The 71,648-nt window shown below is 45.7% G+C and overlaps 3 protein-coding genes and 2 long non-coding RNA genes across 8 annotated transcripts; 1 reads left to right on the top strand and 4 right to left on the bottom strand.

Moving 5' to 3' along the window:
* Nucleotides 1-31,168: 31,168 nt before the first annotated feature.
* Nucleotides 31,169-33,686, bottom strand: LOC125550449. Its single transcript, XR_007301643.1, has 2 exons — nt 31,647-33,686; nt 31,169-31,569 (listed from the first exon to the last, which is right to left on the bottom strand). It is a non-coding gene; the product is annotated as an uncharacterized LOC125550449 (long non-coding RNA).
* Nucleotides 33,687-35,275: 1,589 nt separating this feature from the next.
* Nucleotides 35,276-36,312, top strand: LOC125550448. 3 transcript variants are annotated; one of them, XR_007301642.1, is made up of 4 exons: nt 35,276-35,418; nt 35,491-35,683; nt 36,090-36,191; nt 36,282-36,312. It is a non-coding gene; the product is annotated as an uncharacterized LOC125550448 (long non-coding RNA). The 3 variants fall into 3 exon arrangements; XR_007301641.1 differs by having other exon boundaries at nt 35,986-36,191; XR_007301640.1 differs by having other exon boundaries at nt 35,491-36,191.
* A 597-nt stretch (nt 36,313-36,909) lies between these two features.
* On the bottom strand, nt 36,910-44,500 carry LOC125550447 (phytochrome A type 3). Of its 2 annotated transcripts, none has more exons than XM_048713444.1 (6): nt 44,261-44,500; nt 40,532-42,652; nt 39,493-40,309; nt 38,826-39,122; nt 38,468-38,720; nt 36,910-37,221 (listed from the first exon to the last, which is right to left on the bottom strand). In XM_048713444.1, exons 2-5 carry the CDS (start codon nt 42,591-42,593, stop codon nt 38,504-38,506), a joined length of 3,393 nt encoding a protein of 1,130 aa, XP_048569401.1. In that variant the 5' UTR covers nt 42,594-42,652; nt 44,261-44,500; the 3' UTR covers nt 36,910-37,221; nt 38,468-38,503. The 2 variants fall into 2 exon arrangements, with proteins under 2 accessions (XP_048569401.1, XP_048569402.1); XM_048713445.1 differs by having other exon boundaries at nt 40,532-42,649.
* Nucleotides 44,501-59,645: 15,145 nt separating this feature from the next.
* On the bottom strand, nt 59,646-62,140 carry LOC125550445 (probable protein kinase At2g41970). The gene is made up of 4 exons (XM_048713443.1): nt 61,912-62,140; nt 60,732-61,513; nt 60,527-60,613; nt 59,646-60,292 (listed from the first exon to the last, which is right to left on the bottom strand). The coding sequence occupies exons 1-4, from the start codon at nt 61,991-61,993 to the stop codon at nt 60,173-60,175; spliced, it is 1,071 nt and encodes a 356-aa protein (XP_048569400.1). The 5' UTR covers nt 61,994-62,140; the 3' UTR covers nt 59,646-60,172.
* Nucleotides 62,141-63,568: 1,428 nt separating this feature from the next.
* Nucleotides 63,569-67,376, bottom strand: LOC125550444 (protein NRT1/ PTR FAMILY 8.3-like). The gene is made up of 5 exons (XM_048713442.1): nt 67,004-67,376; nt 66,073-66,172; nt 65,773-65,990; nt 64,851-65,407; nt 63,569-64,635 (listed from the first exon to the last, which is right to left on the bottom strand). The coding sequence occupies exons 1-5, from the start codon at nt 67,055-67,057 to the stop codon at nt 63,813-63,815; spliced, it is 1,752 nt and encodes a 583-aa protein (XP_048569399.1). The 5' UTR covers nt 67,058-67,376; the 3' UTR covers nt 63,569-63,812.
* Nucleotides 67,377-71,648: the final 4,272 nt, after the last annotated feature.

The following is a 71,648-nucleotide window of genomic DNA, read 5'->3' as shown; positions in this document are numbered from 1 at the left end:
ATCAGGATACCGACGATCGAATCTCGGGCAAGTATCGTACCGCTAGACAAAGGGAATTGTATACGGGATTGATTAAGTCCTTGACATCGTGGTTCATCCGATGAGATCATCGTGGAACATGTGGGAGCCAACATGGGTATCCAGATCCCGCTGTTGGTTATTGACCGGAGAGTCATCTCGGTCATGTCTGCATGTCTCCCGAACCCGTAGGGTCTACACACTTAAGGTTCGGTGACGCTAGGGTTATAGAGATATTAGTATGCGGTAACCCGAAAGTTGTTCGGAGTCCCGGATGAGATCCTGGACGTCACGAGGAGTTCCGGAATGGTCCGGAGGTAAAGAATTATATATAGGAAGTGCTATTTCGGCCATCGGGACAAGTTTCGGGGTCACCGGTATTGTACCGGGACCACCGGAAGGGTCCCGGGGGTCCACCGGGTGGGGCCACCTGCCCCGGGGGCCACATGGGCTGTAGGGGGTGCGCCTTGGCCTATATGGGCCAAGGTCACCAGCCCCAAGAGGCCCATGCGCTAAGAGAAGAGGAAAAGGAAGAGTCCTAAAAGGGGAAGGCACCTCCGAGGTGCCTTGGGGAGGAGGGACTCCTCCCTGGCCGCACCCTTCCTTGGAGGAAGGGCCAAGGCTGCGCCTCCCCCCTCTCCCTTGGCCCTATATATAGTGGGGGGAAGGGATGGCAACCATACCTAAGCCCTGGCGCCTCCCTCTCCCTCCCATGACACATCTCCCTCCTCCCGCAACGCTTGGCGAAGCCCTGTTGGAATCCCGCTACTTCCACCACCACGCCGTCGTGCTGCTGGATCTCCATCAACCTCTCCTTCCCCCTTGCTGGATCAAGAAGGAGGAGACGTCGCTGCTCCGTACGTGTGTTGAACGCGGAGGTGCCGTCCGTTCGGCGCTAGGATCATCGGTGATTTGGATCACGACGAGTACGACTCCATCAACCCCATTCTCTTGAACGCTTTCGCGCGCGATCTACAAGGGTATGTAGATCCACTCCTCCCTCGTTGCTAGATGACTCCATAGATAGATCTTGGTGACACGTAGGAAAATTTTGAATTTATGCTACGTTCCCCAACAGTGGCATCATGAGCTAGGTCTATTGCGTAGATTCTATGCACGAGTAGAACACAAAGTAGTTGTGGGCGTTGATTTTGTTCAATATGCTTACCGTTACTAGTCCAATCTTGATTCGGTGGCATTGTGGGATGAAGCGGCCCGGACCGACCTTACACGTACTCTTACGTGAGACTGGTTCCACCGACTGACATGCACTAGTTGCATAAAGGTGGCTAGCGGGTGTCTGTCTCTCCCACTTTAGTCGGATCGAATTCGATGAAAAGGGTCCTTATGAAGGGTAAATAGCAATTGGCATATCACGTTGTGGTTTTTGCGTAGGTAAGAAACGTTCTTGCTAGAAACCCATAGCAGCCACGTAAAACATGCAAACAACAATTAGAGGACGTCTAACTTGTTTTTGCAGGGTATGCTATGTGATGTGATATGGCCAAAGGATGTGATGAATGATATATGTGATGTATGAGATGATCATGTTCTTGTAATAGGAATCATGACTTGCATGTCGATGAGTATGACAACCGGCAGGAGCCATAGGAGTTGTCTTTATTTATTTATGACCTGCGTGTCAACATAAACGTCATGTAATTACTTTACTTTATTGCTAACCGTTAGCTATAGTAGTAGAAGTAATAGTTGACGAGACAACTTCATGAAGACACGATGATAGAGATCATGATGATGGAGATCATGGTGTCATGCCGGTGACAAGATGATCATGGAGCCCCAAGATGGAGATCAAAGGAGCTATATGATATTGGCCATATCATGTCACTATTATTTGATTGCATGTGAGGTTTATCATGTTTATACATCTTGTTTACTTAGAACGACGGTAGTAAATAAGATGATCCCTCACTAAAATTTCAAGAAGGTGTTGCCCCTAACTGTGCACCGTTGTGAAAGTTCGTCGTTTCGAAGCACCACGTGATGATTGGGTGTGATAGATTCTTACGTTCACATACAACGGGTGTAAGACAGATTTACACACGCGAAACACTTAGGTTGACTTGACGAGCCTAGCATGTACAGACATGGCCTCGGAACACAAGAGACTGAAAGGTCGAGCATGAGTCGTATGGTAGATATGATCAACATGAAGATGTTCACCGATGATGACTAGTCCGTCTCACGTGATGATCGGACACGGCCTAGTTGACTCGGATCATGTAATCACTTAGATGACTAGAGGGATGTCTATCTGAGTGGGAGTTCATAAGATGAACTTAATTATCCTGAACATAGTCAAAAGGTCTTCGCAAATTATGTCATAGCTCGCACTTTAGTTCTACTGTTTAGATATGTTCCTAGAGAAATTTTAGTTGAAAGTTGATAGTAGCAATTATGCGGACTAGGTCCGTAAACTGAGGATTGTCCTCATTTCTTCATAGAAGGCTTATGTCCTTAATGCACCGCTCAGTGTGCTGAACCTCGAACGTTGTCTGTGGATGTTGCTAACATCTGACATACACATTTTGATAACTACGTGATAGTTCAGTTAAATGGTTTAGAGTTGAGGCACCGAAGACATTTTGAAACGTCGCGAAACATATGAGATGTTTCGAGGGCTGAAATTGGGATTTCAGGCTCGTGCCCACGTCAGAGGTATAAGATCTCCGACGATTTTCTTAGCCTGCAAACTAAGGGAGAAAAGCTCAATTGTTGAACTTGTGCTCAGATTGTCTGAGTACAACAATCGCTTGAATCGAGTGGGAGTTGATCTTCCAGATGAAATAGTGATGGTTCTCCGAAGTCATTACCACCAAGCTGCTTGAGCTTCGTGATGAACTATAATATATCAGGGACATATATGATGATCCTTGAGATATTCGCGATGTTTGACACCACAAAAGTAGAAATCAAGAAGGAGCATCAATTGTTGATGGTTGATGAAACCACTAGTTTCAAGAAGGGCAAGGGCAAGAAAGGGATACTTCATGAAACGGCATATCAGCTGCTGCTCTAGTGAAGAAACCCAAGGTTGAACCCAAACCCGAGACTAAGAGCTTCTGTAATAAGGGGAACAACCACTGGAGCAGAATTACCCTAGATACTTGGTAGATGAGAAGGCTGGCAAGGTCGATAGAAGTATATTGGATATACATTGTGTTGATGTGTACTTTACTAGTACTCCTAGTAGCACCAGGGTATTAGATACCGGTTCGGTTGCTAAAGTGTTAGTAACTTGAAATAAAAGCTACGGAATAAACGGAGACTAGCTAAAGGTGAGCTGACGATATGTGTTGGAAGTGTTTCCAATGTTGATATGATCAAAGCATCGCACGCTCCCTCTACCATCGAGATTGGTGTTAAACCTAAATAATTGTTATTTGGTGTTTGCGTTGAGCATAGACATGATTGGATTATGTCTATCGCGATACGGTTATTCATTTAAGGAGAATAATGGTTACTCTATTTATTGGAATAATACCTTCAATGGTCTTGCACCTAAAATGAATGGTTTATTGAATCTCGATCATAGTGATACACATGTTCATGCCAAAAGATATAAGATAGAAATGATAGTACCACCTACTTGTGGCACTGCCACGTAAGTCATATCGGTATAAAACGCATGAGGAAGCTCCATGTTGATGGATCTTTGGGCTCACTTGTTTTGAAAAGTTTGAGACATGCGAACCATGTCTATTGGTGTATATGCATGAAGAAACTCCATGCAAATGGACCGTTTGAACTCACTTGATTTTGAATCACTTGAGACATGCAAATCATACCACATGGGCAAGATGACTGAAAGCCTCGTTTTCAGTAAAATGGAACTAGAAAGCAACTTGTTGGAAGAAATACATTTTGATGTGTGCAGTCCAATGAGTGCTGAGGCGTGTAGTGGATATCGTTATGTTCTTACTTCACAGATGATTTGAGTAGATGTTGAGTATATTTACTTGATGAATCACGAGTCTGAATTATTGAAAGGTTCAAGTAATTTTAGGGTGAAGTTAAAAGATCGTCGTGACAAGAGGATAAAAGATCTATGATATGATCATAGAGATGAATATCTGAATTACGAGTTTGGCACAGAATTAAGACATTGTGGAAATTGTTTCACAACTAATACAGCCTGGAACACCATAGTGTGATGGTGTGTCCGAACATCATAACTGCACCCTATTGGATATGATGCATACCATGATGTCTCTTATCGAATTACCACGATAGTTTATGGGTTAGGCATTAAAGACAACCACATTCACTTTAAAAGGGGCACCACGTAATTCCGATGAGATGACACCATATGAACTATGGTTTAGAGAAACCTAAGCTGTCATTTCTTAAAAGTTTGGGGCTGCGACGCTTATATGAAAAGGTTTCAGGCTGATAAGCTCGAACCCAAAGCGGATAAATGCATCTTCATAGGACACCCAAAACAGTTGGGTATACCTCCTGTCTCAGATTCGAAAGCAATAAGGGATTGTTTCTAGAATCGGGTCCTTTCTCGAGGAAAAGTTTCTCTCGAAAGAATTGAGTGGGAGGATGATGGAGACTTGATGAGGTTATTGAACCGTCTCTTCAACTAGTGTGTGGCAGAGCACAGGGAGTTGTTCCTGTGGCACCTACACCAATTGAAGTGGAAGCTTATGATAGTGATCATGAAACTTCAGATCAAGTCACTACCAAACCTCGTGGGATGACAAGGATGCGTACTATTTCAGAGTGGTACGTAATCCTGTCTTGGAAGTCATGTTGCTAGACAACAATGAACCTACGAGCTATGGAGAAGTGATGGTGGGCCCGGATTCTGATAAATGGCTCGAGGCCATAAAATCCGAGAGAGGATCCATGTATGAAAACAAAATGTAGACTTTGGCAGAACGGCTCGATGGTCGTAAGGCTATTGAGTACAGATGGATTTTAAAAGGAAGACGGACAATGATGGTAAGTATCACCATCAAGAAAGCTTGACTTGTCGTTAAGATGTTTTCCGACAAGTTCAAGGAGTTGACTATGATGAGACTTTCTCACTCGTAGCGATGCTAAGAGTCTGTTGGAATTATATTAGCGATTACTGCATTATTTATGAAATCTTGCAGATAGGATGTCAAAACATTGTTTCCTCGACGATTTTCTTGAAGAAAGGTTGTATGTGATACAACCGGAAGGTTTTGTCAATCCTGAATGATGCTAATAAGTATGCAAAGCTCCAGCTATCCTTCTAAGGACTGGAGTGAGCATCTCGGAGTTGGAATGTATGCTTTGATGAGATGATCAAAGATTTTGGGTTTATACAAAGTTTATGAGAAACTTGTATTTCCAAAGAAGTGAGTGGGAGCACTATAGAATTTCTGATAAATATATGTTGACATATTGTTGATCAGAAATGACGTAGAATTTCTGGAAAGCATATAGGGTTATTTGGAAAGTATTTTTCAATGGAAAGCCTGGATTAAGCTACTTGAACATTGAGCATCAAGATCTATAAGGATAGATCAAAACGCTTAATGGTACTTTCAAATGAGCACATACCTTGACATGATCTTGAAGGTGTTCAAGATGGACCAGTCAAAGAAGGAGTTCTTGCCTGAGTTGTAAGGTATGAAGTTAAGACTTAAAGCTCGACCACGACAGAAGAAAGAGGAAGGACGAAGGTCGTCCCCTATGCTTTTATCATAGGCTCTCTACATTATGCTATGCTGTGTACCGCACCTGAAGTGTGCCTTGCCATGAGTCAGTCAAGGGGTACAAGAGTGATCCAAGAATGGATCATAGGACAGCGGTCAAAGTTATCCTTAGTAACTAGTGGACTAAGGAATTTTCTCGATTATGGAGGTGGTAAAAGAGTTCGTTGTAAAGGGTTACGCCGATGCAAACTTTGACACTAATCCAGATTATTCTGAGTAGTAAACTGGATTCGTATAGTAGAACAGTTATTTGGAATAGCTCCAAATGTAGCGTAGTAGTTGCATCTACAAGATGACATAGAAATTTGCGAAGTACATACGGATCTGAAAGATTCAGACCCGTTGACTATAACATCTCTCACAAGCATAACATGATCAAACCCAGAACTCATCGAGTGTTAATCACATGGTAATGTGAACTAGATTATTGACTCTAGTAAACTCTTTGGGTGTTAGTCACATGGGGATGTGACCTTGAGTGTTAGTCACATAGCGATGTGAACTGGATTATTGACTCTAGTGCAAGTGGGAGACTGTTGGAAATATGCCCTAGAGGCAATAATAAATTGGTTATTATTATATTTCCTTGTTCATGATAATCGTTTATTATCCATGCTAGAATTGTATTGATAGGAAACTCAGATACATGTGTGGATACATAGACAACACCATGTCCCTAGTAAGCCTCTAGTTGACTAGCTCGTTAATCAATAGATGGTTACGGTTTCCTAACCATGGACATTGGATGTCATTGATAACGGGATCACATCATTAGGAGAATGATGTGATGGACAAGACCCAATCCTAAGCCTAGCACAAGATCGTGTAGTTCGTATGCTAAAGCTTTTCTAATGTCAAGTATCATTTCCTTAGACCATGATATTGTGCAACTCCCGGATACCGTAGGAATACTTTGGGTGTGCCAAACGTCACAACGTAACTGGGTGACTATAAAGGTGCACTACGGGTATCTCCGAAAGTGTCTGTTGGGTTGGCACGAATCGAGACTGGGATTTGTCACTCCGTGTGACGGAGAGGTATCTCTGGGCCCACTCGGTAGGACATCATCATAATGTGCACAATGTGACCAAGGAGTTGATCACGGGATGATGTGTTACGGAACGAGTAAAGAGACTTGCCGGTAACGAGATTGAACAAGGTATCGGATACCGACGATCGAATCTCGGGCAAGTACGTACCGCTAGACAAAGGGAATTGTATACGGGATTGATTAAGTCCTTGACATCGTGGTTCATCCGATGAGATCATCGTGGAACATGTGGGAGCCAACATGGGTATCCAGATCCCGCTGTTGGTTATTGACCGGAGAGTCATCTCGGTCATGTCTGCATTGTCTCCCGAACCCGTAGGGTCTACACACTTAAGGTTCGGTGACGCTAGGGTTATAGAGATATTAGTATGGTAACCCGAAAGTTGTTCGGAGTCCCGGATGAGATCCCGGACGTCACGAGGAGTTCCGGAATGGTCCGGAGGTAAAGAATTATATATAGGAAGTGCTATTTCGGCCATCGGGACAAGTTTCGGGGTCACCGGTATTGTACCGGGACCACCGGAAGGGTCCCGGGGGTCCACCGGGTGGGGCCACCTGCCCCGGGGGGGCACATGGGCTGTAGGGGGTGCGCCTTGGCCTATATGGGCCAAGGGCACCACCCCAAGAGGCCCATGCGCCAAGAGAAGAGGAAAGGAAGAGTCCTAAAGGGGGAAGGCACCTCCGAGGTGCCTTGGGGAGGAGGGACTCCTCCCTGGCCGCACCCTTCCTTGGAGGAAGGGCCCTTCTATATACTTGGAGGAAGGGACGAAGCTCTGCGGCCTTTTCCCCCCCATCGCGCACCCCCCCTTCCTTGCCCTTATAGTGTGGGGCTGTGGGCAGAAGGGTGGCACCAACCGATACCTAAGCCCCGGGCTGCCCCCTCAGCCTCCTCCCATGACACAGCACCTATCTCTCGCCTCCTGTCCGTCTCACCCAGCCTTGGCGAGCCCCCCCCCCCTGTGAATACCGCTACTGTTCCACCTAACCACGTCACGATTATGACTAACTCGCTTGTGTTGGACCGTCGTGCTGCTATCTTCCTCATCAACCTCTCCTTCCCCCTTGCTGGATCAAGAAGGAGGAGACGTCGCTGCTCCGTACGTGTGTTGAACGCGGAGGTGCCGTTCCGTTCGGCGCTAGGATCATCGGTGATTTGGATCACGACGAGTACGACTCCATCAACCCCGTTCTCTTGAACGCTTCCGCGCGTGATCTACAAGGGTATGTAGATCCACTCCTCCCTCGTTGCTAGATGACTCCATAGATAGATCTTGGTGACACGTAGGAAAATTTTGAATTTATGCTACGTTCCCCAACATCTGCCTGGCCGCACAATCAAGTTGAGCCTTGTGCTTAGAAATCCAGTCCATTCCGAGAATAAGATCAATATCCGAGTTACCAAGGGCCATTGGAAAAGCCAGAAACTTGAAGCCGCCCATCATGATAGAAACATCTGGAACCATGTAGCTTGCGTGCAAACACTTGCCCAATGAGACAACTGCTAACGGTCTATGCAAATCTTGGAAAGGCAACTCATGCTTAGATGCAAATGGTCTTGAGATGAAACAACGCGATGCACCAGTGTCAAAAAGAACTTTTGCAGGAACATCGTTAACAGGAAGGTTACCCATGATGACATCTGACGAGTCCTCTGCCTGAGCTGCATTCATCATGTTGACCTTGGCGTACTTGGGGTTATGCTTGACCACTACGGTACTGGCAAATCTCACAGGAGGAGGAGGAAGACGCCTTTGATTGAAGCATTTGTTGGCATAGTGACCCTTCTGTTGACACTTATTGCACGTGACCTCCAAGAGGACGGTGATACGGAGCACTTGATCTTGGAGCTTGAGACGAAGTCTTGTTCTGAAAGCCCGGGTTGGGTGGGTGGGAAGATCCATTGCCACCTTTGCTCTTTTGCTGATAAGGCTGACGGAACAGAGGAGGAGGCAGCCAATACTTTTGCTGCTTAGAAGCCACTTGAGTTGAGGAAGAAGGAGTCGCATCTCTGACTCGCTTCTTGGAAGCATCGCACTTGAGTTGAGCAGTCTCTTGCTTCATTGCCATATTATAGAACTCATCGTGCTTCTTTGGATCAAAAAGGATGATAGCTAGTTGGAGATCTTCTCTGAGGCCACCCCTAAACTGATAAATCATGCTCTTCTCGTCAGGGACGTCTTGCTTGGCGAAACGAGCGAGCCTCTGGAACAGAATGTTATACTAGTAAACAGACAAGCTGCCTTGCTTCAGGTTGCGGAATTCCTCACGCTTGCTCTCAACAACACTCTGAGGAATGTGATGAGCTTTGAAGTCTTGACGGAATTCATCCCAGGTAATCACACGACCTCCTCTGGAATCTTTGTATTGCTGAAACCATTCTGCAACTTGGTCTTTGAGTTGGAAGGAGGCAAACTTGACAAAGTCCTCAGGCCTGACGTTGCTACACTCGAAATGCTTGCATATATCCACGAGCCAATCATCAGCGTCTGAGGCCTCAACACAGTTGCTGAAGGTCTTTGGCTGATTAGCGAGGAACTGGTTGAGTGTAGGAAACTTATTCTGATTGTTGCCATGGCCATGATTCCCTTGGTTGCGCTCTTGCAAGAGTTGCATGATCAGCTGCGTGTTTGCATTGGTAGCGGCCATCACAGCTTGCCATGCCTCCGGAGGTGGAGGTGGTGGTGGCGGGTCAGGATTCGGAGTTGTGCGCGTTGGAGGAGCCATCCTGGAGAGGGTGACATCCGTTAGCATCTTGACAGATATATATTCAAGCTGAATCAAATGGATAGAAATTGCAACTTATAGTCTTCACATCTGAACAAAATGAACGAATGCATTCCAATTGAAATGGTCACATTTCCATAAATTGAGAAGCCACTTAGATAGAGGTAGAAGAATAAAACAATAAGGTACGGACAAGAACAAATACTTGGTGAGGATTACCCAATCACAAACCAAATATCCGCGGAAGAAAAGCTAGAGCTACAAGAATTCCCACCTATGAAGCTCCCAAACCTTTCCGGTTATGCAATCAGGTGTTGGGAATACAGGGGAAGCATAATATCTCACCCAAAGCTGGCAAATCCTACATCCAGCTGTATCCATCCTTCAACACATAACCAAGAAAAACTTCGGAAATCATTTACCCCAACCTTCGAAAAGCATCTGTTATACGAGTTATGGCAATACTCCCGAACTCCCGCCCCAATACTGGGTGGCGTCGAGGTTATCTCACCAACAACTGCATAAAAGAGATTTTCGATGTCGGCGCAACTCAAGTATTCCAGAATCTCAACGATAAAATTGTGACGACAACACCTCGGAGCTCAACTCCCCGGGAAACTGCCACAACCCCTAAATGTCAGGAGGCACCAAGAACAATGTTCTCGTCATAAAACCATTAGAACGATTCCAAGATACCCGCGTGATCCTAAATTTTTTTAGTGAAATTTGAGAAGAGAAGAGTGAAAACTCTACGTTAGGATGCCTCACCAGAGCGACGAAGGGACTGAGGAGTAAAAAGAATTCCTAACTCTCCGATATATATAATTCTAAATGACTCAAAACATTTTTCTAGACTCAACAACGCCAGCGATTCGATCAAGCAGGGGGCTCCTAAGGTCGGGGAAGGCTCTGATTACCAACTTGTAATGCCCTCGATGCGGCTATTTCTCCCACGTGTTGAAGCACGACTTAGAGGCATAACCGCATTGAAAGCAATGTCGCAAGTGAGGTAATCTTCACAACAACCCATGTAAATAAATAAAGGGAAAGGTACATAGTTGGGTTACACTCGCCACGCCACACAAATACATAAATAAGGCATTACATTCATCCAATACACTCAAGGTCCGACTACAGAACCAAAATGAAGATAAACCCCAAATGCAACATAGTCCCCGATCGCCCCAACTGGGCACCACTACTGATCATCTGGGAAAGACATGTAGTATCGACGAGAGTCTTCATCGAACTCCCATTTGAGCTCAATCGCATCACTTGGAGCGGTATCATCGGTCCCTGCATCTGGTTTTGGAACTAATCTGTGAGTCACGGGGACTCAGCAATCTCGCACCCTCGCGATCAAGACTATTTAAGCTTATAGGAAGGGTAAAAGTATGATGTGGAGGTTCAGCAAGCGACTAGCATATATGGTGGCTAACATACGCAAATGAGAGCGAGAAGAGAAGGCAAAGGCACGATTGAACAACTATGATCAAGAAATGATCCTAGAACAACCTACGTCAAGCATTACTCCAACACCGTGTTCACTTCCCGGACTCCGCCGAGAAGAGACCATCACGGTTACACACGCGGTTGGTGCATTTTTATTAGGTTGAGTTTTAGGTTATCTACAACCGGACATTAACAAATTCCCATCTGCCCATAACCGCGGGCATGGCTTTCGAAAGTTCAAATCCCTGTAGGGGTGTCCCAACTTAGCCCATCACAATCTCTCACGGTCAACGAAGGATATTCCTTCTCCCAAGACAATCCGATCAGACTCGGCATCCTGGTTACAAGACATCTCGACAATGGTAAAACAAGTCCAGCAACACCACCCGAATGTGCCGACAAATCCCGATAGGAGCTGCACATATCTCGTTCTCAGGGCACACCGGATTGTCCAAACTTCCAGTAGGCCAGCCCAGAGTTGCCCCTGGTGGCCACCGGCGGCTAACAAGGTGGACCAACACTCAAAGGAGCACTGGCCCAGGGGTTTAAATAAAGATGACCCTTGAGTCCACGGAACCCAAGGGAAAAAAGGCTAGGTGGCGAATGGTAAAACCAATGTTGGGCATTGCTGGAGGAGTTTTATTCAAGGCAAACTGTCAAGGGGTTCCCATTATAACCCAACCGTGTAAGGAACGCAAAATCCGGGAACAAAACACCGATATGACGGAAACTAGGCCGGCAAAAGTGGAACAAAACACCAGGCATAAGGCCGAGCCTTCCACCCTTAACCAAGTATATAGGTGCATTAAGATAAACAAGATAATATTATGATATCCCAACAATAAACATGTTCCAACAAGGAACTATCACCAATCTTCACCTGCAACTAGCAACGCTATAAGAGGGGCTGAGCAAAGCGGTAACATAGCCAAACAACGGTTTGCTAGGAAAAGGTGGGTTAGAGGTTTGACATGGCAATATGGGAGGCACGATAAGCAAGTGGTAGGTATCGTAACATAGGCACAACAAAAGAGCGGGCATCTAGCAAGCAAAGATAGAAGTGATTTCGAGGGTATGGTCATCTTGCCTGCAAAGTTCTCAGAGTTGCCTTGATCCTCGTAAGCGTACTCAACGGGCTCATCATTCACGTACTCATCTCTCGGCTCTACTCAAGCAAGAACAACAAACAAAAAGGAACACAATCAACCACGTGCAATGCTCAAGCAACATGATGCAAACATGGTATGATATGCGGGATGCGATATGTGATGCATATGCATGATTTGGAAAGGAATGATTGAACCTGGTATCAACATGGAAATACAAGAGTGCCACTGGAAAGGTGAGGTGATTTCGGTCGAAATCAATATAAATATCACCGGAATCGGATGCACGGTTTGGAAATGGCAAGCAAAACAAATATGGCACCGGTCTGCGATAATCAGCACGAGACCATCTAAATGCATCAAGAACAACATGCTACTGCACCCAAACATAGCAACAAAATACATGGCAGGAATCCACTCATAATGCTTGACAAAAGATGAACACTGAGCTACGGCTAATTCACTCAATAGCAAGCTCAAACATGCATGGCAAAAATGCAAAAGATAACAGGTTTCAGACTTAGTGAAATTAACAGCATGTCAGTAATTTATCATCAGGAAGCAATGTTTAGAGCACGAAAACTACATTCTACAGGAACATATCATGGCAAAGCAAGGCACGGAATGAAGCTACTCAAAGCATACAACAAAATTCCCTTAGTGACCATGAGCCAAAAGGGATAAGAAAATACAATTGCAAGCATGTGAACATAGCAATTAACGAAAACAGATTCAGACTTGGTGAAAAACTGGAGCATGCAAAACAGATAACGAGTAGGCATGTTTACGAGCTCGATGCACTCACTACGAGGCATTGCATGACAAACTAAGCATACACCCAGCAAATAGACATGGCAAGAACAACAACATAGCATGCATGGATCAACAACAACAAGCTCGGCAAAATCGCTAAACGTGTTAACAATCTGCCAGGAACATTTTATAGCAAAAGTAGAGCTCGATTTACTCAATCTAGGGTGCTCCATAATTGCAAATAAAGACATGGATGGATAGAGCACAACATTATCTACAAAACATCCTTATTGATCATGCTCAAAAGAGGCACGGATCACTAGGAAACAACATGAACATATGGCATAAAAACAATGACAGGGCGATGACTTTGTGAAATTCTAAGTCCCTGAAATCAGCGTCATTGAGTAAGCTACTTTGCATGCTTGTGCTAGTCACCACAAAGATCACAAAAATACATGGCATACACCCCTGTAAAGATGACATGGCATATTTCAAAACACATGTAGAGCTCAGGATCATAGCATGCACACATTAAACATGGCAAAAATGACAAAAGTGCATTTGCTGAAACAGATCTGAAACTATCATCACATAGCGAGCTCAAATGGAAATTATGCAATGAGATGAAATGATGTACTGGTCGAGACGAACATTTTGATATGCTACACGCACGAATCGGAGCTACGGATGCAGAGTTATGAGCTGATGAAAAATGCAAAAAATATCTGAGACGGAGGAAAAAATTAGGTCAACCTCCGAATTCCAGATCTGGACCCGGGCACGATTTTCGAGGTTCACTGGAGTATTGTTCAACGCTGTGGCCGGAGCTCGTCGCGGTCGGAGGAGGACGCCGGAGAGGAGGGGTCGCCGGGGCCGAAGTGCGGCCAGGTCGCCGGAGCGACGAGCGGCGGCGCGGCGCCGGGCGAAGATGCAGCGGCTCCGGCCGGTCGGTGGCGCAGTGGGGCGCGGCGCTCGCCGGCACTGGTGGCGCGCGGCAGCTCTCGGGCGGCGCGGCGAGGAAGGCTAGGCGGCGGAAGCAGAGGTAGGTGGCGGCGGGGCGAGGTGGCCGCGGGGGAGATAATTTTAGTCAACGGGTCTGTCACATACAGATTCGTAAGTATTTTGCGAATTCTATGTCTACAATGCTCTGCACGGAGCTACTCTAGCTAATTGCTCCCACTTTCAATATGTATCTAGATCGAGACTTGGAGTCATCCAGATCTGTGTCAAAACTTGCATCGACGTAACTTTTTACGATGAACCTTTTGTCACCTCCATAATCGAGAAATATTTCCTTATTCCACTAAGTATAATTTTGACCAATGTCCAGTGATCTACTCTTAGATCACTATTGTACTCCCTTGCTTAACACAATGTGGGGTATACAATAGATCTGGTACACATCATGGCATACTTTATAGAACCTATGGCTGAGGCATAGGGAATGACTTTCATTCTCTTTCTATCTTCTGCCGTGGTCGGGCTTTGAGTCTTACTCAATTTCATACCTTGTAACACAGCCAAGAACTCTTTCTTTGACTGTTCCATTTTTGAACTACTTCAAAATATTGTCAAGGTATGTACTCATTGAAAAAACTTATCAAGCGTCTTGATCTATCTCTATAGATTTTGATGCTTAATATGTAAGCAGCTTCACCGAGGTCTTTCTTTGAAAAACATTTTTAAAAACACTCCTTTATGCTTTGCAGAATAATTCTACATTATTTCCGATCAACAATATGTCATTCACATATACTTATCAGAAATGCTATAGTGCTCCCACTCACTTTCTTGTAAATACAGGCTTCACCGCAAGTCTGTATAAAACTATATGCTTTGATCATACTATCAAAGCGTTTATTCCAACTCCGAGAGGCTTGCACCAGTCCATAAATGGATCGCTGGAGCTTGCACACTTTGTTAGCTCCTTTTGGATCGACAAAACCTTCCGGCTGCATCATATACAACTCTTCTTCTAGAAATCCATTCAGGAATGCAGTTTTGACATCCATTTGCTGGATTTCATAAAATGCGGCAATTGCTAACATGATTCAGACAGACTTAAGTATAGATACGAGTGAGAAACTCTCATCATAGTCAACACCTTGAACTTGTCGAAAACCTTTTTGCGACAATTCTAGCTTTGTAGATAGTAACACTACTATCAGCGTCCGTCTTCCTCTTGAAGATCCATTTAATCTCAATGGCTCGCCGATCATTGGGCAAGTCAATCAAAGTCCATACTTAGTTCTCATACATGGATCTCATCTCAGATTTCATGGCCTCAAGCCATTTCGCGGAATCTAGGCTCACCATCGCTTCCTCATAGTTCGCAAGTTCGTCATGTTCTAGTAACATGACTTCCAGAACAGGATTACCGTACCACTTTGGTGCGGATCTCACTCTGGTTTACCTACGAGATTCGGTATTAACTTGATCTGAAGTTACATGATCATCATCATTAGTCTTCCTCACTAATTGGTGTAGTAGTCACAGGAACAGATTTCTTGTGATGAACTAATTTTCAATAAGGGAGAAGGTACAATTACCTTATCAAGTTCTACTTTCCTCCCACTCACTTCTTTCAAGAGAAACTCCTTCTCTAGAAAGGATCCATTCTTAGCAACGAATGTCTTGCCTTCGGATCTGTGATAGAAGGTGTACCCAATAATCTCCTTTGGGTATCCTATGAAGACATATTTCTCCGATTTGGATTTGAGCTTATCAGGATGAAACCTTTTCATATAAGCATCACAATCCCAAACTTTAAGAAACGACAACTTTGGTTTCTTGCCAAACCACAGTTCAGATTGTGTCGTCTCAACGAACTTAGATGGTGCCCTTTTAAACGTGAATGCAGCTGTCTTTAATGCATAACCCCAAAACGATAGTGGTAGATCGGTAAGAGACATCATAGATCGCACCATATCTAATAAAGTACGGTTATGATGTTCGGACACACCATTATGTTGTGGTGTTCCAGGTGGCGTGAGTAGTGAAACTATTTCACATTGTTTTAACTGAAGGCCAGACTCGTAACTCAAATATTTTACCTCTGCGATCATATCGTAGAAACTTTTATTTTCTTGTTATGATGATTCTCCACTTCACTCTGAAATTCTTTGAACTTTTCAAATATTTCAGACTTGTGTTTCATTAAGTAGATATACCCATATCTGCTCAAATCATCTGTGAAGGTCAGAAAATAATGATACCCGCCACGAGCCTTAACACTCATCAGATCTCATACATCAGTATGTATTATTTCCAATAAGTCAGTTGCTCGCTCCATAGTTCCGGAGAACGGCGTTTTAGTCATCTTGCCCATGAGGCATGGTTTGCAAGCATCAACTGATTCATAATCAAGTGATTCCAAAAACCCATTAGCATGGAGTTTCTTCATGCGCTTTACACCAATATGACCTAAACGGCAGTGCCACAAATAAGTTGCACTATCATTATTAACTCTACATCTTTTGGTTTCAATATTATGATTATGTGTATCACTACGATCGAGATCCAACGAACTATTTTCATTGGGTGTGTAACCATATAAGGTTTTATTCATGTAAACAGAACAACAATTTATTCTCTTACTTAAATGAATAACCGTATTACAATAAACATGATCAAATCATATTCATGCTCAACGCAAACACCAAATAACACTTATTCAGGTTCAACACTAATCCCGAAAGTATAGGGAGTGTGCGATGATGATCATATCAATATTGGAACCACTTCCTGAAGGAAATATGCCCTAGAGGCAATAATAAAGTTATTATTTATTTCCTTATATCATGATAAATGTTTGTTATTCATGCTAGAATTGTATTAACCGGAAACATAATACATGTATGAATACATAGACAAACAGAGTGTCACTAGTATGCCTCTACTTGACTAGCTCGTTAATCAAAGATGGTTATGTTTCCTAACCATGAACAAAGAGTTGTTATTTGATTAACAGGATCACATCATTAGGTGAATGATCTGATTGACATGACCCATTCCATTAGCTTAGCACCCGATCGTTTAATATGTTGCTATTGCTTTCTTCATGACTTATACATGTTCCTATGACTATGAGATTATGCAACTCCCGTTTGCCGGAGGAACACTTTGTGTGCTACCAAACGTCACAACGTAAATGGGTGATTATAAAGGTGCTCTACAGGTGTCTCCAAAGGTACATGTTGGGTTGGCGTATTTCAAGATTAGGATTTGTCACTCCGATTGTCGGAGAGGTATCTCTGGGCCCTCTTGGTAATGCACATCACATAAGCCTTGCAAGCATTGCAACTAATGAGTTAGTTGCGAGATGATGTATTACGGAACAAGTAAAGAGACTTGCCGGTAACGAGATTGAACTAGGTATTGAGATACCGACGATCGAATCTCGGGCAAGTAACATACCGATGACAAAGGGAACAACGTATGTTGTTATGCGGTCTGACCGATAAAGATCTTCATAGAATATGTAGGAGCCAATATGAGCATCCAGGTTCCGCTATTGTTTATTGACCGGAGACGTGTCTCGGTCATGTCTACATTGTTCTCGAACCCGTAGGGTCCGCACGCTTAAGGTTTCGATGACAGTTATATTATGAGTTTATGAGTTTTGATGTACCGAAGTTAGTTCGGAGTCCCGGATGTGATCACGGACATGACGAAGAGTCTCGAAATGGTCGAGACATGAAGATTGATATATTGGACGGCTATATTCGGACACCAGAAGTGTTCCGGGTGATTTCGGAGAAAACCGGAGAGCCGGAGGGTTACCGGAACCCCCCCCCCCGGAGAAGTAATGGGCCATATGGGCCTTAGTGGAAAGAGAGAGGGCAGCCAAAGGTGGGCCGTGCGCCTCCTCCCCCCCTGGTCCGAATTGGACTAGGAGAGGGGGGCGGCGCCCCCCTTTCCCTCTCCCTCCCCACTTCCTTCCCCCTCCTAGTAGGAGTCCTACTCCTAGGAGTAGGACTCCTCCTTGGCGCGCCTATAGGGCCGGCCGGCCTCCTCCCCTTGCTCCTTTATATACGGGGGCAGGGGGCACCCCTAGACACACAAGTTGATCCACGTGATCATATTCTTAGCCGTGTGCGGTGCCCCCTTCCACCATAGTCCTCGATAATATTGTAGCGGTGCTTAGGCGAAGCCCTGCGATGGTAGTACATCAAGATCGTCACCACGCCGTCGTGCTGACGGAACTCTTCCCCGACACTTTGCTGGATCGGAGTCGGGGGATCGTCATCGAGCTGAACGTGTGCTAGAACTCGGAGGTGTCGTAGTTTCGGTGCTTGATCGGTCGGGCCGTGGAGACGTATGACTACATCAACCAAACGCTTCCGTTGTCGATCTACAAGGGTACGTAGATCACACTCTCCCCTCTCGTTGCTATGCATCACCATGATCTTGCGTGTGCGTAGGAAAATTTTTGAAATTACTACGTTCCCCAACACTTCCAACACACATCGTCACTTCACCCTTAACTAGTCTCTGTTTATTCTGCAACTCCCATTTCGAGTTGCTAATCGTAGCAACTGAACTAGTATCAAATACTGAGGGGTTGCTATAAACACTAGTAAAGTACACATCAATAACATGTATATCAAATATACTTATGTTCACTTTGCCATCCTTCTTATCTGCCAATCACTTGGGGTAGTTCCGCTTCCAGTGACCAGTCCCTTTGCAGTAGAAACACTTAGTCTCAGGCTTAGGACCAGACTTGGGATTCTTCACTTGAGCAGCAACTTGCTTGCTGTTCTTCTTGAAGTTCCCCTTCTTCCCTCTGCCCTTTTCTTGAAACTAGTGGTCTTGTCTACCATCAACACTTGATGTTTTTCTCGATTTCTACCTTCGTCAATTTCTTCATTACGAAGAGCTTGGGAATCGTTTCCGTTATCCCTTGCATATCATAGTTCATCACGAAGTTCTACTAACTTGGTGATGGTGACTAGAGAATTCTGTCAATCACTATCTTATTTGGAAGATTAACTCCCACTTGATTCAAGCGATTGTAGTACTCAGACAATCTGAGCACATGCTCACTAGTTGAGCGATTCTCCTCCATCTTTTAGCTATAGGACTTGTTGGAGACTTCATATTTCTCAACTCGGGTATTTGCTTGAAATATTAACTTCAACTCCTGGAACATCTCATATGCTCCATGACGTTCAAAACGTCTTTGAAGTCCCGATTCTAAGACATTAAGCATGGTGCACTAAACTATCAAGTAGTCATCATATTGAGCTAGCCAAACGTTCATAACGTCTGCATTTGCTCCTGCAATAGGTCCGTCACCTAGCGGTGCATCAAGGACATAATTCTTCTGTGCAGCAATGAGGATAAACCTTAGATCACGGATCCAATCCGCATCATTGCTACTAACATCTTTCAACACAATTTTCTCTAGGAACATATCAAAATAAACACAGGGAAGCAACAATGCGAGCAATTGATCTACAACATAATTTACAAAATACTACCAGGACTAAGTTCATGATAAATTTAAGTTCAATTAATCATATTACTTAAGAACTCCCACTTAGATAGACATCCCTCTAATCCTCTAAGTGATTACGTGATCCAAATCAACTAAACCATGTCCGATCATCACGTGAGATGGAGTAGTTTCATTGGTGAACATCGCTATGTTGATCATATCTGCTATATGATTCACGCTCGACCTTTCGGTCTCCGTGTTCCGAGGCCATATCTGTTATATGCTAGGCTTGTCAAGTTTAACCTGAGTATTCCGCGTGTGCAACTGTTTTGCACCCGTTGTATTTGAACGTAGAGCCTATCACACCCGATCATCACGTGGTGTCTCAGCACGAAGAACTTTCTCAACGGTGCATACTCAGGGAGAACACTTATACTTTGATAATTTAGTGAGGGACCATCTTATAATGCTACCGTCAATCAAAGCAAGATAAGATGCATAAAAGATAAACATCACATGCAATCAATATAAGTGATATGATATGGCCATCATCATCTTGTGCTTGTGATCTCCATCTCCGAAGCACCGTCATGATCACCATCGTCACCGGCACGACACCTTGATCTCCATCGTAGCATCGTTGTCGTCTCGCCAATCTTATGCTTCCATGTAACACCCCGGATGTAATTTACCTTATTTGTATTCCAACTCTTGCCGTTTCCGGCACTAAGTTATGTTATTTCCTCGTTGTCGGGTTTTTGTCTCCGTGTGTTTTGTCTTTGTCATGCATCTCATATCATGTCATCATGTGCATTGCATTTGCATACGCGTTCGTCTCATGTATCCGAGCATTTTTTCCGTTGTCCGTTTTGCATTTCGGCACTCCTATGTCCTCGGGTGTCCCTTTCTACCTCTTTTCGTGTGCGTGTGTTAAACGTTTTCTAATTGGACCGAGACTTGTCATGCGGCCTTGGTTTACTACCGGTAGACCGCCTGTCAAGTTCTGTGCCATTTGGACTTTGTTTGATACTCCAACGGTTAACCGAGGGACCGGAAAGGCCTCGTGTGTGTGTTGCAGCCCAACACCCCTTCCAAATTGGCCCAAAACCCACCTAAACCCTCTCCATCATCTAGATCGTTCGATCACGATCGCGTGGCCGCAAACCGCACCTCATTTGGAGCTTCCTAGCTCCCTCTACCTCTATATATAGGCCACTCCCCGAAAATTCCGGATCCAAAACCACCCTAACCCTAAAAATCTGCTCGCGCCGCCGCCGGAGATGTCCGCCTGTGCGCCGAACACCGCCCCGATCCAGTGAGCGAGCGACATGTGGCTCCGCCGCCTCCTTCCACCGCGCGGCCCGGCGAGCCCGTGGCCGGCCCCCGCGGCCCACGTCGCCCCACCGCCACCTACCTCTGCTTCCGCCGCCCATCCTTCCTCGCCGCGCCGCCCGAGAGCTGCCACGCGCCGCCCGCGCCGGCGAGCGCCGCGCCGGCGACCGGCCGGAGCCGCCGCATCTTCGCTCGGTGCCGCGCCGCCGCTCGTCGCTCCGGCAACCTCGCCGCACTCCGGCCCCGGCGACCCCTCCTCTCCGGCGTCCTCCTCCGACCGCGACGAGCTCCGGCCACAGCGTTGAACAGTACTCCAGTGAACCTCGAAAATCGTGCCCGGGTCCAGATCTGGAATTCGGAGGTTGACCTAATTTTTTCCTCCGTCTCAGATATTTTTTGCATTTTTCATCAGCTCATAACTCTGCATCCGTAGCTCCGATTCGTGCGTGTAGCATATCAAAATGTTCGTCTCGATGAGTACATCATTTCATCTCATTGCATAATTTCCATTTGAGCTCGCTATGTGATGATAGTTTCAGATCTGTTTCAGCAAATGCACTTTTGTCATTTTTGCCATGTTTAATGTGTGCATGCAATGATCCTGAGCTCTACATGTGTTTTGAAATATGCCATGTCATCTTTACAGGGGTGTATGCCATGTATTTTTGTGATCTTTGTGGTGACTAGCACAAGCATGCAAAGTAGCTTACTCAATGATGCTGATTTCAGGGACTTAGAATTTCACAAAGTCCTCGCCCTGTCATTGTTTTTATGCCATATGTTTATGTTGTTTCCTAGTGATCCGTGCCTCTTTTGAGCATGATCAAGAAGGATGTTTTGTAGATATTGTTGTGCTCTATCCATCCATGTCTTTGTTTGCAATTATGGAGCACCCTAGATTGAGTAAATCGAGCTCTACTTTTGCTATAAAATGTTCCTGGCAGATTGTTAACATGTTTAGCGATTTTGCTGAGCTTGTTGTTGTTGATCCATGCATGCTATGTTGTTGTTCTTGCCATGTCTATTTGTTGGGTGTATGCTTAGTTTGTCATGCAATGCCTCGTAGTGACTGCAGCGAGCTCGTAAACATGCCTACTCGTTATCTGTTTTGCATGCTCCAGTTTTTCACCAAGTCTGAATCTGTTTTCGTTAATTGCTATATTCACCTGCTTGCAATTGTATTTTCTTATCCCTTTTGGCTCATGGTCACTAAGGGAATTTTGTTGTATGCTTTGAGTAGCTTCATTCCATGCCTTGCTTTGCCATGATATGTTCCTGTAGCATGTAGTTTTCGTGCTCTAAACATTGCTTCCTGATGATAAATTCCTGACATGCTGTTAATTTCACCAAGTCTGAAACCTGTTATCTTTTGCATTTTTGTCATGCTTGTTTGAGCTTGCTATTGAGTGAATTAGCCGTAGCTCAGTGTTCATCTTTTGTCAAGCATTATGAGTGGATTCCTGCCATGTATTTTGTTGCTATGTTTGGGTGCAGTAGCATGTTGTTCTTGATGCATTTAGATGGTCTCGTGCTGATTATCGCAGACTGGTGCCATATTTGTTTTGCTTGCCATTTCCAAACCGTGCATCCGATTCCAGTGATCTTTATATCGATTTCGACCGAAATCACCTCACCTTTCCAGTGGCACCCTTGTATTTCTAAGTTGAGGCCAGGTTCAATCATTCCTTTCCAAATCATGCATATGCATCACATATCGCATCCCGCATATCATACCATGTTTGCATCATGTTGCTTGAGCATTGCACGTGGTTGATTATGTTCCTTTTTGTTTGTTGTTCTTTCTTGGGTAGAGCCGGGAGACGAGTACGTGAACAAGGAGCCCGTTGAGTACGCTTACGAGGATCAAGGCAACTCTGAGAACTTTGCAGGCAAGATGACCATACCCTCGAAATCACTTCTATCTTTGCTTGCTAGATGCTCGCTCTTTTGCTGTGCCTATGCTACGATACCTACCACTTGCTTATCGTGCCTCCCATATTTCCATGTCAAACCTCTAACCCACCTTTTCCTAGCAAACCGTTGTTTGGCTATGTTACCGCTTTGCTCAGCCCCTCTTATAGCGTTGCTAGTTGCAGGTGAAGATTGGAGATAGTTCCTTGTTGGAACATGTTTATTGTTGGGATATCATAATATTATCTTGTTTATCTTAATGCACCTATATACTTGGTTAAGGGTGGAAGGCTCGGCCTTATGCCTGGTGTTTTGTTCCACTCTTGTCGCCCTAGTTTCCGTCATATCGGTGTTATGTTCCCGAATTTTGCGTTCCTTACACGGTTGGGTTATAATGGGAATCCCTTGACAGTTCGCCTTGAATAAAACTCCAACAATGCCCAACATTGGTTTTACCATTCGCCACCTAGCCTTTTTTCCCTTGGGTTCGCGGATTCAAGGGTCATCTTTATTTAAACCCCCGGGCCAGTGCTCCTCTGAGTGTTGGTCCACCTTGTCAGCCGCCGGTGGCCACCAGGGGCAACTCTGGGCTGGCCTACCGGACGTTTGGACAATCCGGTGTGCCCTGAGAACGAGATATGTGTAGCTCCTATCGGGATTTTTCGGCACATTCGGGTGGTGTTGCTGGACTTGTTTTACCATTGTCGAGATGTCTTGTAACCGGGATGTCGAGTCTGATCAGATTGTCTTGGGAGAAGGAATATCCTTCGTTGACCGTGAGAGCTTGTGATGGGCTAAGTTGGGACACCCCTGCAGGGATTTGAACTTTCAAAAGCCGTGCCCACGGTTATGGGCAGATGGGAATTTGTTAATGTCCGGTTGTAGATAACCTGAAACTCAACCTAATTAAAATGCACCAACCGCGTGTATAACCGTGATGGTCTCTTCTCGGCGGAGTCCGGGAAGTGAACACGGTGTTGGAGTAATGCTTGACGTAGGTTGTTCTAGGATCACTTCTTGATCATAGTTGTTCGACCGTGCCTTTGCCTTCTCTTCTCGCTCTCATTTGCGTATGTTAGCCACCATATATGCTAGTCGCTTGTTGCAGCTCCACATCATACTTTTACCCTTCCTATAAGCTTAAATAGTCTTGATCGCGAGGGTGCGAGATTGCTGAGTCCCCGTGACTCACAGATTAGTTCCAAAACCAGATGCAGGGACCGATGATACTGCTCCAGGTGATGCGATTGAGCTCAAGTGGGAGTTCGATGAAGACTCTCGTCGATACTACGTGTCTTTCCCAGATGATCAGTAGTGGTGACCAGTTGGGGCAATCGGGGACTATGTTGCATTTGGGGTTTATCTTCATTTTGGTTCCGTAGTCGGACCTTGAGTGTATTGGATGAATATAATGACTTATTTATGTATTTGTGTGACGTGGCGAGTGTAAGCCAACTATGTACCTTTCCCTTTATTTATTTACATGGGTTTTTGTGAAGATTACCTCACTTGCGACATTGCTTTCAATGCGGTTATGCTTCTAAGTCATGCTTCGACACGTGGGAGATATAGCCGCATCGAGGGCGTTACATTCCACGACTATCGCTACCACTTAGTGATAAAGTAAAGCATTACAGGGCAATTGCATTGCATACAATAAAGCGACAACCATATGGCTCCTGCCAGTTGCCGATAACTTGGTTACAAAACATGATCATCTCATACAATAAAATTTAGCATCATGTATTGACCATATCACATCACAACATGCCCTGCAAAAACAAGTTAGACGTCCTCTACTTTGTTGTTGCAAATTTTACGTGGCTGCTAAGGGCTTAGCAAGAACCGTTCTTACCTACGCATCAAAACCACAATGAAAGTTTGTCAAGTTGGTGTTGTTTTAACCTTCTCAAGGACCGGGCGTAGCCACACTCGGTTCAACTAAAGTTGGCGAAACTGACACCCGCCAGCCACCTGTGTGCAAAGCACGTCGGTAGAACCAGTCTCGCGTAAGCGTACGCGTAATGTCGGTCCGGGCCGCTTCATCCAACAATACCGCTGAGCCAAAGTATGACATGCTGGTAAGCAGTATGACTTATATCGCCCACAACTCACTTGTGTTCTACTCGTGCATATGACATCTACGCATAAAACCTGGCTCGGATGCCACTGTTGGGAAATGTAGTAATTTCAAAAATTTCCTATGCACACGCAAGATCATGGTGATGCATAGCAACGAGAGGGGAGAGTGTTTTCCACGTACCCTCGTAGACCGAAAGCGGAAGCGTTAGCACAACGCGGTTGATGTAGTCGTACGTCTTCACGATCCGACCGATCAAGTACCGAACGTACGGCACCTCCGAGTTCAGCACACGTTCAGCCCGATGACATCCCTCGAACTCCGATCCAGCCGAGTGTTGAGGGAGAGTTTCGTCAGCACGACGGTGTGGTGATGATGATGTTCCACCGATGCAGGGCTTCGCCTAAGCACCGCTACAGTATTATCGAGGTGGACTATGGTGGAGGGGGGCACCGCACACGGCTAAAAGATCAAATGATCAATTGTTGTGTCTATGGAGTGCCCCCTGCCCCCTTATATAAAGGAGCAAGGGGAGGAGGCAGCCGGCCAGGGAGAGGCGCGCCAAAGGGGGAGTCCTACTCCTACTAGGAGTAGGACTCCTCCTATTCCTAGTAGGAGTAGGAGAGGGGGAAGGAAAGGGAGAGGGGGATAAGGAAAGAGGGGGCCGCCCCCCTTGCCCTAAACCAATTCGGTTTGGGCCTTGGGGGGCGCGCCCCACACTCCCCTTGCTGCCCTCTATTTCCACTAAGGCCCATGTAGGCCCATTAAGCCCCCGGGGGGTTCCGGTAACCTCTCGGTACTCCAGTAAAATCTAGATTTCACCCGGGACACTTCCGATATCCAAACATAGGCTTCCAATATATCAATCTTCATGTCTCGACCATTTCGAGACTCCTCGTCATGTTCAGGATCACATCAGGGACTCCGAACAACCTTCGGTACATCAAAACATATAAACTCATAATATAACCGTCATCGAAACGTTAAGTGTGCGGACCCTACGGGTTTGAGAACTATGTAGACATGACCGAGACATGTCTCCGGTCAATAACCAATAGCGGAACCTAGATGTTCATATTGGCTCCCACATATTCTACGAAGATCTTTATCGGTCAAACCGCATAACAACATACGTTGTTCCCTTTGTCATCAGTATGTTACTTGCCCGAGATTCGATCGTCGGTATCTCAATACCTAGTTCAATCTCATTACTGGCAAGTCTCTTTACTCGTTCTGTAATACATCATCCCGCAACTAACTCATTAGTTGCAATGCTTGCAAGGCTTAAGTGATGTGCATTACCGAGAGGGCCTAGATATACCTCTCCGACAATCGGAGTGACAAATCCTAATCTCAAAATACGCCAACCCAACAAGTACCTTCGGAGACACCTGTGGAGCACCTTTATAATCACCCAGTTACGTTGTGACGTTTGGTAGCACACAAAGTGTTCCTCCGGTAAACGGGAGTTGCATAATCTCATAGTCATAGGAACATGTATAAGTCATGAAGAAAGCAATAGCAGAATACTAAGCGATCATGTGCTAAGCTAACAGAATGGGTCAAGTCAATCACATCATTCTCCTAATGATGTGATCTCATTAATCAAATGACAACACTTTGTCTATGGTTAGGAAACTTAACCATCTCTGATCAATGAGCTAGTCAAGTAGAGGCATACTAGTGACATACTGTTTGTCTATGTATTCACACATGTATTATGTTTCCTATTTAATACAATTCTAGCATGAATAATAAACATTTATCATGATATAAGGAAATAAATAATAACTTTATTATTGCCTCTAGGGCATATTTCTTTTATCAGTTCCTTAGTGACCCAGGGTCATTTCGGACAAATCGGGTCGGGTAGCCTCCTGGCTATAAATAGCCCACCCCCTACACGATAAATTGGTGGCTGCTCAGAGTTAGTGCATGACTTTTGCCATTTGAGAGCAACCCATCTCTAAAGCTTTTGAGAGAGAAATCCTTGCGAGGACAAATCCCTGAACACCCAGAGCCAAAGAGTGTTAGGCATCACTGAAGTCTTTCTGTCTGCGTAATCTGAAGACTTGTTACACTTGAGGACTGTGAATCCTCCAGCCGGTTAGGCGTCGCGTTCTGAGCATCCAAGAGTCATTGTGGATCGCTGGTGAATGAAGTTTGTGAAGGTTTGGAAGTCTACCTTGAAGACTTACCAGAGTGATTGGGCGAGGACTGTGTGTCCTTAGCTCAAGGGAAATAAGGTGAAGACGCGGTCTTCTGAGTTGAATCTCAGCCTCCCTAACCAGACGTACAGTTTTCACAGCAACTAGAACTGGTCCAACAAATCCTTGTCCTCACCAAGCAACTAGTTCTATCCTTTACCTTTGTTTACTTACAGTTTGTCTTCGTGAAGGCATTGCCTGCTTGCATGATCTGATTGACTTCATTGTGTGAAGACTGTTGTTGTTTGGCTTCATACTATCATCTATCCTGATCCATACTACCTAGCTGCTGATAGTCCTCATGCTTTCACTTCATTGCTTACTTGACTATGGCTTGTCTAGTGTAGTCTACCTTCCGCTGCATATCAATAGGTTCTTTTCTACCGTTTGTCTTCAAAGCCCCCGTGTTTTGAAGACTTTCATAAAAATCGCCTATTCACCCCCCCCCCCTCTCTAGTCGATAACTAGCACTTTCAGGATGACATCTATCCCAGCGGTTAGCCAACACGTGTTTCCTCCGGCCAATGAGAATTTTACACGTGGAAAATCCTCATTGGTCCGGGCTGTTAGCGGGTTATCGAATCCAAAATGGACCCGATAGCTTAACGGCATTCCGTTATGGTGGATGCCACGTGTCGGTCACCCTTGATGAAAGCACTTCCATGACGCGCGATTTATCGTCATGGAAGTGGACACTTCCGTGATGATAATTTTGGTAATGTCAGGGAACACTTCTACGACAGCACAAGTATGACTATCTTGATTCTGTCATAAAGTTGTTATGGATGTACATGCATGACAGAAAACGTGACCTACTCTGACAAACATGTATCATCACGGAAGTGTCTTTTTTTTGTAGTGCTAGGAGGAGGACTCCTCCCCCTCCTTGGCGCCCCCAAGGCCGGCCGGCCTCCCCCCTTGCTCCTTTATATACGGGGGCAGGGGGCACCCTAGAACACACAAGTTGATTGTTTCCAGCCGTGTGCGGTGCCCCCTCCATCATAGTCCACCTCGGTCATATCGTCGTAGTGCTTAGGCGAAGCCTTGCGCCGGTAGCTTCATCATCACCGTCATCACGCCGTCGTGCTGACGAAGCTCTCCCTCGACACTCTGCTGGATCGTGAGTTCGTGGGACGTAACCGAGATGAACATGTGCAGATCGCGGAGGTGCCATACGTTCGGTACTAGGATCGATTGATCGTGAAGACGTACGACTACATCAACCGTGTTGTCATAACGCTTCCGCTTTCGGTCTATGAGGGTACGTGGACAATACTCTCCCCTCTCGTTGCTATGCATCACCATGATCTTGCGTGTGCGTAGGATTTTTTTTGAAATTACTGCATTCCCCAACAGCTATCCTATGGTGATCTCCGTGTCGCGCAAGCGTGAGGGATCCCCGTTGTAGGGTTTGCAATATGTTCATGATTTTCTTATGGTGGGTGGCGTGAGTGACAGAAGCACAGACCCGAGTAAGTAGGTTGTTTGCGTATGGGAATAAAGAGGACTTGATACTTTAATGCTACGGTTGGGTTCTATCTTAATGATCTTTAGTAGTTGCGGATGTTTGGTAGAGTTCCAATCATAAGTGCATATGATCCAAGAGAAAGTATGTTAGCTTATGCCTCTCCCTCATATAAAATTGCAATACTCATTACCAGTCTAGTTATCGATTACCTAGGGACAAATAACTTTCTTGTGACAAAAAGCTCTCTACTAAAACTAACTTAGTTGTTTCTTTATCTAAACAACCCCTAGATTTTATTTACGTGCTCTTTATTATCTTGCAAACCTAGCCTTCAACACCTACAAAGTACTTCTAGTTTCATACCTGCGAACGTAAAGCATGCGTAGAGTTGTATCAGTGGTCGATAGAACTTGAGGGAATATTTGTTCTACCTTTAGCTCCTCGTTGGGTTCGACACTCTTACTTATCGAAAGAGGCTACAATTAATCCCCTATACCTGTGGGTTATCACTGTACAACTAGTGCCACTGCGCCTGGTGCACCAGAATATGCAAGCGCTGCTTGGTGGGGCGGGCAGGCGTTGACGGCGGCAGCGGAGGAAGCGCGTGGGAGGAGGAAACGTCGGGTGTGAACTTCCCCTTGCTCTTGCCAGAGCCGCTCAAGAAACCCATGTCTAGGGTTTGGTTGTCACCAGCGAGGGAGCACGCGTGGGGCTAGATGTGGACCTATAGTGGAAGCGGATGAGCCCCATCCCCCCGTGCATGCGTGGATTAAAAAAGGACGGCCTCCCGATGCTTCCACTGGCTGACGCATGGGCCCGTGGTAGGTGACCGTTGTAAATATGACCGTGTCCGATGGTTGACCGACCAACATGTGGGGTCGTGGCGGACACCGAGGGGACACGCGGCGCGTCCGCTTCATGTCCGCGTCGACGCATTTCAGGCCCGCGGACACACAGCGGGCGTGTTTTGGGTTTGGATCGACGCGTTGGACCGACATTTTTGTCTGCTTCGACCTAAACGGATATGGACGAACGAAATGGGTCGCGCGGTTGGAGTTGCTCTGAGAGCATCTCCAATAGACGGTCCATACGTAAAAATAACCAACTTTTAAAGCTCCGAGAGCAAAAGGTGCTGCTCCAACAGACGGTCTATATATGTAAAAAAGAATTGGATCACCGCCTTCCGGAGATGTAAAAACTTCATGATGCAAATTTACATCAGAGATACAACTGATATAAGCCGTAGCCGCCCGCCAAATGACCAACCGCCAGTTCATTCCCCTTCCACCTCGCGCCCGCCCGCCCGCGACCCCCGCCCTGACGCCGCCCCGCCGTAGATCCAACCCCCGCCGTCGATTCCGTCCCGCCTGGGCCGCCGCCTGCCGCCGCGCCGCCCCATCGCCTCCGCCTCCGCCCCGTCCTGACCCTGTCCGCCTCCTCTCCGGCAGCCCCCACCTTCGGTCCATCCTCCGCCCGGCCCCGCTCCGTCCGCCGCCCCACTCTGTCCGTCTCCGCCCCGCACCGCACACCCCCGCCCTGCTCGGCCGCCGCCCACTCCCCGATGGCGCCGAAGAAGACGCTGAAGGGCAAGTCCGGTTTCTTCGGCGTGAGGGCGAAGCCCTCCGGGAACTTCGGACTGGAGTTCTCCGACGCCGGGCGGCGTTGGTGGCTCGGCACGTGTCCCGCCGCCGATGAGGCCGCGCGTGCCTACGACATGGCGGTGTGGCGTGCCGGACGGCCGAAGACGGACCTCAACTTCCCGGAGGTCGAGACCTAGGCGGTGGTGGATTGGCTCGTGCCGTAGGGCATCCGGATGGAGGAGATGTCGGCGAAGAAGACGTATAAGAGACCGGCGGTTGTCGTCGCTCCTGGCGAGAGCGACGAGGCGGCGATGTCTCGGTTTGTGCAAGAGCATCCGCAGTATGTCCAGGCCGAGTTGGAGCACTACTGGAAGCTCGAGGCAAAAAAGAAGGGGGTGAAGAAGGAGGACGAGGCCGGCCCTCGACTGTGATCCCTATCGAGTCGTCGGATGAGGACTGGGGTGACTCCGAGGAGGAGGACGAGGGGTGTGATTGCCCGACCAAGGACGAGTTCTGGGAGGAGTTCCGCAGCTCCGACGACGAGGAGCAGTTTCATCTAGTAGTTCGAATAAGTAGTAGTTGAATTTATGTATGAAACTATGTTGAAATTCATGTTTAAACTATGTTGAGATGAAGTTATAGTTGGTCGTTTTAATCTTTGTTTTGGACCATCGGTTGGAGTTGTTTTTTTATTTACATATCCGTTTTGGACCATCTGATAGAGTTGAGCCTTTTTCGAACATGTAAAAAGCATTTTTGGTGCTTCAAATTTGGACTATCATTGATTTGGAGCATCAAAATATACATCATCTATTGGAGATGCTCAAAGTAAAAGTCCTTTTGTTTCCTGATAATTGAACCCGCAATCCCTTTTTAAGTGCATATCACGTTTTTGCATAAACCCCCTGTCATTCCATATATTCAACCCGCGATGCTTCTTCCCTTCCATATTTTGTACCTTATCTGCACCCTTCCCGGCGCGGCGGTGGACGAGAAGGTGGGGGGCGGCGCCGCACTCCATCCCATCTAGGCGCCATCGTTCGCCCGCGACGGCGCCGACGGCTACCGTGGCTCGGAGATGGTGGACACTCGGCGGCCCACGCTGAAGGCGGACATCTACTCCTTGGGCGTGCTCCTGCTGGAGCTCCTCACAGGCAAGTGGTTGACGCACACGTCCTTGCAGGAGGGCGACGGCGGCACACTAGACCTGCTGCTGCGGTTGGTGTAGTCGGTGGTGCACGAGGAGTGGACGGCCGATGTGTTTGGCTTGGAACTGTTGCCGATATAGAATAATAGAACAACAATGGAGATACAGAGCAAGCACACAGCACCACAACAGCCTCCAATAGGATACAGAAAGCACATGAGCACCATGCGCATTGCCGCTTGGGCCTCAGACCAACCTCGATCCTCCGCGTCGTGGCCTAATAATCCGGTAAAATTAATAGTCCCGCATCGTTTTCTGATGCATATGGTGTGGCCTGCAAGGGAGAGCGTCCACAATTAATGGGAGAGGAGACCTGCCAATCTGGTCGACGCCATGAGGCTCGAAGAGGCGGTCGAGGCCAGTGCGGGAGATGCGAGGGAGATTACAAGAGGCGGTCGAGGCCAGTGCGGGAGATGCTCCTGCTCGACTGTCCGCCAACACCAAGCGAAGACCAAGTCTGGGGAGGCTGCAAGGGGAGCACTGAAGGACAAGCCGCGCCGCTGCGAGGGAACTGCTGCTTCCTGTTCGAGAGAGAGGGTGAGGAGAGGGAGGAGACCAAGGGTAGAAGGAGAGGGAGAACCGCGGAGGAGCGGCTCACCGGCAGGGGTCTTGTTGTTGCAGATCGCCGGCGGGCGGCAGGGGTGACTGGCTCGACTCGGGTTCGAGCTCCTGCGAGAGCGCTCGCGTGAAGGCTGTTGGCGAGGGGCGCCTGGGAGGCTGACTGCTTCGTGGACGAGGGCGCGCGAGGAGGAGTTCGGCCATGGAGGTGCTCGGGCGCGTGGGATCTGGGAGGCTTGGACTGCGTTGTATGTGCAATGGTAAGTAAACTGAAAACGAGATGGAGATACACGCGTCGCTGAGCAGTGCTCGGCATGTCACACGAAGCCACTAGACTTCACACGCGTCGACCGCAAATAACAAGGAGGGAGGATTATAAATCGGATCCGATGCACTCCACAACAAGGAGGGAGGGGACATACTGGCCAAACCAGAGCAGAATCGACAGATTAACTCGCTGGCACCGGATTTACATTGGGCAGTGATCTGGGCCGGTGCGCCGGCCCAACTGTTGGGCCGGTCGTATCTGGAACGTCAATTTGTCTTTTGCCCACCGTCAGATCAGCCTTTGAATCATTTTTTTTTTCTCAACAGAAAATCGTGTCCAATCCAAAACAGCTATTCGTGCTGGACACCCCGCCATGGACTCTTCGAGGGCTGACCCTGAAGCATCACCAGCTCGCCGTCCTCGCCCCCGGTCGCCGGTCGCCGTCCACGTCGCCGTTGGTCGCTGTGCTCGCCCCCGGTCGCTGGTCGCCGTCCTCGTCGTCGCTGGTCGCCGTCCTCGTTGCTGGTTCCTGTCCTTGTCGCCGGTCGTCGTCCTCGCCGCCGGCCGCCCCGCTGCACCTCCCGTGAAGAGGACGCCGCTTCTCGCTCGTCTCGTCGTCGACGTGCTCGCAACCCCGCCGTCGCCGTTGAAGCTGCATCTCGTGGGCGTTTTGCGGCCCTCGTCGCCATTGGTTGCAACATGGCGTTGCTTCATGGTCACACCCTGCCGTCGTTTGGTAGCAGCCTCGCCATCATAGCCATTGCTGGCTCTAGGTTGAAGCTTTTTTCATAGTCCGTTGAAGCTTTTTTTGTAGCTGCTTCCAGCTTTTCCATGGGGTTGAAGCTTTTCCGTCATGCTTGTTGAAGCCTTTTTCCTCCATTGGTTGGAACTTCTACTAGGCCGGTTGAAGCTTTTTTCCATGTCCGTTTCCATGTTCGGCTGTACCAATACCTCACTCGATTACTCAACGTAGCAAAAAAGTCTGCGGGTTGTAGCAAATAGGTGTGACGGTTCCAGCAAAAAAGAAGCCCGCCAGTGTCGTCCACTTGATTATAGCGTTGATGGCTAATTTCTATGGTTCCAGCAAAACTTGATGCCGGATGTAGCAATTTGTGTCACTGGATGCAGCTCCGGCGACCTGTTCCCCGCACATAATCTCATCGACTTGTATCATCTTTTTGCCGCCAATTCCAGCACACCAGATAGCCGGTTCCAGCACGGGCGCACACTGGTTGTAGCACTGCGATATCGAGGTCGTAGTAGTGCACGACGCCAATCGCAACACCGCTCGCCATGGTTGTAGCACACTCCACGACGGCGACGAGGCCCTGGTTGTAGCAATATCGAGGGGCTCGCCGGCTAAGACAGATAGGAAATTGCTGGCGAGCGTGGCCATGAAATCGACGACCAACGACGTGTCCTTGTAACAGCCTCATGTGGTTTTATTGCAGGGGGAGGAAGGGAGAAGAAGAAGCTCGCAGGAGAAGGCTCATGGTGGTGCGCAAGGTAGAAGAAAGAGAAGAGATAGCGACGTTTCTGGAGATACGATTTTTATGGCCACAAAACGGTTGGTGCAAAAAAGATAAAAATTAGCGCGTGGGACAGGGCACGTGGCTATGTGGGATAGGTGCGTGGGCGAGCAGAGCCGGGGCGACCGGCGAAAGCTTCAGCCGGTCGTCCGGCAATAATCGTTTTCCATTTACATTTTGATGTGCATGCAGTAATAATTGGCAGCGCCCTTAGATTAACATGCACTAGCATATACAACTCTCAAAAAACTGAATACGTATCATTTTTTTCTACGGTTGCAACCACGGGCCTGTTTATTACCATTGCAGTTTGATCAATTCTCAAAAATACTACCTTCGCCTGGGAATAAAAGGCTGTGAGAGAATTCTCTGGAACCAACGCACGGTGCATCTTTTGGCATAATTTTTATCCCGTTACAACGCACGAACCATTTTTCTATAATAATGAAGGGGCTATTGTTTTTTGCGGTATGTCACGAAAATTGCCCCCAAAATTATAAAATATTACCCCCAATGCCACCTATAAGTGATACTAGCAAAACAGTCCGTGTGTTGCAACGGGAGAAATAAAAAATATCATAATCTTCAATTGCCATGACCACATTTTGCTGCATCACCGAGATACACTGGCTCTCTCATTTTCTTGAAATTATTAAAAAAAATGAAAAATCATGAACATTTTTTTAAACTCTTGCACATAACTGAAATCATGAACATTTTTCAAATTCGCGAACATTTATACATATTTTCAAACATTTCTTAAATCATGAACATTTTATATTATTTCAATTTTAAACTGTGAACATTTTTTAATATATTTTAGTTTAATAGCGAACATTTATAGAATCGCCGATTTTTTTTGGAAATTTTTTGGTGAAACAATTTTTGGAATTCACGAATATTTTTCCGATTCAAGGAAGGAACATTTTTTAAAAATGCATGATCATTTTTTGAGTGTGCGAACGTTTTATGAATCAATAAACTATTTTATATGTCATGAACAGTTTTCAAATTTTTAGGATAGTTTTCAATTCATGAACATTTTTTGAATTGAGGAATTCTATTCAATTTCATTAAAATTTCTAATACACATTTTTTTTATTTCCCAACATTTTTGTTTCAAAATTAGGAATGTTTTTGGAATATGAAAACATTTTTTTAAAAATCACGAATATTTTTAATTGCTGCATCGGTATCACTATAAAAAAATTACATGTACCCGGAGTATCACCGTGTACGCCAAGTGCAAAAACACGGGTTCTCGGCTTACAACAATGTAAACCGAGTAGCGAGCAGAAACGCACTCACATGTTATGTGTTATCTTACCGCTATCTTTGCAAATTCATCATTAAGTAATCCATATCTGATCATTTAGGATCATTTATGCCATTGTATTTGTATTTGTGGATTAATGTATCATAACAGTCATACATGGTTCCATCATTAATCAAGTTATTCTTGATCATGTTTTTGAATCTTGGATTGCTTGCAAATCTGGCAATTAATTTATCACTCAAACAACTTCGAAAGTAGCAATAGAATAGTGGAAGTACTCAAAAGTACAAAGTGTCATTCTTGAAAAAACGTACGCTCTCATCAAGAAAACCTTCCTACCAATCTCCCTCCAAAGACCTAGGTCATACCAGTACTTCTCCTCTGGAATATGATCCACATTAACATGATCACTACATTTATTTATTTTTGTACCCGTTGCAACGCACGAGCCCTTTTACTAGTAGATCATCAAATAAAAGAAGGGAACAGAGGCAAATGTTTTTTTTACTGCTTTCCGGGTTTACAGCTGATGAAGGTAATGTAAATATCTAGAGGGGTCCGTCCCGTCAAAAAAATAAATATCTAGAGGGGTCCGCTATTCACCAGAAAATCTCTCGCTCCTTCCTTTTTCGTTCTCAGGGAGAGGCGGCAAAGAGAGAGAAAGGGGAGCAGCCGCCGCTTCTTCCACCGGCCCATCCCCCGCCGGTCGCAGCCGCATACCCTAGGCCTGGTTCTTGAGGTCGGGCTGCGCATCAATGACAATCAGGTGCAGCTAGACGACGCCCGCTCATCCCTTCTCTCATACTTGCAGGGAGTACCTCCTGCGGCAAGCCACGGGAGCCAGCATCGTCCGTGCCCCGCCGACGAGATCTAGAATCCCTTAGATTTCTCCGTCCTTGGTTGGGTTGTGCCAAGGTTCCGGCGTGGCCTAGCTGCTAGTTAAGTTGTGGGCTGATCTCACCATGAAGCTACTGTCCCACTTCTTCACAAAAGGCAGTAAATAGGTAATCCTTACCTCTCTAATTTTTTTCTGCAATTTAATTTAGTTGTCACTGCAAAAAAATTAAAAAATGAAAAAAATACATTTGAGAGTTTTGTTGGTTGATCTAATGATTTAATCAATGCATGGTTTGTGAGACTGCCATACTTATAGGAATGTGAGTATTTTAGACGGTTGAGAATTAAGGATATGGGATGTACCACGACCCTAAGTTCGAGCACACTACCTGTGAAAGAAATCTTTATGAGTGATGCACCACAATCTACAAAGATGTGTGTTCCATTTCATTGTTTCTTTATCATTTAGCCAATGTCACCGCTTGGTCGGCAACATGTTGAAGTTGTTCTCGATGCTAAAAACTTGCAACATGCTGAATTTCGCACCCTTGATAAAATGGGTTGCAAATTTAGCTGGGCAGCCCCCCTCCTCTGCTGTGGTGCTAACTGATGCAACAAAGTGATCAGCTTACAACAACACCACCAGCAAATTTTGCTTCGCAGAAGAATGAAAAGGTTCAGCCGAAAGAACATTATGTATGCAATACAGTTAGCAGAGAGTGCAAAACTGATCTTGATCTTGCTTCCTTCATTGAATGCCAACAGGTCTCCTGTACTAAAGAGATTCCAGGGAGAGGAAAAGGACACTGATGGTTTACCGACTGCCAGCGAAGCCACAAAAAGGCTAATATAAATTTCTTTTGAGAGATTCTACAATGCAAAAATCATGCGTACTAATTTTGCACCACTTCTTTCTGTGATACAGTCTCTGGAGAATCATAAGAATATTGTTAGGAAAAAATACAAGCACCTCAGACTAAAGTACATACACAACCGAGGTCATTTTTTCTAGCAGATTCTTGTACTCCTTTTAGTTGTTGTACCGAAGTTGTGTCAATTAATTTGGATCGGAGGGATACCAAAATTTATAACCGAGATCAGCATCTCCTGAAACGCAGCGAGCCATCGAGCTTACTGAATTTTTTCTATTCTCAGACAGAGGAAAGAACCTTTTTCTGGTATGCATCGAGTCCCCATATCTTCTTTCTTCTTTGGAAAACGGCAAGTTATAAATAATGAAGCATCAAAGGGATAGAAAAATACACTGAGCATACATCCGACCTGTGCATAACTAAAATGCACACAGCCAACACTAACACACACACAACACAAGGATCACGCCGGCAAATAGCAAAGCCATAAAAAGATCAACACTATAATAACACAGCACAAGTAGATAACAGAACTTGAATAATCTTGTAGCCAAGTTTACACAAGTACATAACATAGCCATAAAACACTTGTAATGAAGCATCAAAGTTGAACATTACACATACATAGTAGTAGGGCGGACGAGAAGAACATAATAACACAGCACAAGTACACAACCGAACGGTGCCACACAACCTTTCTTTATCCTACAAGCCAACCTTTGCTTCTTTCTTTCTGCATTCACTTGACACTCTACCACAGCCTGCTGCAACCGCGTCGCATCTTCCCCGCAAAGACGTCACCATCGCTCGATCATGGTTCTTTCGAAATGAAGCTGGAAGGGAAAACAAAATTCTTTCAGCAAAAGGCCACAATCCCATCAGCTGTTCTTAAAACCAAAATTCTTTTAAAGACAAGGTCATACATGGAACAAGGTCTAGTGCAGAAACTGAATCAGCCATGTTTGTCCTCTGAATTAAAAGTTTAAAGCAAGGACTGTACGAAAAAATAGTACGTGGGATCCAGAGAAAACTTTTTAATTTTCAACGATAAAAGTTTCTGCCACCTGTTGGAATGAGCTGCTAGGTGAAAAATATCCTATCCATCAGAGGCGGAGACAGGGGGGTGCGAGCAGAGATCAGACACCCCCCATCGTCTCGCCCCCCCTGTGAATGTTCGCTAGGTATTCGTATACTGGCAGCATAAATATATCGTATGTAGACATAGCTGACGTACTATTTTAGAGTTAAACGACCCAATACTCCAGCCCAAGGGCCCAACACACAGAATCGCTAGTTACCCACGCATCAGGAAAATAGCGTACGTGCAGCCGTCCATCGAGAGTCAGTTTCGTTCCTAATGTTTTTCGTGGCTTCGTGCGCCCATGCTGGAGCCGTGCAAATTCATTCTGTGCTTCTAATCCAGCGATTGAATCATGGCTCCTTCATCAACCGATTTTGGCACAACTTAAGGTAGGCTACTGGTATTATCGTAATACAACAAACTCCCAGTAGTTTTTTAAGATCAGAGATACATACAGTGAACTAGTTCAACTACATATAAAATTAGGTTGATCAACCTATTAGATGTGGTAAGATTACAATTTAGAATTGAAATCGCGCTCTCTGTTCAAAGTTTCAAAGGTTGAAGTATGAAGAGGAGGAATATAACGAAAGTAGATTTATTTTTAAGAGGAAGGCTTCCAGCTCAAATATTCAGATACCCAAAATAAAAATCCACCTGATGTACTCTTTGAGTTAAATTTAAACTAATAGAGATGTAGAATTTTGTACTGTTAAATATTAGTTGCCAATGCTTTTGTATCAAACTATCAATGCTACTTTTGAAACGAAATTCATGTATTGGCTCTCTTGAATATATTATCTTTCTCGCCCCCCCTCATGTCCGAATCCTGGCTCCGCCCCTGCTATCCATACCCCCTCATTCAGCGTTGTAGCCCCCAGCCAATGTGCCCTTTTGATGGAGTATGAATTAAGAAAGCAAGGAAAGATGCAAAGCCAGCAGTTGTGACAAAAGAAACACACTGCACAAGTGTACTGCGTTAGAGTTGTTTCACATACCATCTGATGATCATACGCTTTGCACTGGCTTCTTCATCAGTGCTCCATGGCCGTTGGAGCACAAGCAAGTTCGGCGGTGAGGATGAAGATTGACACACCAGCTTCCCTTAGGTGACGAACATCGCCATTCATGAGCCTCAACAGGTTTCTGGAGACCAGGAGGCCCAAGCCCTCCTCTGACTGCTGCGGGTCGTCCTCCTCAAACATCTGCGCCATTAGCTCTGCAGGGACTCCTAATCCCTGGTGCTTGATCCTGAAAACACACAGAGACAAAAATAACCATCACTAAGCATTCCCACAAGAAGACTTCGAAACTTCCTTTTCAGAAATTAACAGGCATATTGCACGACCGATGTACCTAAGTTCAAGGTCAATAAGGTGAAGATTCTCTCCGATGCTGTTCTTTGTCGCCTTGGCTGAAATCTCGACAGAACTTCCAACAGGAGAGAACTTCACTGAAATAGATAGGAAGTCAGAAAGGATCTGCTGGAGTCGAACACCATCTCCATACAGTAGTTGCTTCATAAATCTCTCTGGCAGGTTGCAAGAGACTCTGATGCCTTTTCCCTGGCAGGCTATCAGTACTTGGCTTACAGCAGCCACCACCACATCTTGCAACACAAATTCAGCCATCTCCAAATCCAAGCAACTAGATCTGTGACCACAAATGACAGAAAGCAATTAAGTTATTTTTAGAAGATGATAACAGTGAACTATTATGCAGATAATACCTCTGAAATATAAAAGTAAGCTTGAGCAGTAAGTGAAACCATATATACTGGCTAAATTTTCCGGAAGCAGTAGAAATATAATAACAGCAGTTAGTTCAACAAGTTGTGTAAATGTAACCATGTTTGTTTGTTGTTCCATTTTAATCACATAAGTAGGCATGAAAGCAGGTGAAATTAGAACAACGAACAACGACATCAACGTACGAGGTCCGCAAACTGACAAAAAACAGGTACAGCCATAAGTAAACATGAGAACGTAATAGAACAATTCAGAAGATTTGGCAAGAAGAATACTTTTCCATGATGTTATGTTGATCCAAGTCGGCAAGTATCTTGTTTAGCTGGTGATGACAATTATCTGCAACATGGATCTGCCTCATCTGTTCTTCATTCAAATCTGTGTTCTTTAGTGCTTTTCTGGAGTAAAGCATGCCTGAGAGAGGGTTGTTGATTGCATGTCTCATGTAGGAGAAAGCTTTCAGCCTTTTTAGTGACTTCTGCTCCGAGGCTTGCTGCACCTGCAGTGCTTGTTGCAGCTCATGACTAGGAATATGAATAAAACAGAATACCCCAGTGATGAGACCACCCTCATTTTGCCTTCTGTTCACTGACAGAAGACACTCAGTGTACTTCCCGCTTCGGTCGAAGAAGCCAAATGGAGCCTTTTCCGTTTCTTCGCCGGCTAACGCGCTGTTGATAACAACACAAAGGCTTACAAATGCATCTTTGTTCTTCAAAAGGCAGGAGGCATTTCTACTGTCAAACACTTCACCGAGAAGCATCTTATCAAGCACTTCCTCTCTGTGCCACCCAGTCAGCTTGGTCATTGCAGCATTCCACTCACAACACCATCCAAATTCATCAGCACCAAATATAGGAGGAATGAGTGGGTTTGGGTTGTGAATGATCGCCATGTAGTCTCCCTCAACCCGAGTAAACTTGTCCATCACCAACTTATGGACAGTCATATCTTGGGCTACAAAGCACACCCCAACAACATCATCATGAAGGTCCCGGCTGGCACAAGCATTCACAACCAAGATAACAGGGCCATCATCTCTCTTTGGACCATGAGTCTTTACCTCAAATCGAACTTCTTTCTCTTCTTTGCCTGTTTGATTAGCGGAATATTTATTAGAGACCCATGAACGATCAATATTACTGAGTTATCAATCGCAAATTGTGTAAGCAGTTGACGCAATAACCAGTTAGCTAGGTTCAACACACAAATTATCAACAAATGAAGATAACACAAAGTTTCTGACTAAGGAGGAAGGTAAAGTAGGCGTGGAGGTAAATAGATAGAGAAAAGAAATATAATAAATTTACTCACCCTGCAAAGCTAGATACAGCATCCTCTGGACAACTGATACAGAAGATTCCTCCACAAGGGTAAGTATGTGCCTTCCTATAGCATCATCAACTCTTAGCCCAGTCAATTCTGCCGCTTTCTGATTCCACCCATTGACCAATCCATTGCCATCTACTGCCAAGATTGGAACAGTTGCTGTTTCCATTAGACGAACCATTTCACTGGTCACTGCCTGCAATTCAGCAAGCCCATCAAGCTTTAGATCACCAATCTGTTCATCTAAACTAGCTTTTCCGGTTGGCTTGACGACACCATCCACCGCCCCTCGAAGTATAAGTTGCAATGAATGAATAGCATCCATCTCAGAATCAGTCCAAGCCAAGCTCTTCATCTTGACAACTTCAAGGAATGCCTTGAAAGACAACCTGGGGTGCATCCTTCTGCTGTCATCCATGTCCGATGGATCATTCTTTGCACCTCCCCATCTGATTTCTTTAGCTGTAGGTGACCTGAACCAAAAAAGAATATCACTGGAATTGATCTTAGCCACTGCCATCCCACAAACCGTATCACCAAGAGCAGAGGCTCCTGGGTAGCCAGCATCATGGAGGCTCTCAGTACTCAGGCCAGTGGAGTCCATGTGAACTTCCGACAGCCACAAGGCAAGATCGCGTATCTGAGACTCGGTTGGTGCAGTACCCAGACGCCATACTTTGCCCCCATACAAAAGAGCAGCACCGTCACATTTGATTAGGTCCATGATATTGGGTGCCCCTGATACTATAGTCAGGGGAGAGGCTTCCTTGAACAGCATGTCAGAGAGAATTGTTTGCATCCTCAGTATGCTTTTTTCACGTAACTGTTTCTGTACTTCAAACTCCTTGTTGACATGGACAGCAAACACCTGTGCTAAGAACTCACAAGCATAGCGCAGCGGAAAAGGGACATATCTAGGGCTCTCATGGTGGCAAACAATAAGGCCCCATAGTATCTTCTTCTTCTGCTGCTGTGCTGGTTGTTCAGACCCGACCTCGTCATCCTCTTCATTCTCATTAACCACAACAGCCATGACAAGGGATGCAATTGAGTTCATGTTCTCCATATACTGAAGGTGACAGCTGTGTGCTGCCCTGAGTGCTGAACCACACAAGCTAATATCAAAGGGGAGTGCCTCATCTTCAATGACCTTTATGGGTCTTGCGCGGACATCGCAGATCAGCCGCACTTTGTTCTTCATGAAAAGAAACCTGGCTGCTTGAGGGATATCAGTGGCTGGATAGTGCAGGCCCAGATAAGGCTCAAGGCCAGGCTTTGTGATCTCGGCGAAGACCTCGCCATGGTTATCTTCATGAAACTTGTAAGCCATAACCCTATCATACCCTGTAAGGTCAAAGACTTCCTTGACCACAGTATTGCATAGCAGCTCCATGCTTCCACCTGGCAGTGCCTGGATCTTGGAGATTGCCTTGGCAGCAAGCTTGTAAGACTGCAAGGCCCCAGCAGCAGTGGCAGGAAATTCTGTGGGGTTTACAGGCTCAAAGTCTACCACCAAACATCCGGTTGCTCGGTGAACAATGGCATAGAAAGGCTTGCCTGAGGTCTTGCACTGAACCAGGATAGGATTCAGCAAAGAAACATCAGCAAACCCTAGTGCCTTGTGCAGAGCCGCGGCACCCTGGTCAGTGAACAGAGACCGTACATTTGTGCCGATGTCAAGCCTTGGGGGATCGTCGACACTGGGCACTGCATGGCTGACAGTTGTAAGCATTTCTGGCGCGTTCTCACTGAACGCGATGACATTGAAGCTCTTCTCATCAAGGGCCAACAAGCAACCAAACGACTGGATCATCTTCCCTCTCTGAATGTGCTGCAAGTAGGCTATGACCTTCTCTGACCGCCCTTCCTGCAGCACAGTTGGAGTGTCCCGCTGGGCTTCGACCAGCTTGGAGTAGTCGAAGGAGTCACTAGATTCTTCAAACTCAGCATTGAGTTCAGCATCAAGGGTTGTTTGTGCCAACACCCTTTCCTGGGTGCTCTGGCGGTTCCTGCTGGACGAACTGGAAGCAGCCCTTGAGGAAGACATCTGCTGCCTCGAGTACTTGAACCGCTCTCAGCAGCGGTGTCTCCTGTGTGTCACTCCTGCTGGACATAGATAAATGAGAAGCGGCAAACACTAATTAGTAGTAAAATATAAAAGTATGGTAAACCATTAACGGCTTGCAAAAAAAAACACAGAGACGATCATAATGGCTAAATATATTTGCTTGGTGCTACTAAAGATGTGTTTCTTTTCCTGGTTTAAGAAGCGTGAACAAATTTGACAGAGACTAGAAGAATAAAGATCCATAAAGTACAAAATCTCCTGCAAACCCAAAAAGCTTGTAAAGAGACTTCCCACGCTAACCATAGGGAAGTCAAATTTGTATATCTGCAATGGTGCAACTTATCCTATTCATCACTTGAATATTTTCAAAGCGATCAGTCGGCTGTGATTTTAGCTGGGTCGGGTTCACTCTTCTCAACATTACTGTAACCAGATGGTCCTTTTTCCAAACAAAATATATGGCTTAATAAAAAGTACTCCCTCTGTAAACTTTTATAAGATGTTTTAGGCCACTACTTTAGTGGCCTAAAATTTCTTATAAAAGTTTATAGAGGGAGTAGAATAACAGTTGGAACAATTTCTTATACAGGAGTCAATTATCTTATCTGGAGAAAAAGAATGTGGCCATAGTATTGGGAAGGTTAGTTCTGGCCTTTCTGTTGTGTACTTGTATTATTTCTCTTGATTGATGCAGAGGAGGCCGGGGTTATCCCCTTTTCGAAAGAAAAAACTTGTATTATTTCTCTTTTCCTTTTCTTGCGAAGAGTGTACTTGTATTATTTCAACAAATACAGAATACCCCCATGCCAAAATTGGGAAGGAAAAAACTCTAGCAAGGCACGGCCAACACTTACAGGTACTTCCAGTAAATATGCCTTCCCGGATCATGGTTCCATTTCATATGTATTCCTCGTAGAGGTGTGGATTTTGAGTTTTCGCGTACCAAAGCTCCTAGTTTTCTAGCTAGTACATCATAGTGCAAGACTGAAAGCTTAAAAGGTTTCAGAAAAGGCAACTAACCTACAGCTACAAGAGAACAGGAAGAAGCTAAATGATGAATCGAATCGAACAACAAAAAATCAGCACGCTACTATCATCGAGATATCTATCACCGCAAACAACCAAGCAAAGCAGATTACAAGGGGCCTCCGTCTCAGCAAAGCGATCTCCGGGATCAATGAACCGCTCGGCGATTCTGTCATTCCGGCGACACTGACATGGCACATGGGAAGTCTGTAAATGGGACGAACACCAGCACCATAACACCTCTATCGCTCCCAAATCAGCCGAGCAGAGAGATGCTCTGCTTTCACTAGTCAACCAGAAAGGGGATTCTGATTCTGAATCCCCACACTTACATACTACAGAACAGGAACGTCACTCTCTCAGCCTTCGCCACAAATTCATGCTGTGTAGTAGTATGATGCTAGGCCCTGACCACCGGGAACAGAGCAGGAACGTCGCCCTCTAGCTTCCCAGGATCAAAGGGGGGAGGAAAATACCTTCTGAACTGGTATCACCATCACACATCCAAAGTCAACAGGGAAGAAAACCTTTCCGGCATCACTATGATACATCAAAGCTCCAAGCCTCCAAGCATACATACACGCAGGCGGAAGGAGGAAGGAGAGGAGAGGAGAGGGTACCTGCTGCCCGGCGCCGGCGGCAATGGAGAGGTGAGGTAACGGGGCCGTGGTGGAGGGGAGGAGTGGAGTAGTGGAGTGAGCAGGGAGTGAGGCCCGTGGGTGGTGGACGCGAAGCAAATAAATACTGGAAGTGGCGGCGTGGCGTGGCGCGCCGACCCTTGCTCCGCGCCGCGCCGCGCCCATGACCGGCGCGGATGGGAGGGCGATGGGAGCTGTCGACGCTTAATTGGCCGCAGCCTTTCCATGTCGACTTGATTAACCTAATAACTTCACCTGCTTCCCATCGGGGGTTAACCCGTTGTGGAACTGCACGATATCGTTGCCCTTTCCTCAACGAGCTGCTCGATCTGTGATTTTTCTTCCTTTTTAAAACCGTTCTGCTATTCCGCCCTCCCCACACACACTTCCTTTTCGCGAATGCGCAAATGACTTGAGTATCATTGTATTTTGTTCATCTCATTTATATCACAGGAATCATATTACAAGTCACGTGCAAACTGACATGTCAAAACTGAAAGACGCTAGTCTTTGCATAAAGAAACAACAACCAAGAAGTAAAATTATAATCAAGACCGAAAGATCCTTTAAACTTGACACCAACGCCCGTCACCTGTCTCTCAAACGACCACAATAACCACCAAAGAAAAAAAAACGACAGATCACCTTCACACCCGAGCTCGAAGCGGCTCCGTCACCGATATGCACCTTTACGGACCTTCAAGGATGAAACAATTACTGTTGAAAGAATCAGGCCGGGGCAACACCCCGAACACGCCATCAAACTCCGGGTCCCCGAAACAGAAACATTATTTGTCTAGTCCGGACTCGTCCACAGACAGAGAGATGGTGCCGCCCGCCATCCAACCCTTTCCCCTAAACGTCCGTCTTTGTTTTTTTCCTTAAGTCAGCAACACTTAAAATAATAGCATATCAAACATTTGATGAGTGAAAATATTCAAATGAGGTAGTAGTTCTAATTTTAAAACAATTCGATCAAGTTTTGAGATAAAATAGTTCAAACTTGAATTCAACTCACACATATGTTTCAGTTGTCCCCTTTAACCACCCACAAATGCTCAATTAATTTGAGCTGCTCATGAGTTGCTCGATACTGAATTTATTGACGCATATGAACAAACTGATCAAATGTGTTCAGATGTTGATGTACTCAAATTCCAGACCTTCAACGACATCTTCACCTTCATCCTCCATGACCAGGTTGTGCATGACCATACAACATGTCATCACCTCCAACAAGGTCTCGGATTCCCTTGTTTAGCAAATCCACAAACAACAGTAAAATGGGCTTGAAGCACTCCAAATGCTCTCTTCACATTCTTTCTAGCTCCTTCTTGTTATTGGGCAAAGTGAGCTCTTTTCTGATCAACTGACTTAAAAATGGTCTTCACAAAGGTACCTCATAGAGGATAGATATTATCAACCAAATAGTAGCTCATGATGTACTCATGCCTATTCACGGTGTAGCTACACAAAAAGGAGCTTGACCTTCAGTCTAAGAGGGAAGTCACATCAACGCACTTAGGGAGGAGCGTGATGAACACCTCAATGAGCTTTTGGAACACTATCGTTATTATTCATTTTTTGTGATAAGCATGTTTATTATTCTACTAAAAGACCACGGCTAAGAAATTACCATTGAATAGAAACCATATGTGATTTATAGATACTTTACAGAATTTAACTTTTATGTTCTTGTAGTAGTTAGTGACGAAAACCTACAAAGTTTGAACCTCAAAAAGAGTCAGTGTTATGAATTGAGTGCGACTCGGATGCGAATTGAGTGTGACTCAGATGGTTAGCTTCCTTGTGGTGAAACCAATTCACCAGGGCTTAAGTCCTAAATTTAGCATTGATACTCGCATTTTATTCCTTCATTTATTTTAGTCTTTCTGGCGGCACCTACTCAATATCTAGAAGGTGTTCATAGAGATAGTGTTTTGGTGCATGCGTTCCACACGGATAGATATATGTACGTGTGTCTGAGCATCTGCAATTGCTTTTAATTTTAATAGTATAGATGTAAACGATCATACATACGCGTATCAGCGATTGTATTGTATTAATTTTATTTTATTTTGTAAAAATCAGCACCCCACATAGCAACTTGGAACGACGAGACATCATATCTCATTGTCAAGCTTGGGGTATGGCTCGCTCTAATCAGCATCCAAACGGTTGAGTCGCTTCGTCTTGCTGCCTACTATTTAGTGCATTGTTGAATGCCTTTCCAAAGCTGTTTAAGCTTACATAGGTTTTTCTAAAAAAAACATAAGATCTCGTTTGTTTTCTCTTTATATCTGACAATTGAGCATTGTTTTTCTCAATTATGTACAAGTATAATGCACCCACACAAAAATCACACCTGCTTTCTCAAAAGTCACGGTGATCACGATGGACACACATGCTAACCGTCCAAGAGACTTCCCTAATGACGATGGTGGTCATGGGAAAGACGGGGCTATCACGCCTTTGCCAGAAGCAGCCATCCGCGCGAAACCGTTGTGGCATCCAACCAGGCGTTCCCCTAAAACTTCAGAGCATCTACAACCGATCATTTTAGACTAACAGTTCTATTAGTGCTTCGCCATGAAAAGTGCGTTGACCGGGCTTCTTAAACTGGCTGTGGACGACCGAGCTTACCGGCACCCCTTAAACCCAACCCAAATTTAAGATGGATATGGGGAGACCCAGGCGCATTTGCCATGTTAGCACGACCAACCATGACCCGCATAGACCACACACAAAATAACCGCCCCGAGTGAACCCTAATTTCACTTCACTCTCCGCTCCTCAGGGGTATCAGTGGGTGCTCGTGCCCATGCCAACAGTGCGATGGATCCGGAGGCGTGCGTTTCCCGCCATAGGGAGTGGCGGGCTAGGGATAGGGCGGCGGTGTCGAAAGCAGTCGTACATTCTGCCCGCGCCGACGCAAATTGCCTGCGGAGTCAAAATAATCTGGTTAAGTTTTGAGATAAAATAGTCCAAACTTGAATTCAACTCGGACATATGTTATAGTTGTCCCATTTAACCTTCCATAAATGCTAAGTCAAACCTTTCTTGAGCTGCTCATGAGTTGCTCAATACTGAATTTATTGACGCATTTGAACAAATTGATCAAATGTGTCTGAATTCTGATGTGAAAGTGGGATAGGATCACCAATGTACTCAAATTCTAGACCTTCAACGACGTCTTCTCCCTCATCCTACATGATCATGTTGTGCATGACCATACAACATGTTATCACCTCACACAAGGTCTCACATTCCCTTGTTTAGCAAGTGCGCGAGCAACAGCAAAACGGGCTTGAAGCACTCCAAATGCCCTCTCCCCGTTCTTTCTAGCTCCTTCTTGTTATTAGGCAAAGTGAGCTCTTTTCTGACCAACTGGCTCAGAGATGGTCTTCACAAAGATACCTCATAGAGAATAGATACATAAAAAAGAGTCGGTGTTGCGAATTGAGCGTGGCTCAGATGGTTAGCTTCCTTGTGGTGAAACCAACTCACCAGGGTTCAGGTCCTAAATTTAGCACTGATGTCGCACTTTTCTTGATTTATTTTAGTCTTTTTGGCGGTAGCTACTTAATATCTCGGAGGTTCTCACATAGATAGGGTTTTGGTGCATGCGTTCGTACGGATAGTTGTATGTACGGTGTGTGAGCACTCTGCGATTGCTTTTATTTTCAATATAGTACAGATGTAAATGATCATACATACATGTATCTGTGATTGTATTGTATTAAAAAGTCATTTTTTGTAAAAGTCAGCACCCCACATAGCAACCTGGAACGACGAGACATCATATCTCCTTGTCAAGCTCAGGGCATGACTCGCTCTAGTCAGTATCCAAACGGATGAGTTGTTTCGTCTTGCTGGCTAATATTTAGTGCCTTGTTGAATGCCTTTCCAAAGCCGTTTAAGCTTACGTAGGATTTTCTAAAAAAATGTAAGATTTTATTTGTTTTCTCTTTATATCTGACGGTTAAGTATTAATTTTCTCAACTATGTACAAGTATAATGCACCCACACAAAAATCACACATGCTTTCTTAAAATTCATGGTGATTGCCATAGACACACATACTAATCGTCCAAGAGACTTTCCAATGACGGTGGTCACGAGAAAGACGACGTTGTCACGCCTTTGCCAGAAGCAGCCATCCGCGCGAAACCATCGTGGCATCCAGCCAGGCATTTTCCTAAAACCTACATCCGATCATTTCAAACTAACGATTTGATTAGTGTTTCGTCATGAAAAGTGAGTCAATCGGGCTTCTTAAACTGGTGGTGGACGTCCGAGCTTACCGACACCCCTTAAATCCAACCCAAATTTATGATAGATATGAGGAGGCCTAGACACATTTGCCATGTTAGCCCAACCCACCATGACCCGCATAGACCACACGAGTGCATCATAATTTCACTTCACTCTTAATTTCACTTCACCATAATTTCATTTCAAACTAACAATTTGAACTTAATACTCTAGATGCATGCTGGATAGCGGTCGATGTGTGGAGTAATAGTAGTAGATGCAGGTAGGAGTCGGTCTATTTGTCTCGAACGTGATGCCTAAATACATGATCATACCTAGATATTCTCATAACTATGCTCAATTCTGTCAAATGCTCAACAGTAATTTGTTCACCCACCGTAAAATACTTATGCTCTCGAGAGAAGCCACTAGTGAAACCTATGGCCCCCGGGTCTATCTTCCATCATATTAATCTTCCAACACTTAGTTATTTTCATTGCATTTTATTTTACTTTGCATCTTTATCATAAAAATACCAAAAATATTATATTATCATATCTATCAGATCTCACTCTCGTAAGTGACCGTGTAGGGATTGACAACCCCTTATCGCGTTGGTTGCGAGGATTTATTTGTTTTGTGTAGGTGCGAGGGACTTGCGCGTAGCTTCCTACCGGATTGATACCTTGTTCTCAAAAACTGAGGGAAATACTTACGCTACTTTGTTGCATCACCCTTTCCTCTTTAAGGGAAAACCAACGCAGTGCTCAAGAGGTAGCAGTCCCCACCTGGCGGCCACCCAACCGCCACCGGTCGTCTTATTTATGACGACCACCGACAGCGGGCCCACGCGTCAGCCAGTGGAAGCGTCCTTTTTTAACCACGCGTGCGGCGGGGTCGGCCTCATCCACTTCTCCCGTCCACATCTGCCCCCCACCACTCCCTTTGCTTCCTCGCCGGCGACCGAAAACCCTAGCCATGGGCCTCTTCGGCAGCAGCAATGGCAAGGGCAAGGGCACCCCCGGCGCCTCGTCCTCCCATGCTCCCCTTCCTCCTCCTCCTCCTCCTCCTCCTCCAGTAGCGATGCATTTCCGCCCTGGTCGCCGGCGCCTGCACATCCCGGTGCACCAAGCGTGGTGGCACTGGGTGTACAGGCAGCCATTGCCGTACCCCGATGTCACGCTGCCGCACCGTTGGCATCTGGATCCACAGCGGATCCCGGTGCCGGTGGTTCCTCGTACCCAACAGGCGCATGACGACGAGGTGCGCAGGCGCCGCGCGCAGCTCATGCCGGAGCAGCGTCGGCTGCTAGAGTACGCTGCCGACTCCCCCAACTGGGAGGCGTGGTTCGCCCTCGAACACGAGGAGCAATGGCGCTCGGGTGTCGACGCCGTCCCGCCGTCGTTCCCATCGCCGCCCCCGCAGGTAGAGCCGGAGGACATGGAGGCGGAGGCGGAGTACCAAGCCGCCCTCGAGGAGGCCCTGCAGCACGCGCTGGAGGCTAACCGCCTCGAGGAGGACAAGCACTGGGATGGGCTGGAGCAAGCCCTTGCCCTGTCGGCAGCGGAGGACTTTGTCCACAACCCGCTCTTCGTGCCGCCACCGTCGCCGCCCGTCCATCCCAAGCCGGAGCTGGAGCCGACGCGTAAGCGCTCCCCGCCTCCACCCACTTGGCCGGAGGAGGCTTACTCGTGGACAGGTCAGTACCGCGAGTGGGTGAGCGCGCCTCCCGTCCACTTTGCCGCGACGCCGGAGAAGGAGGCAGCCCACCTCGAGCGATGGAAGGAGCACTGGCTCCGCCAGGAGCAGGCCGACGGCGAGGAGCAGATGCGCTACGACGCCATGCTCCAACGCGACGCGGAGGCGCTCCGGCTCGAGGAGGAGGAGGAGGAGCGCGCGCGGCTTGCCGCAATGCCGCCGGCCCAGCAGACGCCGGAGGAGGCTGCCCTGACAGCGTACCAGGCGGCGTTCGAGTGGGCTGGCCCTGCTCCGGTCTTCATCGACCTCACTGATGACGGCGGCATTGACGGCAAGGGCAAGAGTAAGGCCGATGACGTCTAGGGCAGCGTGCCAGGCGGCAGCAGGCGGGCGCAGACTTTTTTTAATGTTTTATTTAATGTTTATTAGATTTAGGTGGACTTTGACCGACGTTTGACCGGCCACTTTATGTTTAATTATGTTGATTTCATGCAACTTATTTTTTTTTCACGGCGGCACATTTGGGTCGGCCTCTCCGTTGGGCGGTCAAGCCGACCCATTTTAAAATGTGGACGTGCATGTTTGCTTGGTCGATCTAAACAGACCAAAAGCGGACAAAAGCATGTGTCCGTCCGGGTCGCCCCGTTGGAGTTGCTCTTAAGGTACTGAATATGAGGTATACTAGATCATTGATGGCGCGCGTTGCTGCGCCCGTCTATTTTGTCAGTTAAATAATATAATATTTGTAAATATACAGACACATGGACGCAAGACGAATGAAACTTTTGCAAAAACTCGACCGCAACATTACTCAATTATCGAAGAGCAACTTTTTGCAAGAAAGTAATGTGGCAGTAGAGGAGAGCTCGCATTTGTCTTGTGTCTAGTGGACTTGGAAGTTGATTCCAGTTTAGACTTACTGGTCGTTCCTTAATGTAGACTCTTGATGGGTACTTAATAAATGTATTTGAAGGGGAGTTTTTGCAATGTACACAATCCTAATTTATTACCTATTTATATTCAACTATTTGTTGGGAGAGGAGACATGAGTTTGATTGACTTTGGCTGGATTTGTGCCATCAGTCAGTTCATAGGTGGTCAATATACAAATTGGGTTGTTATGAAAACATACACAACAATCTAGTATTAATAAAATAAACCGTCAATAAGATGACAATCACCAGGAGAAAACAAATATGTACATGTAATTTGACAACCTTTCAATGTTGATTTTAAGCATGGTGCATCGATGAAATCTCCACTAATTTATACCCAGTGGACATCCATCTTCAACAGCAAAAAATAAACTCTGCTTGGTTCTTGAGGCATTATTACATCCATGGACAAAGATTCCTAAAGAATGAATTTAATTAGGTAGGTAATAAAATAGCACTGAAATGTACCATACAAGGAGCCTATAGCAATAAGATCTTTCACTTATTTAAGAGCAATCCGACTGAATGATATTTGCAGGAAGTCGTAAATTGGCAGCAATATATGATACGTGAAGAGGCCATCCAAATATATCATCATGGAGAAGGGTCGACTTGCCCAAAAGAAATAATGTCCAAAGTGGCTACCGATGGGCAGTTGAACACCTTGCACCACATACAAAAAGAAAAGCTCACAGTTAGAGCACGTAATATCATGAGCAAGATGGACAATATAATCAGAAACTCAGAAAATAAAGAAAAATGATAACTATCACAGGTCGCATACTGGACACAGGATGGGACAAGGCACCATGAGGCCAAAATTTTCATATAAGATTAGCACATATTAGTAGTGTGAAAATATATTTTATATGGCAAAAGGAAACCATGTGTATAGCTGACATGTAGATGAATGAGATGCAAATAGATTAGTACTACCATAATATGTCTTTTTTAAAGATCAAAATATGTCTTTTGACCTGTGTCTCAATATTCCTAAAAAAAGCATATAGTTGGAGTAACATTTCATGGAATTTTCAACTCTACTTGAATCAATCAGAAGCTATTTTAGGTGTAATAAATGTCAATATAGTAAGACTCGAAATAAGAGAATTCCCACCTGCTTTATATGTTCGCCCGCGCACTCAATATTTCCCTTCCGTAAGTCCTGAATAACCGCATGATTCATCAAGTAACCAACACTGTAAAAAAAATATAAGTGCATGTGAATAGAAAATACTCCTACTAGTTGTAGTGCTTGTTAACCCATCCACCAATTGCTACCAAAACTAAATAAACTCAACTCACATCAACCTGAAACTGAAGAGATTGAAAGCGGTAGGGGGGGATGTGTAACCTGGAGTTTTTCAGATATAAAACGGTCACATATATATCCTATGGAAATGTGAAGTCCCAAAAATCAGAATCAGTCGCGCAGAACAAGTATCAAACACTTGACAGGCCCAAATGGTAATACTCCCGAGAGAGATTATTAGAAAGGGCATGGAGAGAAATCTCAACCAAGGGAGAAGACAGAAGGGTGCCAGATCAACATGGACGGATCTGCACAAAATGAAGCTTGAGATAATGATGAGAACCCATAGTGAGAAGGGCACACAGATGGTGGAGGAGCTGCTTGGTTCTGCTCCCGGAACAACAGGAGAGCATGAGGCGACGGAGCAGATATTTACAGGCACACGAACTAAAGCAGGTATAGGCTGCCAAAGCAATAACGTACCTCTACTAATCAACGTTGGGAGTAGTGCACATCAACCGCTATGAAAGCTTCCAGGAATTGATGCTTCAATGCTTCCTTTAATGCCGGCAGATCGAACATCGATCTGATTTCCGCCGTGCCGTTTCGCATGTTTCTACCGCTTCAGTTGTCGAGATGTACGAAGAGATCCACGTTGGTCGCTGACTCCCGCATCATCGCCTCCCTGACATTGCTTCGGCCCGCCTTGGCCAGCCGATCAGGAAGGCCATCTGCCGTTTGCTCGATCGCCATCTCTCTTTGGACTGGATGTTTTTCTTCTTCTATTCTTTTAAGCAAACCGAAGTGTGATCCAACTGTTGAGCTGCTCGGTGGGCTTTGTCCGATGCTAGGCCCGCAAAACATTTTTCTGGCATACCCCGCACCCCAAAAGGCCCCAATTAATGAGAGAATGCCAATTTTGTTCCAGGAGCAGCGGCCCATACAACATCCAGCCCAGCTACAGGAAGTGTTTCGCTGAGAAATTGATCCAACGGCCACAAAACATATAGGGGATGGATTAGACGGTTCAGAATGGTGAGGGCGTAAGAAGCCTTCTAGAGTGCACAATTATAATGTCTTTAAATGAGTGCGCGCGCGCGGCGATTTTATGATTAATCGGTCACTGTGCAGGACATATAGTGTTCGATATATCGATCTACAGATGCTCTCACGCGGCGCATAACCGTAGGCGCGGTGACGCCGACGACGAAACGAACCCGCCGGAGCGGAGGCCGAGCACGCGTGCGTGCGTTGCGCGCGCTGTCACGCCACGCGGCGGCAACGGCTCGGCAACGCCGCCAGCGCCAGCGCCGTGCCGTCCCACCCGCGGGCGCGCCCACGGCAACGGCCTGGACCGGGCAGCAGCGATCGCCTTTCCCTTTTCTTTCGAGATCTTTCCTTGTTTCTTTTCTGGGTCTGGCCGAGTCGCGTGGCGTCTCTCGGCAGGGCGTCGGGTCGGGGTTGCCACTTGCGGACAGGGGCACGTGACCCGCACGTGGCCACGGCGGGCCTCCCCATATGCGGGCTAGAACCTTCAATGCTTTATCCATGGCCATGGGAGCTGCACCTGCGTGGCTGCTGCCTGCTGGCCAACGACACCCATGTCGACGCCCGGGCTCGTGCCTCACTGACATATGGCGCCTTCTGCGCATGGGCCCCGCTGTCAGTCAGCGACTCCTGTCCCTGACTCCCTCTACACCACGGTCTTCTCTTCCAACATGTACGCCACTGCTATGGCAATGTTCATGGCCAGCTTGCGTGCGTTGTTTATTTGGCTTCCAGAGGCCTCTCGGCGGGTGCATGTTTATAATATAATAAGTCGCCCCTGACGTCGGATTGATGCGTTGTTTATTGGGCTTCCAGAGGCCGCTGGGCACGTTTCAGGTGAGTTTCCTGCTCCAGGATTGATGCCGCCTCTGACTGTAAATAAACTCACTTTAGGCAGCGGACTGAGAGAGTGATGGGAGAAAGACATTCCACTGGCATGTCCAATCTACTGTTTCCATGCATCGATGCCCGAAACGAAACTCTGAGAGGGCGCTGCCATAGATCGAGTCACGATGGACGATGCAACTAGCATCACCATCTCTATTCAACCGAGGCAACAACGAATAGTTAAAACCCATGTCTTCCAGAAATATCCCAAAGCTACGCCCGGCATCGATGTCAGTCAGCAGATTTCCGATCATAGAAATATGAGTCCTCCAGAAATATCCCAAAGCTACGCCCGGCATCGGCCGATCTTGCTGTTTTGACCTTTTTCGTAAAGTTCAGCCAGATTTGACCTTGATTCGTAAAAATTTCGAGATTTGATCCTTTTACTGCTGTCATTGGTCTCGGCGGTAGGGTAGCACGATCTACCGCCTGGGTCTGTGATGACAGGATTTAACTACGCTGTCACGTTCGTTTGATATCAAAAATACCTTACCACTAAGGTATTTGGCGGTAGGCTGTATAATTTTACTGTGTTCTTGCCGATCGGCCTATGAGCAAGACGCAGAGCCGACAGCACCACATGCACGCATGCACCATTGCAGTTTAGGCCACCGAGTTAGATACTACAACCCTAGTAGCTCGTCCTCTAGCACGCACAGTTAATACCCATGGTGTACTACTTCTGGTGCTAGCCTTCGTCTCAGTCTAGTCATGCATGTAGTCCATCTCCACTACTATTAAACAATCAAACAAGAATTTTCTTAGATGCATCCCGTAATTAGTCCCACAACATCGCACAAACCAATCAGCACCACACAATTAGGCCCACGAGTTTAAATCTAACCGTCATCATTGATTTAATATCTTTCTGATGTGCACTTAGCAATTTCCAATGACTGACCGTATTCCACCACAAGAGGAGTACTCGAACTACCAGTCCTACGCCCCTACAATCCCGCATCCCCTACAATCATGGAAGGCAATCGTCCAGATCCTGAAATCACACAAATGATTTCCTTCTATGCATCATATCTTGCCTCCTGCCACTTCTAAACTAAAATACACGCACAATAAGCCTTGTCGTGGATCATGTAAGAATTGCAGGCGCTACAATTAGGGGCCCCAGCTGCCGTCCTTGGGAGCGGCTCACCGCCCGGCGCTCCTCCACTCGGCCGCCGCCTAACGCACACCAGCCCCTCCTTAAGCGCGGAGTCTGCGACTGCTAGGCCATGCGGGAGTGCAGGTGACGCGGCTCGAGGCGATCGGGATGCGGGATCCAGGTGTCGGCGGCGCATCTCGCCAGCTCAATGGATGGCGCTGGCGGCGACAGCGAGGCGACATGGAGGAGCTCGGGGAGGACGCCAGCGCTTCTGTCCGTGCTGGGAATACACGGAGGCGACCAGATCTGGGGCGGCGGCGACGGTTGCAGACGACTTCGGTGGCGGCGTGATGCCTCCTGTACGGCTGCATCGGTGGTTAGAGAATGAAGGAGGAGGAGAGAAAAGAAAAGAGGAGGGCGTGGTGGCGCGGCTCATCGTTTTGGTCGTCGGCGGCGGAGGAAGACCCGTGTTTTACCTTCGACAGATTGTGAGGCCCAAGAAATTTCAATAAAAGGAGATAGCGTTCCTGCACATCACCAGAACCATAAAGGTAAACATTCATTTATGCATTTCCTTATAATTCTGTTTCCTGGCAATTTTTTACATATTGTTACGAACCATTATAGAATTATCTAATTAGTAGATCATGCCTCTACAGTTCGCTGGATATATAAGTTAACATATCCATTACAGTGGGGAGCACAAGCTTTTGATGCTGGTACTGGTCACTACATTTTTTTCTTGCTCTTTTGGAGGTACTGTGAATAAATGATGATAATTAGGAGGTACAGATCATTGCTAGATCAGAATATTGGATGACATGCAAGCATCTTCCTTCATTTGTTTGTGTGCTCTACTGTGGGGGTAGTATTTTGCTGGCAGCCTATTTGGAATCGCTAATGGATCGTCTGTATCTATGTAACTAAATGGGCGTTCATTTTTACTCGACATTTGTGTTCAGCACCATAAGATTAACAAACCATGGTGCTATTATTTTAAATTTAGGCCATGCCTCCTTCAGTCTGCAGTTCACATTTCGTAGTATATGTAAACATTGTTTCTAAGTGCCAAGCTAGATAAATGTATCTATACCAACTTTGTTGTCACACTATTTTGTTGCTTAGGGACAAAACAACAATAAAGCCCCATGCTTTTCTAACCCACTGACCGCTTCTGGCCTCGCCAAGGTGACGGGGGACGAATCATCCATGTTAGTGCTGTTAATTTTGACTTGCAACATCTAAGATAGATTCTGATATTAAAACTCCATTGCTCAAATTTTATCTTTTCTCCTAGGATGGTCAGAATTTGTGATGCTGAATTACACCTAATTTGTATTTTTCCTTATATAGGTGTGTCATCAAGGCTTAGATGTAGTAGAGATGATGCGAACGAGCTCCTTGATCCCTTACGAAGTTACATCTATATCTCACAGGTCTTGGCATTTGTTGGCCTTGCTCAACTGAAGTCTTCTCCGGCATTGTGTGTGTCTTAAACTCTTAATTGAGGTCCAACATTTGGTAAGCTCACAGCTACTTCCCTTGCAGCTTTCATGTTGCATGCGATTAACCTGAAGATCTCCATGTACACTCTATGGCATGGTTTGCAAGAACTCATCTTGCAGTTTTATTTACACTAGAATACGCTATATATAAGCTTGTTCCATATTCATTTTTAAATTCAGAATTGTCACATTCAGATATTTTTTTGTTAATGATGAGATATTTAGCCATAGTCAATACATAAAGAAACATGTCTTTATTTTTCTCTTGAATCGTACCTGCAAGTTTGTCAACTATTTAGTGAAGCTTTCCTTCAAAATAATTCTAAATACTACAGGAAGGAGAGTAAGACAGTGACAGTTCACTGGAATATGGATTTTGAGATGACATATATGTGTTTAGCTCTCTGTAATCACATATTACTTTCCTTGCTGATGCTATTACTCAGGTGAAGGTATTGCTATCCATTTTTTTAGGTTGAATCTATGTTCCGAGCACTGGTCATCGGAATGGAGTTTCTGCGTTTTCTTTGTACCGGTGATCACGTGTTTGACCTAATGCTTGATCGCTAGCAGTTCTATTTAACTCCACTAATTAACTTCTATGTCAATATTGGCCTGCAACTTGGCAACAAATGGCAGAAATGACACAACTATGAGGACGCCATGTTATCCTCCCTGCTTTCTGTTTTGGTGATCACAGGTATGTGGATCACACTCCTTTGTATACGTCTTTCCCTGGGAAGTGAAGATTTGTGTTTTTTAATGTCATCCAAGCTGCATTTTGGTTTTGTTAAGAGAATATTAGAACTGGACTATTTGTTTGGACAAAAACGACATGGGAGCTTCTTATCACGCAGATAAAAACTATGTAGTAAAAATACAAAAACCCACAAGATCTAAGTTGTAACATGGAGTGTGTTCATGCATCAGTTTGCCTTAGTGCAGAGAATATGTGTAAAATGTAAGAATTGTTTTCCCTCAACTTTAGCCACATCGATACCATTTTCATGAGGTTGTAATTAAGCATTACTTACTCATAATATGGGACCTCAAATTTGTGATTTATTGCATGTCTGTTTATGTTCCTTCTCAAACATAAGCCATTTTTTCTCCTAATGTATATGTCGTATCTCAAGATTTTGTTGCTCTTCGTTCCAAATTTTTGATCTGCAGAACAGTGACAGGGGGCAAGGCTGCACATAAATGATTTCAATCTTTCGATTCCTCATAACAGTGAGAAGGGCAACAAGGCTACACTTACAACTGTGTTCATGAAATCAATATCAACAACCAGCAACTCCAAGATTCAAGTGTGGATGCGAAGTATAATCATTACAAATGTGACTGGCCCTACTTTGGTCATGTTATCATTTCCTTAGCATGAGCATTTCTGATAGGTTGTTTTTCTTCTTATTGACAAGATGCTATTCAGTTTGTTTCAGATTTTAGTCTTCATACTCCCTTCAGGCTATTATCTCTACAGTCTGACGCTGGCCGCTTCTCACTTTTATGGATGACGGACTTGGTTTTCTCATAGTGATAGTCATTTATTGAATTTTATTGGTACTGAAATGGTATTTGCATGTGTGTCTGCGCAAATGGAGAATAGTGGTGAACCCTTTAAATTATTCATTGTCCAAGAAGGGATTCGAGCTTCTATTGGATAATATTGTAATAATACGACTTGCAAATTTTGAATGATTGTATATTTGATGAAAAATACGATGGCCTGAAGTCAGTCTCAATACATGTATGTTTGTCTAGACGTGCGTTGCACGTGCATGTTTACTAGTGTCTATCAATTGTGTAAGTGTGTGAGTCCAAAGTAAAGCCTGCCATCCATTGTTTAAGAGCAAGTGTAGTACAAGATCTAGTGAGCAGGCTATAGCAGATGCCATGTCATTAAAATCCTAGGTGGAAGAAAGAGAAAGGTGAAGAGAGAGGACATCTGGCGCTACATGTGCAGCCTGCGTGCATTAGGCTAGTCATAGTGGGGGTAACTTAGGTAGTAACATAGCGCACCTCGAGAACTTTTGCTTATGTGGCAAGTAGTTAATGAGAAGTAGTAACATAATATGTTACTGTAATATAGCGTTTTTCAAAACAACATGAGTCTACAAGCTATTAAATGAGGCCACATATGACACTAGTACTATATTACTTTGCACTATGAAGATAATAACTTAGACTAGTGTCATGCATATGACACTAGTCTAAGTTACTCCCCACTATGACCAGCCTTAGCACACAAAGTTTGCATGCAGTCTGCGCTAGCTTCTCCATCCCAATCACATGTCTCCTTTCACATGCACAAATTAAACACTACAGTTAATTAGTAGCTATTGCTACGAATCCATAGGTCCTGTGGAAACTACACACACGCGTCATTATAGAGGCAGTAAGGTCGATGAAGACTGCCTCCCCAATGATTTCAAAATACATGCCTTGATTTTTTTAATAGATTTTCAATACATTTTGAACATTTTATTGGCATTAAACATTTCTTAAACTACGTGAACATTTTTGTACATTATATAAACATTTTTTAAAATGTCAAGATTTTTTTCGAAACGCGTGAATATTTATACCAAATATTACATACATTTTTTAGTGGTGCATAACAATTTTTATACTACGCGCGGATATTTTTTTATATCGTATAAACATTTCTCAAACATATCACATACAATTTGTTTGAAATGACGCATACATTCATTGAATGATACGAAACATTGTTTTAATTATGCGAACATGGCGGGCGACTCAGTGCACTGTGCGAGTCTGGTCTCTGCCTCTATGTAATAAAGGAACTACCTCATGCGAGCAGTGGTTGTGTGGGCTTGATGACGGGCAAGTAGCAACAGTCGGCCAGGCTGATCCTTGGGCCTGTTAAAGCCCATCTAGTAGATTTGCCACTGCTATACCACCTTCCCTAGAAAACCCTGTCTGGTTTTGCCAAGTTTTGTTGCCCATTTCGAGAGGCTCAAGACCCTATCTATTTTTTGGAGAAACGCAACAGTGACGTAAACACTCACGTGCATACATGCAATGCACCCACATGATTGTATACTGAATAAATTCAGAAAAAAATGAGCATTCTAGTACGATTTAAACATATGAATGCGGCTTCCACCAAAAGAAATCTAGCTGCAGGAGAGGGCTAGCTGCGGGAGAGGGCGAAGGCCTTGACATGCATGACATGGATCTCTCTCTAAGCTAGTGATCTCCTCCTCCCGGACGGGCACCGACAAGTGGCTGGAGAGCCTTGACGACAATGGTCATGTTGGGCCTGAAGTCGGCTTCGTACTGCACGCACAAGGCCGCCACCGCCGCGAGCTGAACACAAGCAAAGAGATTCATCAGTTAAAACCAATGGAAACAAATAGTGTGTTATGAAAAAATAGCGTGATCCTTAAAATATGCTATTAGCGTGCAATATCATGCTAATAGCAACTATAGTATGCTATTAGCGAGGAATTGTATACTGATTTACTTAGCGAGACATTTCTGAGAATGCTATAGCGTACTAGCGTGCTATTAGCGAGGAATTTCTTGAGCTGGATTACGCACCTTGGCCACTGCTTTTGGCGGGTAGTCGTTGTTGAGCTTGGGATCGATGCACTGCATGACCTTGTCCTCGCTCAGTCTCGGCGTGGCCTGCAATGCAGCAGGATCAATGTCGATCGTCACACATGCATTCTTGAATGGTCTAACGCTCTTATATATTTTTTTTTCGAAGGGAGTACAAGCAAACAAGGAAGAAATATGTACGTACCCAGGTGACGAGGCTCTGCTGGCCTTTGGGCATGGTGTGGTCGACGGGCTTCCTGCCGGTGAGGAGCTCGAGGAGGACGACCCCAAAACTGTAGACGTCGCTCTTGTGCGTGAGCTGGCCCGTCATGGCGTACTCGGGCGCGTGGTACCCAAACGTACCGAGCACCTTGGTGGAGTGGAGGCGCGCGGCGGTGTCGGCGGACTGGTTGGTGAGGTTGAAGTCGGCGATCTTGCCCTCGTGGCCGTCGAACACGAGCACGTTGCTGGAGCGGACGTCGCGGTGGATCACGGACGGCTGCACCTTCTCGTGCAGGTACTCGAGGCCCCTGGCGGCGCCGAGGGCCACCCGGGCGCGCTGGCCCCACGTGAGCGCCGGCCCGGGCTCGGCGCCCTGCACGCCCTTCTTCCCGTGCAGGATGTCGTAGAGCGAGCCGTTGGTGGCGAACTCGTAGAGCACGATCCGGTTGTTGAGCTCCAGGCAGTAGCCCAGCAGCTGCGTGAAGTGGCCGCACTTGAGCCTCGACACCACCGACAGCTGCGCGCAGAACTCGGCCTCCGACTGCCCGGAGCCGCCGTTGTCGAACATCTTGACGGCCACGGTCTCCCCCGTGGCTAGCTTGGCGCGGTACACGCGGCCGTAGGACCCCTCCCCGACCAGCGACCGGGCGCCGAAGTTGCCCGTGAGGCGGTTGAGCTCCGCCAGTGTCACCGCCGGGACGTCGATCGGCAGCACCTTGGCTGGCCCCACGCCGTTCCTCGGCGCGTTCGGCCCTCTCGCTTGCGCTGCAACAATGAAGGGCATCTTTGATTCGCATGATTCTCAAAACATGCATCGGAATAGAAAAGAATATAGGGCTGAAATGTCATGGCCATCTCAATCCTACAGGATTTTAGATTATTTGATTGATTGCATCACAGAAAAAACAAAGGATTCTTTCAGAGTGGTTTGAGCGGACGTTAGAAATTCTATGAGAAATAGTACCAAGAAACCCTTAGAAAAAAAATTCTATAGAATTTAATCCAGCGAATCAAGCAACCAACACACGAAGAAATTCTAATGATTCTATTCTTTCAAAATTCCTATGAAAACCCTTTGAACCAAAGGAGGTCTAAACGGTTGCATTTTAGGACAAGAAAGCGCAAATGCTTGTGGAACCTAACGGATAGTGTTATGTAAGAACCTGGTGCTCGCGGGGGCGGAATGGCAAGGCTGCCGGGCGGCGGGCCGTGGTACTCCTCCCTCTCGCCGGCGCAGCACCACATCCTCCTCAACCCAAGAAACGCACGCACACGGCGGCGAACTCAAGCAAAAACAGCTCCGAGGCTAGCTGCCGGCCGGTCTGGATGTTGATCTAGCTATGTCAACTATAGACACAAGATTGAGTTGAGGCGGTCCTCGTCCTACTCCTATATGGCAGGGCAGGGCAGGGGCCGGGGTGGTGGTGGTGGTGGTTGGCTTGACAATGCGCGGCCGATTGCAAATCATTCGCTGGGCCTGGGCTACGTGCGGCCTGCGCAGTTGATGTTGCACACGTTCGTTTTCTCTCCGTGTCGAGCCAACCAACAACGTACATGCCTGCCACTGTCGGCCCTGTTTCATGTCATGTACGGCAACGGATGAGCGTGCCGTTCGCTCGTGCACCCTGACCGCCTGACCCGGCAAACACACTGGTCTCCAATCCAAGAGATTGTTTAGTTTATCTGTCGAACAACATGATTTATTTTGGACAGAGTTTGGGACTGCCAAATCAGCTAAGGTCCAGAGCTCAGAAGAAAACTGTGGTCAAACAAACTGACCTCCCACGTCTGTGCCGCAGCTCGCTCCCGACGTGCTCCCGTGCAACTCCTCACGTCTCGCCCGCCCTTGACCCTGCCCTTACATTTTATTTCTCTACTATCACAGGTTGTTGACCAGCCAACGGCAGGACAGGCCTGCGAGAAAGTGCCCATGCATGCATGTCCTCCAATTCATGTTTTTTTAATAGAGGCAAAAGATTTGCCTCAATCACTAGTAATTAAGAGGAAGACAAGTGTTGTCCGTTCAAACAAGAAAGAAGAAGAGAATTGCTCGAATAATTGTCACATTAAAAAAATTTACTGAGAAATATACACAGATTTTGAAGTGCACATGTACTCTCTCCGTTCTGAATTACCTGTCGTAGGTATGAATGTATCTAGATGTATTTTAGTCCTAGATACATCCATTTCTGCGACGAGTAATTTGGAACGGAGGGAGTACATGAGAACGCCATCGAAGAGCCTTGGCCTTCAGCTTCAGTACAACCTGCCAGCGAACTATTCTCACCAACAAAGCTCAAGCTGCTTTCTTGCTTTTGATTCTCCTGCTTCCTCTTCTCGTTTCATCAGTAAATAAGGAGAGTTGAAGTTTTGACATGTAACCAAATTACCTCAAAATACGACCAGCAAAGAAAAGACCGACTCTCCCGGCAAAGGGGAGGACATCCTCTTCCAAGCATTCAACGCCATATCACTTGCACATCTTAATAGACAACGCAAAAACCAAATGCTAAACAGGAAACTAGAGGTGGCTGACATTGCCAACTTCAAGTGAATACAATATATACAGGAAAAGAAAATCCATGACCCATGTTGGATTCAAATACAGAGAGAATTACAGCTTGTTAAAAAAAATAAACACGTAATTCAACCAGCATAGAAAAGACCTACTCTCCTGGCAGAGGGGAGGAGATCCTCTTGTAAGCATTCAACAAGATTCAAATCAGTGCTCCGACAGGCTGATCCAACGTTATGGATGAGAGTTGAAAGGTTAACATATCATATTAGTGAACATGTTAACAACACATGAAAACCAAATGCTAAACAAGGAAACTAGAGGTGGCCGACATTGAAACTTCAAGTGAATGTACAATATATACAGGAAAAGAAAATGCATGACCCATTTTGGATTCAAATACAGAGATAATTACAGCTTGTTAAAAAAAATAAACACGTGCGTCAACAGAGGGATCATGTACTGAGAAGCATATATACAGATTTTCAAGTGTACGTGTACAGGACTGCTGCTCCGACGCCGTCCAACTTCTCCGACCATCAAAGAAGCTCAAGCCGCTTTCTTGCTCTTGAACCTGTTGGCGCACAGCACGTACACCAAAAAGTTGAGAAAGCTGAGCCCCGCGAGCAGCCAGAAGAAGTAATCGAGGCGCCCCTCGTTGAGGTTGTCAGGGATCCACCCGGGCCTCCCTCCCCTGGTCGTGAAGTAGGCGACCATCGTGAGGATGAAGGCGCTGAGGTAGTTCCCGAGCGCGGTGGTGATGAGCTGCAGCGCGCTGCAGAGGCTCCGCATGGCGTCCGGCGACTGGTCGTAGAAGAACTCGAGCGCCCCGATGAAGGTGAACACCTCCGAGGCGCCGACCAGGAAGTACTGAGGGATTTGCCACAGGATGCTCAGCGGAACCGGGACGTTCTGGTCCACCAGGTGCGCCTCCCTGGCGATGGCCAGCCTCTTTATCTCGAGGACCGCGGCTGCTGACATTGCGAGGATGGAGATTACCAGGCCGATGCCCATCCGCTGGAGCTCTGAAAAGCCCCTCTCCTTGCCGGTGAACCTCCTGGCTATTGGGACCAGGATGCTGTCATAGATAGGAACCCATATAATGACACTGACCACGTCGAAGGTGGATAGAGATGCTGGAGGGATCTTGAATGAGCCGATTGTTGGATCAAGCACCATCCCTTGTTCCACAAACATGGTGGACATCTGAGCATAGACGGCCGAAAACACAATTGTTGTTGCCCAGACAGGGAACATCCTTACCAATATCTTCAGTTCCTCCACCTGGGTGACGGTGCACACCCGCCATGGGTTGTTGAAGCTATCTTCTTTCACATCAAGATCAGTAATTGTAGCCGCCTTGTCCAGACATCTGGAATAAATGCTAGTTAGGATTTGGAAAAATAAAGTGAACAGATTCACGAAAGCAAAAGGCTAGTGTATCTAGTTTTTGAAGTTGGAATATATCAAAACTATATGTAAATAAGAATCAGCAACTAGTAAAGTTCAAATATTTATTTGCCCTAGATCTTTACAGGTCAATAAACTGACTGGAGTTGTGGTGCTTCGCTGTACTGCTATGCTCACCTGAGTTCATCAGTGTGCTCCAATTGCCGACTCCCTTCGATTGCTGAAACCCCATCTGCTAGCTCGTACAAGAGAGAGCTGTCCTCTGGAACAGGTGCGTTCCACTTGCGCAAAGTGGCAGCAACTACCTGGCATACTCGTGTGATAGGACTGCCACCTGGCTTTTGGAATCTATAAAGTGAGGTGCCGGCAAAGAAGCTTATGATGGCAAGACCCATGAATACGGTCGGAATGCCAAAGCCTAATCCCCATCCTAAATTGTCTTGCACCCAAACCAGAAAACTGCTTGATATAAGGGCACCAATGTTTATTGAAAAATAGAACCAATTGAAGAAAGACCCCTTCTGGATTCGCTCAGCTGGATCTGTGTCATCAAATTGATCCGCTCCAAAAGATGAGACACATGGCTTGATTCCACCAGTGCCGAGCGCAATTAGGTAAAGACCAAGAAAAAATACGGTATACTGCAAAGGACTGGCTTCTGGGCAAATGGCTCCTTCACAAGATGGAGGCATGAGCATAGGAACTGATGCTGAAAGAGTCAGTACTGACATCCCCTACAATTACAACATGATTGTCAAGACAAGATACCAACCAGGTTAGCACAGAATTGAGTTTAGCAGTCAGATATGAACTAACAGCTGGTATACAAGAACTATAGGCATACTACTGACATGAACCTTTCACAGTAATGCATACCGGGTTTAAGAGAGTATCAAGACATCTATTGTAAAAACGACGCATCACAAGCATAACTAATTTCATAGGACATACACCATACCAAAGTACTATGCTACTGTTCTAACCCTGTCGGGGAGGGTGAGCTCTCATAGCTCATACAGTGCAAGTCCTATAAATTTGAGGAATCTATAAACACTTACACATGACTTATTAGGACAAAATTTCAGTAGAGATGACTTACAATGAAGTATATTGTGGAGAACGTTGCGATCGTCCAATACCTCCCCCAGTATGCATCAGCCAGGATAGCTCCAATAAGGGGAGTCAAATAGCAAGTTCCCTGCCATGTAGTCACATTTCTAGCAGCAGAGGAGTTACCATCATGTAGTTTTTTTGTCAAGTAAGTCACAAGGTTTGTCGAGATGCCATAATAGGCCAACCGCTCACAGCATTCATTACCTACAGGTTGGTTACAATAATTATTTCACGCATACATACAGTAAACAAAAGAATGTACTTGGAGACTGCTGCAAAAAATTACCTAAGATGAATGGGCATGCCTTCCATCTGCCAGTTTTCTCCTTCACGACAGGGTTTCCCGAAAAGTCGACAGATCCATCTCCAGTGTATGTAAGTTGGTTCTGTGTTATCACATAATTCATGGTCAATTTGTCAGGACTGAATAGTGATTTAAATCTAAGTAGGAGCCGAATGTACATTGATAGATAGACCCGTGTCACTTCAATTTAGGACAGTAATAAAGCATTGCTGTCTTTTGCTTCCGCAAAGATTTGGCTTTTTTTTGGGGGGGGGGGGGGGGGGGGGGGGGGTTGCTGTCTTTCAATGCAGGAGTAATGATTACGAGAGACCAAACAAGACAAAATTCAGAGTATATATACTCGGCTTCAGGATCCATAATGGTTGATAACTTTGATATATGCAAGTTGAAGCAAATGTTTCATTATGGTGTTATCATAGGCTAGTATGTCCACCAGCTTAGGAAAACTTAATTATAGGCACACACACACTGATCACCAGAAATCCTGGCCAAGAAATCCGATACTGTCCAGCTGAACACCCACAAATCGCGTGTCGATGGAAACTAAACTGAAAGAACGAGAATCTAACAAGTTCAGCTCACGATTGGAATCTCCGAACGGCACAATAATCAATATACCAAGTCATAGATATACATAGATAAAAGGGGAATATCTCAATCCAAATTCAGCGCAGCCGGTGTCCTATGAGGCTGCCCCTGGCTACTCTTTGATGTTTTGCTGAACATAAAATCAACTCCAAATCCGCATAGGTGCAAAGGCTCGAAGGTACGATCTTTCTAGAGTAGACTAGACTAGGGATCCCACCAAAGCACGCGGCCTCTGATCGCACGGAACGGAAGGCACCAACCAACCAAACCCATCTCGTCTCAAGAAAGAAACGAGACGGCGGAACCGGACAGAGCAACCACTCACCTCCGGGTTAGCGAGGAGCCCCTGCTCCAGGGTGGGGTCGCCGGCCTCTGCCATGGTGGAACGGCGAGCCTCCGGTCCGACCGGCGCGCGGGAGAGAACGGCGGGTTGGGGCTGGGATACTCTGCTCGGAAGCCGAATATATGGAGGGAGGGAAACTTGTAGATCTGGATACGTAGGGTCCAAAGTCCAACCGGAAACAGTGAAGGGCACGGCACCAGCACCGGCACCGGCTAGTCTTCGGGGAGGGAGAAGGAATCTGGAGTCAGAGTGGTGGTTGGAGTTCTTGGGGCCTGGGGAGAAGGACGACCGACTGGAACGAGGAGCACACGAGAGAGGATAAGCAAGCAAGCAAGGGGACGAAGGAAGGGATCAGTGCCACTTGCGTGTCTCGGTTATGTTTAAGGATTCATTAAGATATATACCACCATCACCTTATTTGATTCATCAGATTCACCAAAGTAGGAGTAGTTGCATTTGTGAGTCCCACTTCGATGCTCCGTCGGTTGGAACGGCAATGTCAAAGCTCTCACTACTGATCCTCGTGTCTAAAGTTTACCCTATGTGTAAGCAACTACTCCCTCCGACTCATAATATAAGAATATTTTTTATACTTATATTGCTGTTATGAGACAGAGTGTAGGGTAAAAAATGCAATGTAGTGTAAAAAACATAGCGTAAATAACATTTTTATATTATGAGACAAGGAGGGAGTACACACTAAGCATGTATTTTTGTAATCACTGTTTGCATTTTTTGTTTTTATTATTAGTGTCATTTTTTAGCTACCAGAGAACTCAGTCATATGACAAGACACACAGCTTTAGATGCATTGATCGTCCACAATTAAGGCCAATAACCCTTCGCTCCTGCCCATCTAGGGTTTCCTTGCTTCTCGCCGGCGCCGCCGGTCCGCCTCATCTCCTATGGTCCTTGAACCATGGAGGCACGATGGATCCCAGCCCTTGCCGGTGGGAGGGCTCCGTTTTTAGATGCTTTTCTGAGTTTTGTTAGGGTTTGTGTCATGCTCAAGAAGACGAGGCGGCGGCGGCTTCTTGAAGATGGAATAAGGTCCTCTCCATCTAGCCCCCGTCCCGGTGATGTTTCAAGCATCGTCGAATGGCGTGTGGAGGTTTGTCTCCGATGGATCTCGTGGGATCCGGTCGGCGTTTGTCTTCGGTGGATCCGACTAGATCCGGTTTTCGTTCATCTACGTTTGTGTGTCTGCAGGTTGGATCCTTCCGGTCTATGCTTCTCTTCGTCGGCGGCGGTTGTTGTTCTGGTGCGCTGGTCCTATGGGGCCTTAGCACGACGACTTCCCGATTGTCTACTACAACAATATTTGCCCGGCTCCGACAAGGGAGGGGCGATGACGGCGGTGCGCCTTCGGCTCGCTCCAGTGCTTGTAGTCGTCGCTAGGTGGTCTACGGACCTGGATGTAAGTTTTACTTCTAGTGTTCTTTGTACTACATTGAAAGTTGATGAATAGATTGGAAGTTTTCTCGAAAAAAAGACAAGACACACAACTTTGATCAGCACACGACATAAATCAGGCTCTCTTGTAAGAAGCTCCGGTAAAAAAGACTCACCATAAAAGTGATTTTACGGGCTATATGCTGCCCGTAAAATTTAGGGGAAGTTGATAGGTGGGGTGTTTTCACAATTGTTGTAAAAACTTCTCCTAAAGGTGGTTTTTGGCGGTGGCACGACAATGACGGCGAACTCTAGCGGCGGCTGATGATAACCCATAATTATAGGGGATCGCAACAGTTTTCGAGGGTAGAGTATTCAACCCAAATTTATTGATTTGACACAAGGGGAGCCAAAGAATATTCTCAAGTATTAGCAGCTGAGTTGTCAATTCAACCACACCTGGATAACTTAATATTTACAGCAAAGTATTTAGTAGCAAGGTAATATGATAGTAGTGGTAACGGTGGCAAAAGTAACGGTAGCAGTTTTGGTTTTATAGTGATTGTAACAGTAGCAACGAAACAGTAAATAAGCGAAGATCAATGTATGAAAAGCTCGTAGGCATTGGATCAGTGATGGATGATTATGTCGGATGCAATCAATCATGCAATAGTTATAACATAGGGTGACACAGAACTAGTTCCAGTTCATCAATGTAATGTAGGCATGTATTCCGAATATAGTCATACGTGCTTATGGAAAAGAACTTGCATGACATCTTTTGTCCTACCCTCCCGTGGCAGCGGGGTTCTATTGGAAACTAAGGGATATTAATGCCTCCTTTTAATAGAGTACCGGACCAAAGCATTAACACTTAGTGAATACATGAACTCCTCAAACTACGGTCATCACCGGTAAGTATCCTGATTATTGTCACTTCGGAGTTAATGGATCATAACACATAATAGGTGATTATAGACTTGCAAGATAGGATCAAGAACTCACATATATTCATGAAAACACAATAGGTTCAGATCTGAAATCATGGCACTCGGGCCCTAATGACAAGCATTAAGCATAGCAAAGTCATAGCAACATCAATCTCAGAACATAATGGATACTAGGGATCAAACCCTAACAAAACTAACTCGATTACATGATAAATATCACCCAACCCATCATCGTCCAGCAAGCCTACGATGGAATTACTCACGCACGCCGGTGAGCATCATGAAATTGGTGATGGAGGAAGGTTGTTGATGATGATGGCGACGGATTCCCCTCTCCGGAGCCCCGAACCGACTCCAGATCAACCCTTCCGAGAGAGTTTAGGGCTTGGCGACGGCTCCATATCATAAAACGCGATGAATCATTCTTTCTTATTTTTTTCTCCCTGAACATGAATATATGGAGTCAGGATGGACGTCGGTGGAGCATCAGGGGGCCCACGAGGCAGGGGGCGCGCCCCCCATCCTCGTGGATAGGGTGTGGGCCCCCTGGCCTTGATTCTTTCGCCGGTATTTTTTATATATTCCAAAAATATTCTCCGTTGATTTTCAGCTCATTCCAAGAACTTTTATTTCTGCACAAAAATAACACCATGGCAATTCTGCTGAAAACAGCGCCAGTCCGGGTTAGTTCCATTCAAATCATGCAAGTTAGAGTCCAAAACAAGGGCAAAAGCATTTGGAAAAGTAGATACGTTGGAGACGTATCAACTCCCCCAAGCTTAAACCTTTGCTTGTCCTCAAGAAATTCAGTTGACAAACTGAAAGTGATAAAGAAAAACTTTTACAAACTCTGTTTGCTCTTGTTGTTGCAAATATGTAAAGCCAGCATTCAAGTTTTCGGCAAAGATTATGAACTAACCATATTCACAATAACACTTAGGTCTCATGTTTACTCATATCAATGGCATGATCAACTAGCGAGCAATAATAATAAATCTCGGATGACAACACTTTTTCAAAACAATCATGATATGATATAACAAGATGGTATCTCGCTAGCCCTTTCTGAGACCGTAAAACATAAATGCAGAGCACCTTTAAAGATCAAGTGCTGAGTGGAAATTGTAATTCATGGTAAAAGAGATCCAATCAAGTCATACTCAATGTAAATTAATAGTAATGAATGCAAATGACAGCGGTGCTCTTCAACTGGTGCTTTTTAATAAGAGGATGATGACTTAGCATAAAAGTAAATAGATAGGCCCTTCGCAGAGGGAAGTAGGGATTTGTAGAGGTGCCAGAGCTCGGTTTTGAAATAGAGATGAATAATATTTTGAGCGGTATACTTTCATTGTCAACATAACAACCGAAAGATCTCGATATCTTCCATGCTACACACATTATAGGCGGTTCCCAAACAGAATGGTAAAGTTTATACTCCCCTTCCACCAAGAAACATCAATCCATGGCTTGTTTGAAACAACGGGTGCCTCCAACTAACAACAATCCTGGGGGAGTTTTGTTTGCAATTATTTTGATTTGATTTGAGCATGGGACTGGACATCCCGGTGACCAGCCATTTTCTCGTGAGTGAGGAGCGGAGTCCACTCCTATTGAGAATAACCCGCCTAGCATGAAAGATACATACATCCCTAGTTGATACATGAGCTATTCGAGCATACAAACAGAGTTTTTATTTGAAGGTTTAGAGTTTGGCACATACAAATTTACTTGGAACGGCAGGTAGATACCGCATATAGCTAGGTATGGTGGACTCATATGGAATAACTTTTGGGGTTTATGAAGTTGGATGCACAAGCAGTATTCCCGCTTAGTACAAGTGAAGGCTAGGAAGAGACTGGGAAGCGACCAGCTAGAGAGCGACAACAGTCATGAACATGCATTAAAATTAATCAACACTGAATGCAAGCATGAGTAGGATATAATTCACCATGAACATAAATATCGTGAAGGCTATATTGGTTTTTGTTTCAACTACATGCATGAACATGTGCCAAGTCAAGCCACTCGAATCGTTCAAAGGAGGATACCATCCCACCATACCACATCACAACCATTTTAATAGCATGTTGGCACGCAAGGTAAACCATTATAAACTCCTAGCTAATTAAGCATGGCATAAGCAACTATAATCTCTAATTATCATTGCAAACATGTTTCATTCATAATAGGCTGAATCAGGAACGATGAACTAATCATATTTACAAAAACAAGAGAGGTTGAGTTCATACCAGCTTCTCTCATCTCAATCAGTTCATCATATA

This window comes from Triticum urartu, chromosome 4 (genome assembly GCF_003073215.2).
Source record: "Triticum urartu cultivar G1812 chromosome 4, Tu2.1, whole genome shotgun sequence".
NCBI lineage: Eukaryota > Viridiplantae > Streptophyta > Magnoliopsida > Poales > Poaceae > Triticum > Triticum urartu.
This window is presented reverse-complemented; position numbering and strand designations above follow the sequence as displayed.

Coding starts and splice junctions, on each gene's coding strand:
- LOC125550445 (XM_048713443.1), bottom strand. CDS start 61,993: ATGTGGTGCTGCGCCGGCGAGAGGGAGGAGTACCACGGCCCGCCGCCC. Junction 61,514..61,911: donor TCCGCCCCCGCGAGCACCAG/GTTCTTACATAA, acceptor TCATTGTTGCAG/CGCAAGCGAGAGGGCCGAAC. Junction 60,614..60,731: donor AGCAGAGCCTCGTCACCTGG/GTACGTACATAT, acceptor GCTGCATTGCAG/GCCACGCCGAGACTGAGCGA.
- LOC125550444 (XM_048713442.1), bottom strand. CDS start 67,057: ATGGCAGAGGCCGGCGACCCCACCCTGGAGCAGGGGCTCCTCGCTAAC. Junction 66,173..67,003: donor GGCTCCTCGCTAACCCGGAG/GTGAGTGGTTGC, acceptor GTGATAACACAG/AACCAACTTACATACACTGG. Junction 64,636..64,850: donor GAGCACACTGATGAACTCAG/GTGAGCATAGCA, acceptor CATTTATTCCAG/ATGTCTGGACAAGGCGGCTA.
- LOC125550447 (XM_048713444.1), bottom strand. CDS start 42,593: ATGTCTTCCTCAAGGGCTGCTTCCAGTTCGTCCAGCAGGAACCGCCAG. Junction 40,310..40,531: donor GCTGTATCTAGCTTTGCAGG/GTGAGTAAATTT, acceptor CTAATCAAACAG/GCAAAGAAGAGAAAGAAGTT. Junction 39,123..39,492: donor CAACATAACATCATGGAAAA/GTATTCTTCTTG, acceptor TTGTGGTCACAG/ATCTAGTTGCTTGGATTTGG.